The sequence below is a fragment of the Vitis vinifera genome, chromosome 17 (genome assembly GCF_030704535.1).
Source record: "Vitis vinifera cultivar Pinot Noir 40024 chromosome 17, ASM3070453v1".
Classification (NCBI taxonomy): Eukaryota; Viridiplantae; Streptophyta; class Magnoliopsida; order Vitales; family Vitaceae; genus Vitis; species Vitis vinifera.
This window is the reverse complement of record NC_081821.1, coordinates 10,504,137-10,565,084: the sequence shown is the minus strand read 5'-3', so window position 1 is coordinate 10,565,084 and position 60,948 is coordinate 10,504,137. Positions and strand designations below refer to the sequence as shown.

General features: G+C 36.4%; 1 protein-coding gene across 8 annotated transcripts; it reads right to left on the bottom strand.

Annotated features, from left to right (window-relative positions):
* Positions 1-832: 832 nt before the first annotated feature.
* LOC100263884 (protein MICRORCHIDIA 6) lies at positions 833-52,841 on the bottom strand. Of its 8 annotated transcripts, none has more exons than XM_002278649.5 (20): positions 52,444-52,841; positions 36,118-36,492; positions 35,750-35,824; positions 35,561-35,595; positions 28,238-28,316; positions 27,978-28,067; positions 27,828-27,903; positions 11,029-11,107; positions 9,282-9,416; positions 8,894-8,992; positions 8,703-8,804; positions 8,483-8,629; positions 7,928-8,020; positions 6,904-6,955; positions 6,689-6,800; positions 5,497-5,756; positions 3,920-4,026; positions 2,519-2,598; positions 2,164-2,206; positions 833-1,655 (listed from the first exon to the last, which is right to left on the bottom strand). In XM_002278649.5, exons 2-20 carry the CDS (start codon positions 36,482-36,484, stop codon positions 1,557-1,559), a joined length of 2,130 nt encoding a protein of 709 aa, XP_002278685.1. In that variant the 5' UTR covers positions 36,485-36,492; positions 52,444-52,841; the 3' UTR covers positions 833-1,556. The 8 variants fall into 8 exon arrangements, with proteins under 8 accessions (XP_002278685.1, XP_010663142.1, XP_059589934.1 ...); XM_010664840.3 differs by having other exon boundaries at positions 35,753-35,824; positions 52,444-52,838; XM_059733951.1 differs by having other exon boundaries at positions 36,118-36,452; positions 52,444-52,838.
* Between the last annotated feature and the right edge of the window lie 8,107 nt (positions 52,842-60,948).

The window sequence follows — 60,948 nt, the reverse complement described above, 5'->3', positions numbered from 1 at the left end:
TAATTTTTCAATATTTCTCACATCACCATGATAGGTGACATAGAGATCTTCCATGAAGAAACTTTTAAAATAGTAACTTGATCAAAGGCTTTGATGCTACATTAACTCATCACTTTACGTAATAGTGTTAATGATGTTGAGTGATGAAAAAGTTTTACCACTTACAAGGGATGAATCATTTAGGGACAATGGCCCAAAGTCAACTACATTGACATTGAATCATGAGAAAATTATTTAATAGCCAAAAAGTAAAAAAGAAAAAAAGAAAAAAAAAGGCGAGAAAAGACTTTACAAGCAAATTTCTCGGTGAAATTGAAAATTTATTAATTTTAGGAGTGAAGTTATATCTCTAATTTCTCTTAGTAGAAAGTCAACTTAAAATCTTGATTTGGTTTGGATCCATCTTAGGTTGGACTTTGATTTTGATATAAAATTATTATTAGTATCGTTATTTTATTTCTTTTAAAAAAACCAAGTTACACATCACTTTTGTCACGGTAGAAGATGACTAAATATAATAAAATTCTAGATTTAATAAGACCATTTTTATCACATTCCATCATTATTTACCCTATAATCATATATTAGGAACCATAAAAATGACATTTTTATCATAAGGAATAACATTTACTCAACAAGTAGAAATCAATCATAGAAAGTAATACAAACCTAATGAAAATGAGAGGCTAAAATAATAATTTTAACATATCTAATATCATTTCATGTTCAAAATCAATTAAAATCCCATTTATGAGCGAGATTTTATTTCCGTTAAAATCATTTTTCATTTTAATGAGTGAGATTCTACAGACATGATCAATATCCTCATCAATAAAATAAATATGCCTTTTCTGCATATCCTTGAACAAAAAGGTGAATGTGACATTTACAATTGTTGGTTGGGGTTTCCCTGTAAACAAAATGAAAAAACAGCCTTATGGAGTTTGAAAAAGCAAAAACATGGCAAAACCAGGATATCAAAGGCCCAAAAAGATGCAAAATCAGCAAAAACCAACTTCTTTCACAGGATTGATGCAGCATCCCCTGAGCTTCATAGAGCCAATTCAGCAAGACTGATGCTGGTAATGGTCTTCTATATGATGGTGATGCATCCGTCTTCTAATGGAGGGAAAACAGGGGATGGACTACCACAGCATGCCACTTCATCACCGGGTATGCCCGCCCAACCAGTCATTAAGATGGATGAATTACTCAAGTCAACCTGCAACTCCAACTACTTGAATTCTACATAATACATGGAAGCAGACCTCGCTTAGTGTTCAAGTCCTCTTTGGAATCTACAGGAAGTAAAAGTGAAAAAAAACAAAGGCTTCTAACAACTTCATTTCATTAATTTTTTTTTTTTTCCATTTTTCCTGATTTTCAGTCACAATGACCTCATACTCCTAAACCCCCTACAAGGATTAAGAACTTTACAGTGCACATGGGCTCCCAACCCTCCCAAGGTCAAGAACTTTATGGTGCACAGGGCTAAAAAAAAAAACATTTTTTTGCAGATGAAAAAAAAATTAACAACAAACACCTATGTATTTACATCATTTTTCATCCTTGATTGCGTCTAAATGTTGCAATTCAGCCAACAACCGGGCCTGCTCATTGTGAACCTCTCTTAGTTCATTTCGGAGCTGTATCATCTGCACAAGCAAAAGCATTAATTCTCATTGAAAGATTCAGAATAAGTGTGCAAGAAATAATTCATTCATCCAATTAAATGGAGCTTGTGATTTGGTCAATCATTTTTAATACTAATTACTTCTAAATGCCAGACTAAGCATCCCTTATTCACTCGGATACAGTAATTTAAGAGTGTTTGGGAACAAATGGAAATGGCATAGTTGCCATTTGCTTTGCCAACTATTTGAAATGAAACCACCATACTTCATGCTCTAGACTTTCTAGGAATTTCAAAATTTCCCATGTTATTTTATTTTTTGAAACAGCAGGTTTTTTCTCTTTCTCCCTCTCCTATTTCTTAATAATCCATCCGAAACAATGGAAATGCGCTTTCAAATACTTTACCAAACAAAATAAGAAATAGATTCACAATATGGTGTCCAAATACCCCAAGAATAAAAAGATATTTCCATTAACATCTGGCTATTGACTTGTTCAACGTGTAAGAAAAAGAACTAATAATTTTACCTTGACACTAAGTTCTTTCTCCCTCTTCTCATATTCCAAGCATCTGAAAAATAAAACAGATATAAATGGACCTTTCAGAAGTGCTGCTTAATCTGATACTAACTCCAGAAATTTGGGGCACAAATATCCATTAATTCATATCACAGTTTAGTTTTAGCCTTTGTGGTATATGCTCTTTCACAGCTTTATGCATTCAAACTAAACTTTTAGGATAGTTAAGCATCAGATCAGGTTCATGGTAAGCTTCTCTCCGGAGATGATCTCCAATTCCTCATCCAATTCATTTGAAATCTGAACTATGTGGACAAGGACATGCCTGGGTACTCATGAAAGACGAACATTCTAATATACTCACTGTGCATGGAGCTTCTTGTTTTCTTGCATCAAGGTCATGGCCTCTTGGTCTTTTGAATGATTTGCAAAAATATCAACAGGCTACAAACAGGTCATGAAAAAAGTTAGCAATAGAATTTTAGAAGAAGACACAAGATAACAAATAAATGACAGAGATACAAACGGAATATTCCAAGGTGTTCATAACTCCCCTAGAATAGGGAAATAATTCAAACTGAAAAATTAGGATATGTAATGGAAGTGACAAAGCAGGAAAACAAGAAAAAGGAATCAGAGAGATCAGTGCAAAGATATTCCATTCTCACACAAAAGGAATAGAAGTTGCCCAAATGTTTTTTTAACTTTTAAAAGACGGGTGGATGCAAATCTACTGGATTCAATCTATTCTTCGCTCTTGGATACCAAGATTGGAGTTGGATGTTCAAGTACTTGTTCTCCTACGGATTTTTCTAGAAAATTTGAATTTTGGAGGCACTGTTAGGGGATAGGAAATAGAGAAAGAGATCTCATTTGACCATATTACTCCAGTCAAAAAATACTATAACAGAGGTATACAACATGGAAAAGCTGACAGATCTTAAGAATTGAAGTTTTAAACTGGAATGAAAGAAATGGCATTCCAGCGATTTTATAATCAACAAATAAAAATTAATTATAGGGAAAATTTTATAAGAGATAGAAGAAGGGGATTGATTTATATCAAGGGGCAGTAAAAAACACAACTTGGCTGCCATTTGCTGGTGGCAGTTGGCAATACAAGATATGAAAGAACTGCAAAAACAATACGCTTGTTAGAAGTTCTTTGCTAAAGCAGCCTATCTGAAAGCTGTGCAGCTAAATAAATGTACAAGTGAGTCATACATACAGGAAACAAAATGGTCAAGCAAGATACTTGCTGGCATTTTAGAGTGTTAACCACTAGCTAAATATGTGTGAATAAAAAATTATGACCTTGCTTTGAAGACCTTACTGAGAAATCAGGCACCCCTCCTAAACAAGTGCACTGATGAGCCAAAAGCTCACTCCATAGCATATAAATAAACATGGTTTACCAGGGACAACCCTGTTTTTGCTCTAAGAAAGAATCTAGTGTCCTGTTTATCTAAAACGGAAATCCTCAAGTAGCTGCTTCTTTCGATATAGGCTTTCTGATTACTTTTGACAAAAGGAAATAATTAGTTTAACAAATGGACTATTGAATTAGAAAGATGCAATAAAAATGGATGCACGAGAAAGCGCCTACAGGTTAGAAGTCATAATCAATATAATCAAATGCCAACATTCATCTCTGCACCAAATGAAAGGCGAATGCTTGAGGTTAAGTATTGTGGTTTCATACAAGTTGGGTGCGAAATTAGGTCAATTTCAAATTGTATTTCAGATATGAGTTTTCTATACACACCTGTGTTTCCTGACTGTGAGTGTCAGTTACAATTTCCTTTATCCCAGCGTGCTTTTTCTTTTCAGGTTCTACAGGATGGTCATGCTCTGTCCTCTTCAGAGATGCTCCTGCATAGGCCATAAGCAGTGGCAGAGCGAGAAATTTTGGTTAGGGGGGGGGCGCAAATTTATCCATCTACATTACAATAAATCATTCATTAATTTTAAAAATATGATATCTTTCTTATCATTTAAGGAACTAAATAGTTTAGGCATTGATATTATACATATGCAAAAATATCAAATTAAATCAGCAACTTTCCAAAAATGTTGGTAAAAAAAAATATAGATTTTACAAAAAAAAAAAAAAAAAAAAAAAAAAAAAAATCTCAAAAGAGTTTAAAATGATTAGAAAATTTTCAAATTTTTTTCATAAAAAATCTTTTAAAAACTTTTTCAATAAATTTTATAATTTTTAATAAAATTTGAGATTTTTTTCCCCAAATAAGTATAAAATCAATTGAAAGTAATGAAATGTTTTACTTATAAATTATCTATTATATAATAATATTTCTAACATATTAAGTGCCTTTATATTTAAACTTTTACTGAATTCATATATCAAATTAAATAAAGTACAAGTAGTTACTAAGAATCTGATATTTATCATTGTCTAAGTTCAAAGTTCTTTATTAGTTATATTATCTTTAATGACTAAGACTAAATATAAATCCAATTAATGTGAATAAATTTAAAATTTTCAAATGATGGAAGAGAATATACCATGAAAAAAATTGTTTAATAAAATACAAAATACAAAATGATAAAAAAAAAAGACTTAATTTTATTAAAAAAAATTATAAGATGGAAAAAAATTCAGATAAAGTTAACATATGAGAAAAAAAATGATAAAAATCGAATAAAAGGAAACAATAAATAAAGGTATTAAGTAGATTTTATAAAATATTATATTTTCTTTTTAATCTTATTTAACTCGATAAAGTAAAGGTTAATTTCACTCATTTGGATTAAATATATTAAGTTCTCTAAGGTTTGGATTAAATATACTTAGTCATTATTACCTTGAAATTTCGGTAAATAACTTCTTTATTTTAAGCAGAAAGGAAAACAAATGAAATTAGCAAAAAAAATAGGATAAGGGGGAATATTTGATGAAATTTCAAATTAATGATGGATAGGTATATTCAATTAAAACCTTTAAGAGACGTGAATGAATTAACTCTACAAAGTAAATTTATTTTTTATTTTTATTTAAAATTTATAACATTATTTTTATTTAATTTTTTTATGCTATTTGAAATGTAATTATTTTTTATATTTAAAAATTCAAAATTATATTTATATTTATGGGGTTTCACTTTGATTTTTTAAAATCCCTAGCTATATATAGGAATTTTATTTTATTTTTTGGGAATTAATGGGGAATAATACATAAGATTTTTATTTTGGGGAAGGGGGGGCACATGCTCCCCCTTGTGGCCTTACTAGATCCGCCCCTGGGCAGAAGGCACAATCCACTGGCATGAGCTTGTAAGGCTAGTAATGAACACCCAAATTGATTGTTAATGAAGAATATACCTTGTTGGGATCTGCTTTGAGAATCAGTTATTGGTTCGCCTGGTCTTCCAGCTAAACAATGGGAAGCAGTAGCTGCTGGATGTTGGAAGGCTCCACCTGGAGGTGTTGCTTTTATATTACCAATAGCAGGGGAACTCTGATTCAACCCAATTGGCTTTTCCATAGCAATATGTGGTGAACCATGAGAAGAAATATGCGGAGATACAAGTGTTCGAGGCTTTTTCTTAACCTGATACCCAATTAGTCCACAGTGATAATCCCTGCCAAGATTCAACAATGTGCATCAAGTATGTAATACCAATGCTAGGGGAACATGAACTACCATAACTAATATGGTTATTAGTCAATGAGAAATGGAAAAAGTGAATTTGGTAGGACATATTACAGAGTATTAAGGCCAAAGTCCAATTTCAAAACATAACCTATAAAATTGAGGCATCACAAAAAATTTTAAATAGAGACTTGAAATGAAGTAATTTCTACATGTCCAATAAAAATACCCTCCATCAATAGAGTTAAAAACTCATATCAAATAATATATAGACTTTATCTAAATTCCAAGAAAAGCATAACAAAATTATCCCATTTCCTTGTAGTGACCAAGAACCTCCAGACTGTATTCAGATGAAACAAATGAAGATGAAAGGCCAACAGTTCCAAACTGATGTAACTATTATAAGATTTAGAGGTGGGAAAGCAACTGCAACTTTTGGGGCTTTAATGGAGTTAAGCGGTGGGCAAAAAGCAGGAATGAGAAGGAAACACAATCAGAACAGAACAAGAACCACAATTAGCAACCTTATCCCAACTATTGGAGACTCAAATTGTAAAATAGATGAATATTCAATGGGATCTGAGATTGGTCTTAATACTAGTCCTCAACCTCACATCAACCCTTTATGAATTGATTCCACATTCCAATTGGTGGCCAAAGAGGGTTTTTCTGTGAACCTTGTCTGAGACCAGTTGTTAGGCAGGAAAACTAACACAATACCTCAGAGGGGAAATTTCCAAAATTTGTGATAAATAAAATTACAATGTCTAATTTGAACGTTTCTTTAGTACAATTCCACTTGCTTTTATTACTGGCAATATGAAAAACAGTAATAGGATTGAGTTAAGGAAGCCAACACACAGGGATAGCTGCTAAGAGCTTTACAAGTAATTCCAATGTTAACAAGTTACTTCTTACCAGTATTCCCATGTCATTTCCTTCAAGCGGCCTTCAAGTTTTTGAAAAAGTGAAGTTCTTTCAAAATCTTGTTTATTGTGAATTGGCTCAATAAAGTTTGCTTCCAGAACACCTAAACAATATTAATAGATTATTGCCACCTATTCTCAGCAATTTTAAATAAAATTTGCCTAAACATTCAAATATGACACACACAGGGCTACAAGGGTTCTCACCAACAACTCCTCTGCCTCTACTGTCTGAGTAGTTTACAACCTGCCAAAATGGCTGCAATGGAAAAAAAGACCACAGATTAAGTGTGACACTTGAAAACATCATCGGAATATTACAAGTATAGGGCATGCAGGAGAGAGCAAAAGTAATCAAGAGAGAGCTCAAACATTAGTGTGCCAGATTATCACTTAAAAATATGATCAGGATACTACAATAAAAAGCCAGCTTGTGCCCTTGCAAGAGAGAAGAAGAAATGAGAGAGGAAAATCAACTAATAACAGGTTGAGCCCTCATGAAAACCACTAAATGAAAAATGTTGTGCAAAATTCAATTTCAAAAACATGCAAGTTCACACTACCTTGTTCAATTCCATCTTGACATTTTTTTTTATAGGAAACAACAATGAATTTTATTGAATTAGAAAATAGGAAATACAAATGAAGGATGAGGAATCCTCCCACAAATGAAAGCTAAACAAATTGAATACCAAGAGCAAAAAGCTATGCAGTAATTACAAAAAGCAACCTCTCCTTACTAACCCACACCCATGGAGCTACATGCCATCTTGACATTCACAAGGGGCATTTGGAAAAAAAAAAAATTGAGCAGAACCATTTGTGTTTTAATGGCATTCAAATGGGTCAATTTCCATTTTTCTTCACTTGTTTAGAATAAGGTTATTTTAGGATTATTTTTTTTCCTAATAACCTTATCATTGTTTCATTTGATGACCATTGTGATGGCTCCATTTTACACAACACTTGAATGTTCATATGCTATGTCTAATACAGCAAACTTAATCGATTTTATAAAATGCCCAAACACAACCTTAAAGATGTTTCTACTCAGTTATTTAGAAAGTTTTAGTACAAAAAACCTGCAGGGTATGTTCCCTGATAAATTAGGGCACAAAAATCCTCATATACATCATATAAAAAACATTTAAAATATATTCTTGATATATAATGTGACATATCAAACAGTTCAAACTGCCAAATTAAAATATATTACATAAAAAATATTTACCAGTATTAGACGGTTCTTATGGTAGACATTGAAGCCATGGATATTCACTTGTGGAGCTTCTTTAAGAAACCCTATGGTAGTTACAACTGTACCCTGCATAGTTAAAGAAAATGAGTTAAACCTCAGAAAATTGTCAAACTTAGTCATGCAACCAGCATGAATGAAATTGCTGCAGGGGGAAGTGGTCCCTGTAACAGCTTGCATTGAAAGATGAACAAAAATAACCCAATTCAGAGAAAGGAAGAGGGAGAAAAAAAGAGCACAAGAAACAGAGAATAAAGAAACCCCACCCCTGGACCTTTCCATGACCCAGAAAAAAGTTTCAATCTCAATCAACAAGCCTGACATCATAATATATCCTTCTAGGCTTCTCCTAAGGGGACGATGCTAAATGGGGTCCATACTTATCACAAAATTGCTTCTCAAGCCACTTAGCTTTTAAATTCACATAAACAATGTGACATGGGACTTTAGGTTCAAAAAATCCAGAATCTTCACTAGGCATAGGAGACAAGGATCAATAAAAGAAGAATCTATACAATAAATAAATACAACCTCCACAAGTCCACCAGTTTGAGGTCTGTACAAGATGAATTCTGGAAATTTGAGATCATTGGCGATATTATGATGCTCAACAACTTTCCCACGCAATATTATATTGAAATTTTGAGGTATTCGCAAGTACAAGATGGACAAGTATACCTGTGGAGCATGAGACAGCTGGTTTTAGAATTTCTTATAAATGGAATTATATCTTCTAGAAATATAAACTTACACGGAGGGAAATATGGAATCGGTTGGCAATGTGCTGTTCATTTATTGTTTTCCAAGCAGGAATTGTTGTAACCTGTTTGATATCCCCACCTATACGTATATCCTACAATACCAAGTCACAAGAAAATACCTCATTGGAATCTCTGCACAGTACATCTCAAAAAGAAAAAGGCACAACGAATAAAATTGAACCTCAGGATCTGAATCAAAATCCAGCTCCACATTCCCATCATCACTGAACCATAAATTGTAGATGACAACTTTTGTGCCATGATACCCAATGTCATCAAACTGCCATCAAATAGAAAGACATGTGAAATGAAGCTTTGAAAAGGAGGAGAGTTTTAAATGCTACAACAAGAAATATCTAGGAAGTTGAAATCTAATATATAGACATTGAAAGTTCTGAAACGTGCAGCAGAAAATATGGGGAGTTGCAGGGATCCTACTTGTGTTCAGAGTCACAAAACTGATAGATTCCTGACCTCAGGTTTAAAGGTTTTTGAAAATATAAATCCAATGATTTTTTTAACAAGACAAGAAAACCTCCAAAAGAAAAAAAATAAAATTATAGGCTTACTTGCTTTAGAAGCTCTTGCTCTGTTGAATATGGAGACCACCGCAAAAGAATGGAGAGATTAGACGTGAAATGTTTTTTACCATATCGATGCAAGGGTTCCATATTGCTAGTTGATGTGTTAAACTCATAATCCACCTGCAATTGACACAAGATCTCAAACTAGGTATTTGACATGAGATGAATCAGAGTATGAGGAAATCAGAAAAACCCGGAGTTTGAAAGTACACAGCTAACAAGTTCATGATAATTGACACCTGCTGTGGTCCTTTTCTTGTTTTGTTTTGGACTCTTTTTTTTTTTTTTTTTTTGTTGTGATAGGTGGCCATGGTTACAGTACAACAGCTGTGGGTCTTTAACCTGTGATTCCTTCAACATGAGGGGCCATGTTGATAAGAAACTGAACTATAACAAACAAAAGAAGGGGCTGAAACAGAAGGACAAGGAATCCTTGAAAAGACAGGAACTGAGAAGAAAACAAAACAAATAATAGGATTACAACAAAAAATTGGACCCAACCAAACTATTCTAAAGACAAAGCTGGATGAGGATAAAAATCCCCTAAAGCTGCCAGGAATTTAGCTTCTCTCTCAAAAATCCAATCAACCACCTGATAGCCAGTCTGGTGCTCCAACTGAAGGACAAACTTGTGCTACCAGATCTGTCCAGGTTTTCTCTCATCCATAGTTCAAACACAAAGACCCTGTACTTGCAAAAGCAGCTAAAAACATAAAAAGCTATGAGTCTCCATTAATGTTAAGATCCAGAGCCTCCTTAGCATGGGGCTCTCAGAAACCTTTTGACAAACCAAAGGCCACAGCCTCAATCACCAACCCATGACCTGCTGGTCCAGAGAAGGGATGCATCATGTTCTTTCTTCCTCCCCACCCTACACCTCCAGTGCCTCCCACCACCATTCCCTAGTCTCAAAATACTCTTTCATACCTAGTGACCTAGGTTGCCAAAAGCGCCTATCAAAATCTTAGAGCAACAAACATTTTGGCGACTCGCAGTCCCTAAGAAGTTAAAAAACAGATTCTGTTGCACATGCCATCAATCATGCCTGGGACATAATTAATAATTATTAGATTTGTTTCTAACCAGATCAACCAGACAATGACTAGAATGGTAAAAGATGCAGCGCATCATGAGCACTCTCCAACCAAACCCCCTAAGGAAATAACCAACATGGCAGGAAAATAACAAATTTCCATCAAGGGAAAACAGCCTCTCCAAGGCATAGGCTCAAGGCCAAGCAAAACTTTCAAAACCAATCTTCATTATTTTGGGTGAAAATTTCAAAATACTTTGACCCTAGCAATTGATTAATTAGGTATCTCTTTATCCCAAGGAAGAAGCCTCCAAATGGCAATTTATAGCATGCACGTGATTATAGGCACATACAATCCATTAACAAATTGAAACGGCTATATGCAGGTACTTAAATGACACTGGCTATAGAGGAAGCTGGACTGGAGGCAGTAGAGATGAAGCTGAGAGCAGAGGCGGGTAACAGTAGGGTGCCTAGTTACAGTTGGCCCAAATCATGGCTTAGGCATAGGCAATCAGAAATCAAAATTATGGTCAATCTTTTTCAGGCTATCGAATCAGCAAGCCTGCAGTACTCAAACAACATTGGTTAGGTTACCATGCTACATTTTCTTACATTGAGAAAAATAGAGAAAATAGATGGCTAAGAATCAGCATAATCTACAATCCAACTAAAATAAGTGGAACAATGCGAACTCACCATAGGTACTACTATTCTGTCATGGCCTGTTTGTCTGAGAAATGAATAAGAAAGGAGACCAGCGCTTTGAGTCAACTTCCTGAACACAATATAAATTAATAAGGATAGTACAAGTTTGAAAACAAATAACGCTTGGATAGGCAAAATTGCAGTTGCACCTTATTTACATATATAGCTCAGTTTCTAAATTCTGATTGGCATGTTAATGACATTTCTATAACGTCTTTTTAAAGAGAACTTCTACAGTCATGAAGAATCATATTTCACTTTGAAAAAAACAACTGCAGTAAACATGAGTGCATGTGTGAGAAATGCATGTGCATGTGTGAGATAGTAAACATGAGTGCATGTGTGAGAGATGCATGTGCATGTTGTGTATGTGTGTGTGAGATTGAGAGATAGATAGAAAGATGCATGTGCATGTGTAAGATAGTAAACATGAGAGTGCATGTGTGAGAGATGCATGTGCATGTGCATGTTGTGTGTGTGAGAGATAGATAGATAGATAGATAGATAGATACATATGCATATACATGTGCATGTGTGAGATAGTAAACATGAGAGTGCATGTGTGAGTGAGATAGATAGATGCATGTGCATGTGTGAGATGGTAAACATGAGAGTGCATGTGTGAGTGAGATAGATAGATGGATGCATGTGTGCATGTGCATGTGTATGTTGTGTGTGATAGATAGATAGATAATAGAGAGAGAGAGAGAGAGATTTGAAGCACAAGAAGAAGAAAAGTAGGCATCAGGGAAGCCACATGGAGAGAAACAAGCCCAAACTGAAGCCTAATGCAAAAGCCAAACTGCTTCCACTTCACAAAGCGCTTTGCCTAGAGTTACATTTGTGGCTCGTTGGAGATTAAATCAATACCCAAGGGCTGGACCCAAAAGAGAGTAAGACATAGGAACCCCATATGGCCCACAAAACCAGGCGGCCCACTTTCAGTCTCAGTTGGGTGCCCCTGAACTTACACCATCTTTCTCAAATCACATAAGGGAGTGAACAAGGACTTAGCCATATTGCTTGCAAAGTGAGGTGGGTTATGTGTCATAGGGGGTGAGACAACTAAGCCAGATGAGACGATTACCTCAAGGAAGGCATGGCAAGATAGAATGCAAAAACACAATGCTAAGATTGAAGGTTCTGCTTGGTCAAAAGGGAAACTAGTTCAAGTGAGGAAAATGAGAGAAGGCTCATCATAAGTTGGAAGAACCAAAAGAAGGAAGTGACAACTCACTGGAGGCTCATTTTCTGGTTCAGATTCTTAGGATGATCCCATTCTACTCAGTCTCAAATAGGATACTACTCGGGTGGGCTGGGTCAGGTTGACAGTCAACACAAACTCAAGCCATACTTGAAACTCATTGTCATCTTCTAGTCAAAATTGACTTACAGACCACCTTATATGTACTTCTGAGGGTGAGTCCTTCGCTTCTAGATTTCTCTATCTCTTACTCTTTTGATTCAATTAGCTCCACCTTCCAAGTTTCTTTAGTGGGTTTACCAATAATAACAAAAAAAAATAGCAAGTTCTTTCTTATGGCTAGAGCTTGATATCTTCTCAAGAGGGTCTTGCCATTTCATTATCCACTTTTGATCCTAATGATTTAACATATTATGTCAATGTAAAATTGTAAATATACTTGCAATCAATAACTAATTGCTAATTTTGTGCCATATGGTTGAGTTTCATAGTTTTAAAAGGCACAAGACACAACTAAAGCACAAAAGTCTCCTATAGTTTAGGCGCAAGAGGCAACACAAGGTGCGCTTTTGTGTGAAGTGAAATGCAACCTAGGATGTATATCAATTTTATAAAATAAGATTCAAAATCTAATCCAATTAATAAAAACATTTAAGATTCCAAACATTTAAAAGAAACATTCAATAAAAAGTAATGGAATTATATAAATTTCAATATATAATTAGAAATTTTAAGAATAAAAGTATTTAAAAAGGAAGAGTAAAATCAACAAGGTATATTGCTTCAATAAGGCGCATGTCTTGGCAAGCGAGGCACCATAACTAAGGAGTGGTTCCACTTTGAGCCTAGGTGCACTTAAAGCACGCCTTTTAAAACTTTGCCGAGTTTCTTAATCACACTTTTTCTCTTTTAACATGACCTTCATTTACTAATCAATTCCACACTAAAGATTTGGAAATACTTGAGATTGACATTTTTTGTTCTTATCAAGACATTTTCTTTCAAAGTATATTCTTGATCTTCATTTTGAGACATATCTCTCAGGTGCTTTATTTTTTAATGTGTCCATGAATTCTACCATTAAACTTGACGAAGAAGAAGGGGAATTACTTGAAAACTTTTCACACTATCATCATAGTGTCAGGAAATTGATTTAATTATTATTTGAAAAGATAATATTGTTAGAATATGTGGTTGATTTTGTAGATTTGATTTCATTTTTTCTTTATTTATTATATTATGCACTTTAGGCAAGTCTTAGATTTTAGAGTAATTTTAGGGAGTGTATATTTTTAGGATCTGATTTTGTTTCCTAATTTTTTTTCTTTTTGTATAGTTTGTTTATATATTTCCTTGTAATCTCATTATTTTTTGGAATACGAATAATTTTAGAATTTTTTTTTTCAAGATATTAGAGCCTGAAAAGAATTTTTGATAATTTTCTCTCTTTGAAGAAAAAAAAATCTTCTTTCTTGGCTTTCATTACCAAGATTAAATTTCTTGCTTTTAGCCTTTGTTGGCCCCAATTTTTCATATTTTTTTTGTCTGTTATCTTCCTTGACCATGTCAAAATCCTCCAAAAATACCCTTACTGATGTCTCTTCATTTTAAACTAAAGCTATCACCCATTTAGACAATCCAATGTTGCAGATTACAATAGAAAAAATGAATGGAGAAAATTTCTTTAAGTAGTCCCAATTAGCGAAACTTTTTCTCACAAGTAGAGAAAAGATGAAATATTTATGTGATACTATTAAGAAACCAAAAAATTATCATTTATCTTATGAATCATGGGAAGCTGAAAATTCCATGATTATGTCATGGTTGTTGAATTCTATGTTACCAGAAATTGGAAAACCATTCTTATATCTCTCCTCAGCCAAAGAAGTTTGGATGTTGTCTCGCAAACCTATTTAAAGAAAGGAAAAACTACTCGGATTTATGAGTTGAAGACTATGATTCACAACACAAAGCAGAAAGATCTCACTGTAACAACCTACTACAACACCTTGAAAATCTTATGGCAAGAGTTGGATCTTTGTCAACACTTTGAGATGGAATCTACAACAAATGCATCAATGTTGGTTGAGCTCTAGGAACGAGATTGTGTCTTTGACTTTCTTGTCGATCTTAAGCTTGAATTGGATGAGTTAAGAAGTAGAGTACTTGGAAAAGAACCCCTTCCATGCTTAAGTGAAGTTCATTCTTATGTATGTAGTGAAGAAAGTAGGAGAAGTGTCATGTTAGCACCAAGTTCTCAAGAAAATTCTGCCCTTAAAGTTGCTCAGGACAGTACCCCTATTGGTCCTATGGTTCCTTCAAACTATGGCAAAAAAGGTCTAGAGAAAAAGATAATAGACGGTGTGATTATTGCCATAAACCAAGACACATGAAGGAGACATGCCGAAAGTTGAATGGAAAGCCCTCGGTTGGTAATAAAGGAGACAACTAGCCTTTTAAGAAGGTTTATCAGAGCGATTACTGATAATTCAGAACCAGAAAGTGCTACTCAATCTTTAGAGAAGGCTCCTTCCACTAAGGATCAATTAGAGCTCTTGTATAAGATGATGGAACATGTTGGGAATTCCGCCAACTCATCCTCCCTCTTTGCATAATCAGGTAATATCCATGCAACCCTTAATATTCTTGAAAAATCTCCATCTAAATCCCGGATCATTGATTCAGGGGCTTCAAATCACATGACTAATGAAACACATCATTTTCTAACCTACAATCCATGCCCGAAAAAAGGTAAAGCCACTATTGCAAATGGATCTTCTATCCACATTAATGGCAAAGGTTCAGTTTCTATTTCTCCTTCATTGCCTTTAAACCCTATTCTTCATGTACCTAAGATTGCATGCAATTTATTATCCATTAGCAAAGTGACCAAGTCCCTTAATTGTTGTGTAACTTCCTATCCCACTCATTGCATTTTTCAGGACCTAGCTACGGGGAAGAAGATTGGTAATGTTGAAGAGAGAGAGGGGTTGTATTACTTGACTCCCGAAGCTAAGAAAACTACATAGGTTATCTTTCAAAGATTGTTGATAATAAAAAAAATAAAAAAAAAGGAAATTTGGTTGCTACATCATAGATTTGGTCATCCAAACTTTGTCTCACTATTTCCTCAATTATTTGTTGATTTTGAACTTTCCAAATTTCAATGTCAAGTTTGTGAGTTGTCTAAGAGACATCGTGTTCTTTTTCCTTCAAGCAACAAAAAATCTGAAATTCCTTTCTCTGTGATCCATAGTGATGTATGGGGGCCATCTCGAGTTACTTCTTATTTAGGCTATAAATGGTTTGTTAGCTTTATTGATGATTGCACTAGAACAACATGGATTTACCTTCTACAGGAAAAATCAGAAGTTGCTAACTCCTTCAAAACATTTCATAAGATGATCCAAACCCAATTCCATACCAAAATCCAAGTGTTAAGGACCAATAATGGCAAAGAGTATTTCAATACCATTTTGAAAGAGTATTTCAAAATTAGAAGTTGTTCTGAAGTAGGGGGGTGGCGTCCTTGTATTGAGAGGTTGTCTTTCATGCAGTTAGCGAGCAGTGAGGCCGAGGGGCTGGAAATTCATTTTTCAAAAGAAGGGGTGTTTGTAGCACTCATAGATCCAGGCAAGGACAAAGCCCGGGGGCTTTACCATGACTTTTTGGTTGTTTTGTTGGGATGTGGTGAAGATTGGGATTATGGGTTTATTTAGAGAATTTCATGAGAGGAGCAGATTTGTAAAGTCACTGAATGCTACTTTCCTGGTTTTAGTTCCAAAGAAGGGAGGTGCAGAAGATCTGAAAGACTTCAGGCCGATTAGCCTTGTAGGCAGCCTCTATAAGTTGTTGGCCAACGTGTTGGCTAATAGAATTAAAAAGGTGATGGGGAAAGTGATTTCGGAGTCCCAAAATGCCTTTGTGGAGGGTAGACAGATTTTGGATGCAGTTTTAATTGCAAATGAGGTTGTGGACTCAAGGTTGAAAGACAATGTAGGGGGGGGGGGGTGTTATGTAAGTTGGATATGGAGAAGGCTTATAATCATGTTAGTTTGAGTTTTTTTATGGCAGTACTTAAAAAAATGGGTTTTGGGGAGAGATGGCTAAAGTGGATAGAATGGTGCATCTCTACTGTGAAATTTTCTGTTTTAATAAATGGTTCTCCTTCCGGTTTTTTCCAAAGGTCGAAGGAGTTGAGACAAGGAGATCCCCTCTCCCCTTATTTGTTTGTGATAGCCATGGAGGTGTTTAGTTGCTTATTGAGAAGGGCTATTAGTGGGGGCTTCTTATATGGGTGGAGGGTGAGAGGTAGGAGTGGTCAGGGGACTCCAATCTCGCATTTGTTATTTGCGGATGATACATTGGTATTTTGTGAGGAGTCTTTAGACCAGATGACTTATCTAAGCTGGCTTCTCATGTGGTTTGAGGCGTGTTCAGGGTTGAAGATCAATCTAGAGAAGAGTGAGTTAATCTTGGTGGGTAAGGTGCATGATATAGAGGACTTGGCCTTGGAGTTGGGTTGTAAAGTGGGTGGGCTCCTTTCCTGTTATCTGGGTTTGCCTTTGGGGGCCCCCTTCAAATCAATGGCTGTGTGGGATGGTGTTGAAGAGCGTTTTCATAGAAGGCTTGCAATGTGGAAGAGGCAGTATATTTCAAAAGGAGGGAGACTCACTCTAATCCAAAGCACTCTATCTAACATGTCTATCTACTTTATGTCTCTTTTCTACTTGCCAAGAAAAGTGAGGCTACATTTGGAGAAGATTCAAAGGGATTTTCTATGGGGTGGGGGAGCTCTCGTACAAAAGCCACATCTTGTTAGGGGGAACTTGGTTTGCTTGGATAAAAAAGAATGGTGGGTTAGGTGTGAGAAATTTAGCTCTGATGAATAACACTCTCTTAAGTAAGTGGAATTGGCGGTTTGCCAACGAAAGAGAGGCTTTTTGGAGGCGAGTCATCAGTCACAAGTATGGTGAAGAGGAGGGGGGATGGCGCACTCGAGCAGTAAGTGGGAGATACGGTATTGGGCTTTGGAAAGCAATAAGGAGGAGTGGTTGATTTTAAATGGTAGGTTGGCCTACTAAGTGGGTAGTGGGTAGAGAGTGAGATTCTGGACGGACAAGTGGTGTGAAGATGAGCCACTTTGTGAGTCATTCCCTTCTTTATTTTCCATCTCTTTGTCTAAGAATGCTTGGGTATCAGATGTTTGGAATCCCATTGGTAATGGGGATGATTGGACCCCTTTTTTCTCAAGGGCGTTTAATAATTGGGAGATTGAGTTGGTGGAGCATTTTTTGCATAGGATCCAAGCCTTCCAGGTGCAAAGGGAGGAGGAAGATAGAGTGTTCTGGACAGAATCAAAGTGTGGCGCTTTCTCAATCAAGTCTCTTTATTCTATTTTGGAGCCCAGAGGTTCTTCTGTGTTCCCTAGTGATAATATTTGGAAGGTGAGAGTGCCTCCTAAGATAACATTCTTCGCTTGGGAGGCTTCTTGCGGTAAAGTCTTAACTCTGAATCAACTTCAAAGGAGGGGGTTCTCTTTGGCAAACAAGTGTTTTCTTTGCCTTTCTGAAGTAGAAACAGTGGATCACCTTTTACTTCATTGTGTTAAGACGCAGGTCCTGTGGAATCTCTTCTTTTCTCCCTTTTTGGTGTGACTTAGACTCTATCATGTACAGTGAAGGAAACTCTTCTTGGGTGGCATGGAGCGTTTGTGGGGAAAGTTCGAAAGAAGGCTTGGCAAATGGCCCCTATATGTATATTTTGGTCAGTCTGGAAGGAAATGAATTTATCAGCCTTTGGGAATGAGGAACTTTCACTTCAAAGATAAAAATATTCTTTTGTATGTAATCTTTGGTCTTGGGTTAGGGTTTCTTTAGTTTTGAGCCCTTCTTCTCTTGTAAGTTTTTTAGATTGGTTAGGCTCTAAGTGAGGGAAGGTGGTGTGCTGCTTTCCTTTCCCCTTAGGAGTGTGTCTTTGGGCTTGTTTGTATACTCCCTATATACTTTGAGGGCACTGTTTTTGGTGCTTCCTCTTCTTGTTTAATATACATCCTTTTATCTATCAAAAAAAAAAAAAAAAAAAATACCATTCTAGGTTCATATCTTCTTGAAAATGGGATTTTACATCATTCTTCACACAATGATACACCCCAGCAAAATGAAGTGGCTGAGAGGAAAAATAGGTATTTACTTGAGGTAGCTAGAGCTTTGATGTTCACAAGAAATGTACCCAAAATTTACTTCACTAATGTTGTGCTAATTGTTGCCTATCTTATTAATCATATGTCATCCAAAGCCATAAACATGAAAAATCCTATTAATGTTCTTAAGTGTCATTTTCCTAGCGTTAATGTCTTTGGTTCTCTTCCTCTTATAATATGTGGGTGTGTTGCCTTTATTCATATTCATAGTAGAGAAAGGTCTAAACTTGATCCTAGAGCTCTTAAATGTATATTCTTAGGTTACTCTCCCACACAAAAAGGGTACAAGTGTTTCCATCTTCCAACAAAAAAAATTTTGTGACCATGGATGTCAAATTTTTTGAAGATCTCTCATACTTTCCTAGGACAGATCTTTAAGAGAAGAAAATTGGAGTTGAAGATCTGCCCTATTCCTTGAGTCAACCCTCTTCATTTGTATATCTAGCTATAAATGACCTTTCCCTTCTCAAATTTGACCAACCTAGCAGCCAAAGAGAGGCTAGCAGTGAGCTGGAACAGCAACAAAATGAAGGGAATGAAAATGGGCAGCAACAACAACAACAACTTGAGTCAACCTTAGGGTTTGGCTCTTTAGATCTAGAACCTGAAAAAAATGACAAAGTGGTGGAGAATGACACTGAAACTGGAAAAACACCATTGGCTTACTCTAGAAGGAAATGGGATAATGTGATAGATCCCATCTCTCTCTCACATAGTCAATCTTCAACTCCAGAAACAGATACGCACATCCCTTGCCTCCTTCAAGTTCTTTCTTTGAATTTGACTTAGATATTCCAATTGCAATTAGGAAAGGGGTTAGAACTTGTACTAAACACCCTTTGTCTAATTTTGTGTCTTATCATCAACTTAGTCCTAGCTACAAAGCCTTCACCCCACTAATTTGATCTCAAAATCTATCCCCAACAATATACAAGAAGCTTTAAAAGACCCTAAATGGAGGGAAGCTATATTTGAGGAGATGAGAGCCTCACATAAGAATGGGACTTGAGAAGTGGTAGAGTTGCTGAATGGAAAAAAAAACAATTGGCTGCAAATGGGTATTTGCCATTAAACACAAGGCAGAAGGTTCAATAGAGAAACATAAAGCTAGATTGGTGGCTAAAGGGTATACATAAACTCTTGGACTTGAGTATTAAAAGACATTCATTCCTGTAGAAAAAATGAATTCTATTAGAATCCTTTTATCTCTAGTTGTTAATCTAGATTGGTCTCTTTACCAATTTCATGTGAAAAATGCATTTTTGCATAGAAATGTAGAGGAAGAAGTATACATGGACCTTCCACCAGGATTTGAGAATTTGTTTAATTATAAGGTGTGTAGGTTAAAGAAGTCTTTATATGGGCTCTAGCAATCACCTAGAGCATGATTTGACAGATTCAAAAAATTCTTGAAAACATAGGGCTTTAGTCAAAGTCAAGGGGATCATACTTATTTGCTAAACACTCATCATTAAAGAAAATCACTATTCTTATTGTCTATGTAGATGATATCATTGTTACAAGTGATGATGTAAAACAAATTAAAAGATCTTTTAGCAAAGGAGTTTGAGATAAAGGACTTAGGAAATTTGAGATATTTTTTTGGTATGGAGGTAGCAAGACAAAGCATGGTATAGCCATCTCTCCAAGGAAATGTGTGTTGGATTTGCTTAAAGAGACCGGGATGATAGTTTGTAAACTTGCAAATACTCCTATCGACCCTAATCTGATCTTGATGGAAGTCTATTTGATAAAAGGAGATACCAAAGGCTAGTGGAAAAGTTGATTTATTTATCGCATATTAGACCCGATATAGCATACGCAGTAAGTGTGGTGAGCCAATTTATGCATTCACCGAGGGAATGCCACATGGATGATGTTCAAGGGATTCTTAGATACTTAAAGGCTACTCCTAGAAAAGGATTGTTGTTTAAAAACAATGGTCATCTTCTTGTTGAAGCATACACAGATGCAAATTGGGTAGGTTTTAAAAAGGACCAAAGATTAACATCGGGTTATTGCACTTTTTTGGGAGGAAATCTTGTGACATGGAGGAGTAAAAAACAGCCTATTGTAGCTAGATCAAGCACTGAAGCTGAATTTCAAGCTTTAGCACAAGGCATATGCAAAGTAATGTGAATTAAGATCCTACTCAAAGAATTGCATATGGAACCTAAAGACCCAATGAAGATTTATTGTGATAATAAAGCAACTATCAACTTTGCACATAATCCAATTCAATATGATCAGACTAAACATATTGAGGTGGATAGACATTTCATAAAGGAGAAAATTGAAAGTGGAATTATTTCTACACCTTTTGTGACTACCAGACAATAGTTAGCAAATATTTTCACAAAAGGAATCCCAAGTATCACGTTTGATTATATTGTTGGCAAGCTAGGAATGCATGATATCTATGCCCCAACTTGAGGGGTAGTGTTAGAATATGTGGTTGATTTTGTAGATTTTATTTTATTATTTATTTATTTATTATATTATGTGCTTTAGCCAAGTCTTAGATTTTAGAATAATTTTAGGGATTGTATATTTTTAGGATTTTATTTAGTTTCCTAATTTTTTTTGTACAACTTGTTATATATATTTCCTTGTAATCTCTTTATTTTTTGGAATACAAATAATTTCAGAAATTTTGTTTTCTTTTTCAAATACTTTTGTCATTAGTATAGTTACTTAGTGTTGAAATAATGCCAAAGTTAGGACTTTAATTTAGGAATAAAAAAGGAGAGATCATTTAGGATATTTCCTTATGATTTAGTTTCCTAATTTTAGGAGAGAATTAAGCTAGATTGATTGTTTCTTATTCAGTCATTTGTGTATATATATGTGTATGGTGTGTACCGATTCATTATCAATAAAGGAGTTCAGAAATTCTTCATGGTATCAGAGCCAGTTTTCTGAAACCCTAATCCCTTCTGGCCACCTCTTATTCAGGCCATCACTCATTCCGGCCAAATCTTTCTGGCCATATCTCAATCCGATCATCTCTCTCTCTCTCTCTCATTCCGGCCATCAGTCCCTGTTCTCAGAGCCAAGGGAGAAAACACTTTCCAGTCAGTCGAATAGTCGTCAGAAAACACTCACCGCCGGCAACTTTTCCGGCGAATTTTTCCGGCGAACTTTCCGGCGACGGTTTTTTTCTACACCACAAGGAGCGCCTGGAGGAGATCTCCAATTTGTCCCAAAGCACCGGAACCAGAAACCCATCCACGCGCCGCCCACGCGCGTTTTTCCGGCCGGCGACTGCATCTCACGCGCCGGCGCGTGAGGGCACGTGAGCCACTTTCCGGCGACGCGCTTCCTCCTCCAGGCTCGCCTGACGCCGACCAGCCACCCTTCCTACCTGTTTGTGCAATCCGAGCCCTGCACGTGCCTCTTTTGGGGTTCTTTTGCTTCCGCGGGCCCTCTGATCAGATTCTCCGGCGTCCTTCGGCTATTTTTTCTCAACTCCAGTCCCTGCACGTGCCTTGAAAAGTGTTCTTCTACCTTTCCGGTCCATGACAAAATACGGAATGGCATCATCACAAGTATCCAACGTCACGTCACCAGAATCAGGGGGCAGATCTGAAATTCCAAACCTTGGTGGCAATGATTCCTCTCCTATTCTCATCACAGGACACAAATTAAATGGCCATAACTATTTACAGTGGTCACAATCTGTGTTGCTGTTCATTTGCGGTAAAGGAAAGGATGAGTACCTCACTGGAGAAGCAGTCATGCCAGAAACTACAGAACCGGGTTTCAGGAAGTGGAAGATTGAAAACAGCATGATCATGTCATGGCTTATCAATTCCATGAACAATGACATAGGCGAAAATTTCTTGCTGTTTGGGACTGCAAAGGACATATGGGATGCAGCCAAAGAAACTTACTCAAGTTCTGAAAATACTTCAGAACTGTTTCAGGTTGAATCAGCTCTACATGACTTCCGCCAAGGAGAGCAGTCAGTTACTCAGTATTACAACACACTCACAAGGTATTGGCAGCAACTTGACTTATTTGAGACTCACTCATGGAAATGTTCGGATGATGCAGCAACATACAGGCAAATTGTGGAACAAAAGAGACTGTTCAAGTTCTTCCTAGGACTAAACAGGGAATTGGATGATGTTAGAGGCCGAATCATGGGCATTAAACCCCTGCCAAGTCTCAGGGAGGCTTTTTCAGAGGTTAGACGTGAAGAAAGTAGAAAGAAAGTGATGATGGGATCAAAAGAGCAACCTGCCCCAACATTGGATGCCTCTGCCCTTGCGGCTCGGTCATTTAATAGTAGTGGTGGAGATCGTCAGAAACGGGATAGGCCTTGGTGTGATTATTGTAAGAAACCAGGCCATTATAAGGAGACTTGCTGGAAACTTCATGGCAAACCTGCTGATTGGAAACCAAAGCCACGGTTTGACAGAGATGGCAGAGCACACGTGGCTGCCAACTCTGAGAGCACCTCTGTTCCCGAGCCGAGTCCATTCAACAAAGAGCAGATGGAGATGCTACAGAAATTATTAAGCCAAGTTGGCAGTGGCAGTACTACCGGTGTAGCCTTCACTGCTAATCGAGGAGGAATGAGGCCGTGGATAGTAGACACAGGTGCTTCTGATCACATGACAGGAGATGCTGCCATTCTTCAAAATTACAAGCCAAGTAATGGTCATTCATCCGTCCATATTGCTGATGGTTCAAAGTCAAAAATTGCCGGGACAGGTTCTATAAAACTTACTAAAGACTTATATCTTGACTCTGTCCTCCATGTTCCAAACTTGGATTGCAATCTTTTGTCCATTAGCAAATTGGCTCATGATCTCCAATGTGTTACTAAATTCTATCCAAACTTGTGTGTTTTTCAGGACTTGAAATCGGGGAAGATGATTGGCAGTGCTGAACTGTGTTCTGGGCTCTACCTCCTTTCATGTGGCCAATTCTCCAACCAAGTCTCTCAAGCAAGTTGCGTACAGTCTCAGAGTATGTCAGAGTCTTTCAATTCTGTGTCAAATTCTAAGGTCAATAAAGATAGTGAGATTATAATGTTACACTATCGCCTTGGTCATCCTAGCTTTGTTTACCTTGCAAAATTGTTTCCCAGATTATTTATCAATAAAAATCCAGCATCTTATCACTGTGAAATTTGTCAGTTTGCAAAGCATACTCGAACAGTATATCCTCAAATCCCATACAAACCTTCGACTGTTTTCTCTCTAGTACATAGTGATGTGTGGGGTCCCTCCCGGATAAAAAATATTTCTGGCACTCGATGGTTTGTGACATTCGTTGATGATCATACTCGGGTAACATGGGTTTTCCTTATGAAAGAAAAGTCAGAGGTCGGGCACATTTTTCAAACCTTCAATCGTATGGTTCAAAATCAATTCAATTCCAAAATACAAGTCCTCAAGTCAGATAATGCAAAGGAATACTTTACTAGTAGTCTCAGTACTTATCTTCAAAATCATGGCATTATCCACATAAGTTCTTGCGTTGACACCCCACAACAAAATGGGGTGGCCGAACGCAAGAATAGACATCTCTTGGAGGTTGCCCGGTGCCTTATGTTTTCCTCTAATGTTCCAAACTATTTCTGGGGGGAAGCTATTCTCACAGCTACCTATTTGATTAACCGTATGCCATCCAGAGTGCTTACCTTTCAATCCCCACGTCAACTTTTCTTAAAACAGTTTCCTCACACCCATGCCGCCTCTTCTGATTTACCACTCAAAGTATTTGGTTGTACGGCATTCGTTCATGTGTATCCTCAAAATCGTAGCAAATTTGCTCCTCGAGCAAATAAGTGCATTTTTCTAGGGTATTCTCCAACCCAAAAAGGGTACAAATGCTATTCTCCAACCAACAAAAGATTTTACACCACCATGGACGTCTCTTTCTTTGAACATGTCTTCTTCTATCCCAAATCTCATGTTCAGGGGGAGAGCATGAATGAACATCAAGTTTGGGAGTCTTTTCTTGATGGTGTACCTTCTTTTCACTCAGAGTCACCAAATCCTTCCCAATTCGCGCCCACTGAGTTGTCCACACCCATGCCGCCATCAGTTCAGCCAGCCCAGCACACAAATGTTCCTTCTCCCGTGACCATCCAGTCTCCCATGCCTATTCAACCTATAGCCCCACAACTTGCTAATGAGAACTTACAAGTTTACATCAGGAGGAGGAAAAGACAGGAATTAGAGCACGGATCACAGTCAACATGTGGCCAATATATTGACTCCAATTCAAGTCTTCCTGAAGAGAACATAGGTGAGGATAGGGCTGGAGAGGTGTTAATTCCCAGCATTGATGATTCTACTTTGCCAATTGCATTGAGGAAGGGTGTTAGGAGATGTACAGATCATCCAATTGGGAATTATGTTACGTATGAAGGGTTATCACCATCTTACAGAGCATTTGCTACTTCTCTTGATGATACTCAGGTTCCCAACACAATACAAGAGGCATTAAAAATTTCAGAATGGAAGAAGGCAGTACAAGATGAGATTGATGCACTTGAGAAGAATGGGACGTGGACTATCACAGATTTGCCGGTTGGGAAGAGGCCTGTGGGATGCAAGTGGATTTTCACCATAAAATACAAAGCAGATGGATCAGTCGAAAGATTCAAGGCTCGTTTGGTAGCTAGAGGGTTTACACAATCCTATGGGATAGACTATCAGGAGACTTTTGCTCCTGTTGCAAAACTGAACACTATCAGGATCCTTCTCTCATTGGCTGTCAATCAAGATTGGTGCTTGCAACAACTGGACATAAAAAATGCGTTTCTAAATGGGGACCTAGAAGAGGAAGTCTACATGGAAATACCACCTGGTTTCGAAGAAAGTATGGCAAAGAATCAGGTTTGCAAACTCCAAAAATCATTGTACGGCCTTAAACAATCTCCTCGAGCCTGGTTTGATAGATTCACAAAAGCAGTCCTGAAGCTGGGCTACAAGCAAGGTCAGGCTGATCATACTCTATTTGTCAAGAAATCTCATGCCGGGAAATTGGCCATATTGATAGTCTATGTCGATGATATTATTCTATCTGGAAATGATATGGGGGAGTTACAGAATTTGAAGAAGTATTTGTCAGAAGAGTTTGAAGTTAAAGACCTTGGAAATCTGAAATATTTCCTTGGTATGGAAGTGGCTAGATCAAGGAAAGGAATCGTAGTCTCTCAAAGAAAATACATACTCGATCTTCTTAAGGAGACCGGTATGCTTGGATGCAAACCAATTGATACTCCTATGGATAGTCAGAAGAAACTTGGTATCGAGAAAGAAAGTACACCGGTAGACAGGGGGAGATATCAGCGGCTTGTCGGGCGCTTGATTTATCTCTCACACACTCGGCCAGATATTGGCTTTGCAGTGAGTGCTGTAAGTCAATTCATGCACAGCCCCACTGAGGAACACATGGAAGCAGTCTACAGGATTCTTAGATATTTAAAAATGACACCAGGGAAAGGCCTATTCTTCAGAAAGACAGAGAACCGTGACACTGAAGTATACTCAGATGCGGATTGGGCAGGAAACATCATTGACAGGTGGTCCACTTCCGGATATTGTTCTTTTGTCTGGGGAAATCTTGTTACCTGGAGGAGTAAGAAGCAATCAGTTGTAGCCAGAAGTAGTGCAGAAGCTGAGTACAGAGCTCTTGCACAGGGAATCTGTGAAGGGATTTGGATAAAAAGGGTTCTTAGTGAACTGGGACAAACGAGTTCATCTCCAATTCTGATGATGTGTGATAATCAGGCAGCTATAAGCATAGCAAAGAACCCCGTGCATCATGACAGGACCAAGCATGTTGAGATTGACAGACACTTTATCACAGAGAAGGTGACTAGTGAGACGGTCAAATTAAACTATGTTCCTACCAAGCACCAAACCGCAGACATCCTCACCAAAGCTTTACCTAGGCCTAACTTCGAAGACTTAACTTGCAAGCTGGGATTATATGATATATATTCTCCAGCTTGAGGGGGAGTGTTGAAATAATGCCAAAGTTAGGACTTTAATTTAGGAATAAAAAAGGAGAGATCATTTAGGATATTTCCTTATGATTTAGTTTCCTAATTTTAGGAGAGAATTAAGCTAGATTGATTGTTTCTTATTCAGTCATTTGTGTATATATATGTGTATGGTGTGTACCGATTCATTATCAATAAAGGAGTTCAGAAATTCTTCACTTAGTATATACATACTCCTCGTCAGCCTAATTTTGAGGTTGTTGGTCATATTTTACATCATTTAAATTGTAACATCTAGAAAGGATTCTTGTATAAGCTCTCTTCCTTATAGCAATAGGCCTTAAAAATGTTGATCAGACCAATAGTCAATAGGTGATTTACATCTGCCTAATGCACATTTGTGGGGTTGATCTTGTTAATCGATGCAACAAGAAACAAACTATTGTAACAGATCCAAGTTTTGAGGTTGAGTATTATGCTATGGTCCACATAGCTTTTGAGATGTCATAGGTTCAGGCTCCCCTTCAAGGTATGGTATTGTTGTTCTGACTCCTGTTTTGATGCATTGTGACAATAACAAGCACACAAAGCATATAAAGGTTGTTGCTATCTCATTTGAAATTTGCTACTTTGGAGATATAGTAGTACACTCTACATTCAATCTAATGAACAGTTGTGCTACATTCTGACAGGTTGTCTTATGGTACCTTAAAACAATTTTTTTTTTCCAAGTTGGGCATGTTTAAACTATATTCTCCAACTTCAAGGGGATAATATGTTGTGTTACCAACAATTATTCTAATCTTATTTATTAGATGCAAGAATATAAATAGACAGGAAAGTTAGGACAAATAAGATAAAGGTTCCATATTGCCCTCTTTTTTCCTCCTTCCTACTCACAATATCATAGGTTCATACTTCCAACTCCAGCAAATGTGGCATCCATCTAAAGATAGAACAGGAATGCCCAAGAGTGCTATCATGGGGCCTCGACACGTTGTGTTTTAAGGAATTCTCAGTAAGACAGCACATGTAAGACACCATAGATAGAAAAGCCACCATGTTCTACCATGAGTGGGCAGCCTCAGTGAGTGTCTTAGATAGAACGGCCATTATTCAGATACCCATGCACAACACCAAGTGGAACCAGTTCAGCAGCTATTGCTCCTTAAATTTTTAGGGCACTTCTGTTCATGCCCTGTTCAACTTGCCACATTTTTTCATTCAGTCATTGCCATGTTTAGTTCTGAACCAGGGTGTATCTAAGCCAAATTTCTCCCTAATATTAGAATATCCAAAATATCTGTACTAGACCCTCCATCCTCTAATGGAAATCGCATCTTAGAATTGTTTATAAACAGTGAACATATAAATTCAACAGCACAAGAGAATAGAAGATATCATTCAAGTCATACCCATTGTCCAGGTGGCGGCTGAAGACAATAACATCTGCTCCAAGTCTCATAGAGCTGGTCTTGAAGCCATTTCCATCTGTAATGCTACACATCAGCCAACTCATATGGAAGGAGAAAAAAAATGCAGAATGAAAAACATAACATCCTTACATTGTCCAATTGCCGATTTTGATTTCTTATCTGAGAATCCAAAACTCATACAGCACCGCATTGCTTCTGGGCCCATTCCACCACCGTCATCTAATTGGGGAAGATAGGTCATGAAGAACACGAGTTGGATAAAATTTCTTTTGATTAAGAAATTTACAATGAGAAAGACACCAAAATAATATTTAAAAACCCTCTTCCTGTTGTTAATAAGGTTAAATATAAAAATATATATATATAAAAATAAATAAATAAATGAATACCTTGAATTAACAATGCTGGACTTCCATCTCTTGGATTTGAGGTTTTATCTACAATTACAAAGGTGGCCCCATTTTGAATCTGTTCAAATGGACACATGAAATGCAATAAAACTAGGTTTTGTCAGGTTTTTACCTAAGTGCTGAATTTGTAGAAGAAGAAAAAAACTAAGAGCAAAATTTCATGGAATTAAACAATTTTAGAACCCAGAGTTCCAGTGTTCAGTGTTCAAATAAACATATTAGAAATTCAAGTCCTCTCCCTATCTATTTATCTATCTAATTATCTATGACCACAAACATGTAGTTTGTCCACAAGTACTATTATTTGTGCCTCCCATGGCAAGTGAAAGTCTTAGAGCATAATATACATTATGGATCCAAATACTAACAGCTTAAACTTACAGGAAAATTGATAACTCGATACTTTCTACTTGAGGCATTAGGTTGCAGAAGTGATAGTTTGGCATCATAGGCTCTAGAAGTCACTAGCTGCCAAAATTTAAAGATAAGATAACCTTAGACACTATGACTAAGAGGCCCAAAAGGAATGACCTAGCAAAAAACAATATATTTCAAAAGGTGGTAGACTAAGAGTATGTTGTCGAGTTTTCTAATTTATTACATCCTCATCATCTCAAATGTAGTCCAAATTGATCTAAAAGGATGATAAGGGGCTTGGTGAAGTGGAAATCACCTATCAAAATAATAATAATAATAATAATGATAAGGGACTTGGTGAAATGAAAATTAATTTGCTTCCCTAAAATGGGAGTGGTGTTAAGAATGAGGAAGTATAGCTCAATAGGGCTTTGCTTAGAAAATGAAGAGAAGGAAGACTCATAGATGAGGGTGGTGACAAGTAATGCATGGAGTAGAAAAGGGTGATACAAATAATAAAGGAAAGATATATCTCATTGAAGCAGGTTATGGAAGTTGTCTTGAGACTAAATATCCCTCCATAACTTTTTGCCTCATGTGGTGCTAAGTATGCCAACACCCATTAATGGATATAGCAATTTACCTAGCCACAAACATGCACATAGACAACAAGCACCCCAATCACCCCTTGATTGAGAGTTGGCCTTTTTTCCATCTTGCTGCACTAACAACCACTTGTCATTGCTATCCATGACACTAAAGCCTTTTCTAACTGATAACTTGGTCCATGCTAATATCATTTCATGTCACCTAAGCTTCTAGTCCTTGGCCTATGTCAAGACCATCCATATGCTTACACACTCTCATTTACCTAACTAAACATTGGTTTTCACCAACTCAAACCATACCTAACCCATGAATTCATGCTTGTCATAGCATTGCCTTGATTTTGCTTGTACTTGGAAGGCTTTCCCATGTCTTGCATGTGACATGGGAACATGCTACTTGAATAAGCCTTTTTTTGGTCCAAATGGCACCCATGAATTAGGATGATAATCTTAATAAGACCCATGAGCATGACTTGAGAAATACATGAAATTTGTCAGCATGGACTGAGTTTAATCATAGTTGTGTCATAGCCATATCAAATTGCTTAACCCATTTGTTAAATGGGTCTTGTTTTGATTAGCGGTTTCAACTTGTTCAACCCATTTTAACCCATTTCATTATCATGACAAGTTGATATAATTGCGCTCCACTATCATGTTTTGTTGACACGATTACAACTCAACCCGTACAAGACATAACATGTGGATTTTTATGATTTTCCTTAAAATAAGGGTTTTCATAATATTTTACATTGATTCTACTTTTTTTCCAATAAATAATTTAAGAAAACAACTTAAATATAATTAAATAAACTTTAGAGAAATGTTACTTCATGCCTTTTTTAGACCATATGGAAGGAAAGGAATAGGCAAGCATTTGAGAATACCGAAAACGAGCATCAAGCACTCAAACAATCCTTTTTGTTTGATTCCTTGTAGTTGTTGGACTTTATTGACTGATTGAGCTTCATGTAGTGGATGGGGATTGTATTTTCTGTACCCTCCACTTGGTTATGTGGTGCCTTTGTTAGGTGCTATTAATTCAATGAATATTTTACCTATCAAAAAATTATGTATCAATTTAAACATCCAGTTGAGTCATAAGCTTCAAATGAGTCATAACCACCCTCAACTCTTAAGATAACTCCATGATTAGGAGTTAGAGGTGGTAAAGCCTTTTTTAGGCAATTGCAATCACGGTCTATTGACAAGGAAATTGAGGATAAAATGGTATGACAGATCCAAAAGAGTGCCTTCGATTCAATTAAATCTCTTGTCCAATGGAAGCACCAAGACCTTCCTTTCTAGCATTGTTTAGAATTCTTGGCATTGGTGAGAGTTAGATTCTTTGTTTAGGAAGCCACTTAGGATAGAATAATGACTTTAGACTATCTTAAAGGGAGGAAGCATACAATTCCGAATAGATGCTATATGTGCAAAGAAGAAGAAACAAGAGAAAGAGAAAAAACCAAGGGAAGGATGAGAGGTCCTTCCTACACAAATTGAATAAAGGAGAAAACTCCCAACAATAGAACTCTAAAAACAAAGAGAAACCCCATCAATCTTCAAACTTTTGAAACGCAAACCCCAATCCAATTGAGTTGTAGAACATTTAGAGGAACTCCTCTAAAAGCTTCAGTACAAGAAGCCCATAGAGAAGAATAAAACCGAATCAAATCTCATACCATCTCTTCTGTTCTCCCTTTATCCTCAAAGATCCTATCGTTTCTCTCTTGCCACACCATCCAAATCAAAGTAAGGCAAGCAATTTGCCAAAGTGTCTTGCCTCTTAATGAGTTCCCCAAGCTTTTAAAAGTAATAACAACAATGTCCTCAAGACTCCTTGGAGGGACCTAAACCAACCCTACTAAATTGAACAACCTGTGCCAAAGTCCAATGGTAACGGAACAATGAAGAAAAATGTGGTCAATCAACTCTCCATTTCCTTTATAAAGAATGCACCATTGAGGACAGAGGGCTTTGTAGGGTCTTCTCAATTGCAACTTGTCATTAGTGTTTACCTTCCCATGTGCTACTAACCAAGCGAAAGCCGTAACCTTTGAAGGGACTTTTGAGCTCCATAAGAACTTGGCCGGAAGGAACAATAAAGGATTTGAGACTTTTGACAAGGCCAAGAAAAAAGATTTCACTGAAAACAAACCTGACGAAGACAAAGACCACGCTCTTGAATCTGATGAAGAAGGAGAGAAAAGCACAAAACCAAGGGAGGACATTAATCTCTGAAGGAGATCAATTTCTGAATCCGTTAGATTGCAGCGAAAGTTAAAATTCCAAGACAATGGTAAGGAATTGCCAAGGACATTTGAGACAGTGAGGTTTTTCACAGAAATAACTTTGTAAAGATCAGCAAATTGAGAGCACAAAGTTTGGTTACCCCACCAAAGATCTTCCCAAAACCGAATTCTCTCCCCATTGCTCACCACTAGGTGGACAAAAGGGGAAAACTCCTGGAAAAGTTGAGCAATAGCCTTCCAAGGACATCTGTGTGACCATCTAACCACCATGTTGGCGTCCCATCCATTAGGATGTGTCCCATATATACTCGCAATAACCTTATGCCAAAGACCACTCCTTTCTCTAGGGAACCTCCAAAGCCATTTCCCTAAGAGAGCAATATTTCTCCTAGAAGTCTTCCCAAAGCCCAAACCTCCCAACTCCTTTGGTCTACTAACAACCTCCCATTTGATAAGATGATCTTTCTTCCCTTCCCCCACCCCAGACCAAAGAAAATCCTTTTGCATCTTTTCAATCTTTGAAGCTACTGATATTGGGATTTTAAAGAGGGAGAGGAAGTACCTAGGGATGTGAAACAGACAAGACTGAATTAAAGTAATCCTCCCTCCCAAAGACAAAAAGGTCTTTTCCACCCATCCAGCCTCCTTGAGATTCTCTCAACCACCGGATCCCAAAAGCCTATTGTCTTTGGGTTCCCTCCCAAAGGAAGGCCTAAATAAGACAAAGGCCACTTTGACACTCTGCAATCCAAAACCGAAACCAAACTAGACAACAGCTCCTATCTAGTGTTAATACCTGAGATGATGTTTTTTTCTAAGTTGATTTTTAAACCAGATACTTGCCCAAAAACCAAAAGGATAACACTCTTTCTCTTGTTTCTTTTATCTCTCCTGTATCTGTTCTTATATTAATATATTATTCTTCGTTTCTGATATAAAAAAAAAAAAAAAGATATAGTGGATAATATCCTGCTTCACTACTTGAAAGAGTTAATGCCGTGGTAGCTAATTTTTGCTCTATTTGGAATAAAGTAGATATTACACTCTTTAGAAAAGAAGTTCCTTCTAAGTTAGCATGAAACTCTTGTAAGGAAAACATCAAATAAAAAGTGAGTGACTATCAGGACAACCTAGTTTTTTTTTTTTTTTTTTTTTTACAGGTTAGCAAATATATTAAAAGTGGAATGGAAATACACACCAAGTACACACGAAGTGCCAAAACAAGCAAAATGAGAAAATAAAAAACCACTTCCCAAACCGACATCGCCTTAAGGAAAAAAAAGAAACGATATCACCCTAAGAAACAAAGAAACAACGAAACAGAGGGCTCTCAATTTGATAAAACCAAGCCCTAAATTGCTAAGAGTACAAGACTAACAAACCAACCATGAAAATGAGCAACAAGAACTTGCCTCACCAAAAACCACACATCATCCTACTATTTGGCTCACAAACCCACAATCCTAAGAAAAACAAGGAACCCAACAACTTTGAAAAACTATCACAAAAAGAAAAGACTTCCTTTTCCTCTCCACCTCCCCTTCTCATACCTTAATCGTATCCTAGGCACTCAAAAACCAAATCTAACCTGCACTTATTGTTTCTTCTCCCTTTACCACTTGAGAGATTGTAGTCATCAGAGCAACCCAACCTTTGAAGCTCCCTTTCAAACCGAGAAGCATGGGAAGGCTTCCTCTTTAAACTTGAACCTACCACTCTCTAACCTTTTTGGGCTTTCAATTTTCTCAATGGGGATCTTTCCATGTGCAATCCTTTCTTAAGAAAACCTCATTGTCGCACAAGGTCGGGTCCGCACTCTTTTCAACAGAAGAAAGAGTCAGTCGGAAATCCAATTCCAAACCCTTACTAAAAGGCAAAAGCACAAGCCCGCAACCCTCATCCTTGCTCTGAACCGGGGACCCCTCATTTTGCTCCCTCCAATGAAAAAGGCAATTATTCCTCATCAATGGAACACCCCCAACTTTGAGAAAAGAAGAAGAAAGAGATGAAGCGAGAGCCTTAACCCCAAGAAAAAAGTAGATGACAAACCCAAACTCACCAAACCTTCTACTTCAACTAAGAAGGTGACATGAACAGAAGGCAACCCAACCTCAAGACAAAGCTAATGAGAAAAAGTAAGGATTGGGAGTAAGCTTTAGAACCCCAAACCTTCACTAGAGAGCACGAGAGGCCTCTTAAGACTGTTGGGTCCATAAGAGGAAGGGCCCTCAGTAGAACAAGCCTAGCCCAAAATAGGGAACTTAGAAGCCAAAGCAAATCAACCCAAAGAACATTGGGCCAAAGCAATAGAAGGAAGCCTAGGCCCAATGCGCTTAAGGCCTTCGTCTTCCTAGCTTGAAGGAAAAGTAGGGCTTAAGTCACTGCCCACTAACCCAACCCTTTCAACTACTAAAACACTACTACAAGCAAAAGGCCTTGTAACCTTCAAAGCTAGGTCAAAATGCAAAGCCCTTGTTAACGCTACTTGACAAAATGCATGATTCTTGATGTCTACTCTCACTCTCCTTGCTGTGCATGGTCACCCCTCACAATCATCCCTAACCTTCAACACTTTGCAATCCTTTTTTGCTGAAACCGCCGACAACCTTGGTGAAGACTCCTAATAACTGAACAGCATAAGCTAAAGACCCTACCATCATGTGAAGGTTTCTAGGCATCCTTTCCTCGTTGGAGAAAACTAGAACTCTAGCCCACTGTAGATGTCGTTTCTCCACTGCCTTCACATCTACAACCACAAAACCTCCACAAGCATCACCCACTCTTTTAAAGAACTCCATTCCCCACAAGTGCATAGGAAGCTCAAAAACCCCTTATCCAAGTTTCTTTAGCAAGACCCCCTTCCTTGAGACACCCCGCTTCTAAGCTCCACCAATCCATCCTTAAACTCTTTCCTTCTACAGAGCAACACCCCAATCTCCACACCCCTTGAGCGTCTTTAGCATTATTGAAAACTAACAAAATCAGTGCGCTACCCAACCACTTTAGATGAAGACTTCCAACCAAATCCTAGTTGTTTCTAACCTACGAACTTAGTGAATCCAAATCTGGATCCTCATTCGCAAAAACATCCTAGTTACCCCACAAGACAATGCTTCAACCGCTCCAGATTACCCTCTATAACCTCTTGTCTGCCCTAAATCCAAACAACCTCTCCCACTGCCTTCTTACCACTAGTAACTTCATTTGCATAAGAAACATTTTTACATGATGCTTCTTATGCACTTGCCCTCCTTTGATAGACAATCCCCTATGGCAACTGAGAAGGGTTGTTTGTTGGTACAACACCAATGCTCCTCAACTTGCTTACTAGTCGTCTTCCAAGCCCTTCCAACACCCTTTCCTTCTGGAAAAATCAGGGAAAATTTCTTCCCCTTGAATGACAAGACTAAACACTATAAGAATCTTCCCGCGTTATTGCTTCTTCAAAGTTCCAACTTTAAACCCTTCTTCTTTCCGTCAACTCTAAACTAATAGGCTTACTATTATAACTATCACAACTAAATTCAACCCCCTTCAATATCCAAGCAGGGCCTCTTTCACCAAATCTGATCCAAGACGAAAAACCCCGACCCCTCTCCATAATCAAACTAACTACCCTTCCTTTAACCATCTCCTTTAAGATCTCAAAGGATTTCGAATCCACCCAAACCAAAACTTTCCCCCCATTTCTCTTAAAGAGCTACATATTTGAATGACACCACACCAAAGCCTCATGTGGTGGTACCTTGAACCCATAAATGCCTATGGCATGCAGGAAGACATGTTATTGAGCAAAACAAGGTCATGACTAAAACTTATGAGGCATCATGTCAAGGTTTCATGGTGGTTTGAGGTGCAACACATGTAGCTAGCATAAAGGCAACACACAACATAAGAGCTAGCACAATTAGGCAACATGTGGGGGGCTCAACATGGCCAAAATTCAAGCGTGTGATTTTCCCCATTTTTATGAATCATTTTGCCTCATTTAGTTCCCCATGTTGACTCCCTCCAAAGCTTATGGCATTTCTAATATATCCTTTCATTCATAAAAAGAAAAAACATTTTAATTAGAATATCACCTCATCAACTGCATTGTCTAGAAGCTCTGCAATGGCTGCAAAAAGAAGGCAACAAATAGGGCATATAAGAGATTATAGAAATTGCAAACTCTAATAAACATCATTTAATGTACAAAAAAGTGTAATACATGAGGCCACTAAAATAAAAAAATAAAAAATTAAATAAATAAAACAAAAAGGTAGATGTACCACCAAAAGCCCACTTATGTGAAGTGGCATTTGAATGAAGGAACATGGGGTGCACATGTAAATAATTTTTACCATCTGCAAACCAAAAGGAAAAATGTCAAAGAATGATGAAGCAAGTATCAATAGATACTCTTGGATGGAGATGTTTGTTTTTATTGCTTATAAAGGTAGATCAAGACCATGCAAGTAAAATGTCAATAGCATGAAATCAATATGGCCTAATAATAACTTTGAGTTTTTCAGTGGCTCTAATGAACACTTGCCCTTGCTTATTAATCAAAGGAGAATAAACTGCAATCATTAAGATTATTAAATGACCACATGCATGTTTTTCAAGAATCAAAACATACAAGGTGTCAGAAACATACTTTGGAGTGTAACCTTAGAACCAAGCTCATCATCATAGTTCCCAGCTTTCCAAAATTGACGACATAGTGGTGCAGGACATATAGGTGATGTAGAAGAAAGGCTCGTATCATCCATTGGAGATTGCCCTTGATCCAATATACTAGTGCTACTTTGAGCAGTACTTAAAGCATTTGAATCTCTATTTTCTTCAGACTCCTGTGTTCTACAATGGGTTTTAGACAATTGATATTGAGCTTGTAGGATTTCATGGCACTTAAATAGTTGTATTTCTCTCTCAATGATATTAGGCTCCAATTTAACTGGTTTGACATCAACTTCCACATGCTCATCATCACTACACAAGTCCACAATGTCCGGAAAGCTCATCTTAAACACTATGGAAGAAGCATAGTATGGAAAATTTAGTATACATATCGCACAAAGAAATGTAATATAAAGTATTAAAGATCATAATGCACTAACATACAAGAAACATTAAGATTAAAGAAAAAAAATTAAATAAATGACTAGTGATACCAAAAATAAAAAATTGGTTTCTCCATATAGTTACGGTCACTAAGCTAACTTAAGTGAAATGTTGCGAGCTTTAAAACATGATCAAAATGTAAACCATGCCTCTCAAAAAGAGTGTAGCAATCATCAAACAAACACAACACGTTTAGTAAGTGACAACATATAGCCTAGAATCTAAAATTAATCATTAGATCAATATTCAAAAAAATAAACAAGATGGGCTAGTTAGATTGGTTTCAATGAAACTAGTTTCGCCCCTTTTTCCAATGCATACTAAAAATAATATAATGAGCAAAGTCAACACAAAATGGATTCATAAGGTAAACAATAACCAATTTTAAAAGAGCTAATGCCTTGCATGAAATAAAAATTAAAATATCATCATCATCATCATCATCATTATAATAATAATAAAAAAAAACGTAACTTTAATTAGAAATATTGAAATATTTATGAAACTTTAGAAATTATTGAAATATTTTCTCATAATTAGCAATTTTTACTGTCCTATGAGTTGAATTCAAGATCTTATAGGTTGCTATGTCACTCAATATTAGTCTCGAAAACCTTTTACTCATTTTTTAGGTCCAACGAGCCTAATATAGGCTTGAACCATATTGAAGTCATATTCAAATGAGGGATTATGAACTGCTTAAGAGTTTCTAAACAAGTAGTCATATTGTGATGGTGATGACTGTGACTAAATAATGCGGTTGTGATGGTGGCAACAATCTTAATGGAGGTTAAGCATAATGGTGGTTAGGTAGTCGTGACAATTACATAATAGTGTGGTTGTCTTGTTTGTGGTGTTAATCCCAATGCTAGTGAGACAATAATATTGGTGCAATTATGATAGTGGGGATGGTCAAATCTCCCATTTTAAACACCCATCTCCAAGTATACAAAATCACACTTTGAACCCTTATGAAATTTCTTCATAATTTGACAAATAGGGAAATTGATGATCTTCCTTCTTGCTTCCTTGACTTATAGAGAATGGTTCTTAATCCATTCTAGATTATTTTCCAGTAAGTCTCTTTTTGTCACCTTCTCTAAGGATATTAATCCTATCATATTTCCTTAATTTAGGTGAAAGTCTAAAGAACTAGCTAAAGTCAAGGATTTTGTGGCTAATGATTTAATAAAAAAATACCAATGGCTAGTTAGATACCTAGAAAACTTATGAGGCCATTTTTTTGCCTAACCATAGTGTCCTTCTAAATTACTATAGCCTTTAAAAATTTGGATATGATAATGGAAGTAAAATGCCTTGGCGGTGGTCATCTTATGACTAGAAAGAAATGTCAAGTTCATCAAAGAGAGCTTAGGACAAGGATTGGAAATCACGTACCTTTATTTGTCTTAAGATTATTGTCAATTAGTTGTTCAATTGTGAATTCAAGACTGTTGAAGATTATTACATTTGTAATATACAGTTATAGAAGATATACAATTGTGTATGCAATTGTAATATATAGTTGTGTGTGTGTACAACTATGTGAAAATCTAGCTGTGTAGATTTGTTTATATTTATGTATATAATCCCTGATTTGTAAGGATCTTTAATAGGATAGTTTCTAATTCTTTCCTTATTTTTTGTTTTTTACTATTGTATATATTTCTAGGGTTGTATACTTTTAAAATATAAATGAGAAATACAATGTTGTTCCACATGGTATCAAAACCAAATTAGACTCCTTAGGATTTTTTCTTTTCAACCTTCATTGTTGAGTCGTAGTACCTTTTTTTCTTTGTTTTTTTAACCTAGTTTAGCGACCTTCATTGCCATTTCAAAGGCACTGCTATATTTTTCTCTAAAATTATTTCCAAATTCTACCCACCATGTCAAAGATTGTTAATGACACCAACATTGCCCAAACTCAAGTAACCAACAACGTGAATCCTCTATCAATGGTTGATTGGTCCAAAATAACGAACAAAGACACTATTTAGTGTACTTACTACAAGAAGTCGAGACACATAAGGGACCAGTGCTAGAAACTCCATGGAAAGCCTCAAACTTAAATATTAGGGTTTCAAAGGTGAACATCAAGTTTTCAAAGGTGGACAATAGAGAACTCGGGCACACTTTACTAACTTTTAGATTAATAAAAACCCTTTATAAGACGGTGAATTTGGGTGACAATGAACATACTGAGCTTAACAAGGAAAAGATTGAAAATTTGAAGAATCTCCTAGGAACCCTTAAGAGTCCTAGTAGTGTTTGCTCTCTTGCTTAGTCTAATAAGTATTCCCCTTCTCTTGCTTTTAGTGTCTCAGATGTCTTTCCTAGGCTCTTCGTCTATCGACTCAAGAACTAAGATCATATGACTCATTCCTCACAAAGTTTAGTACTTATAGCCTATGTCTTAGTGATAAGAAAATAGCCACCACTAATGGCTCTCTAGCCATCGTGGTTGGTCAAGGAGAAGTTCACTTGAATAAATCCATAATTTTGAAAATATGCTACATGTACCTAAGCTTTCCACCAATCTTGTTTTCATTCATTTAACTTACCAAAAAGTTGAATTGTTATGTGATTTTTTATCCCTCAAACTGTGTATTTCAGGAACATAGTACGAGGAAGACGATTGAACATGCTAGGGAAAAAGATGAACTTTACTATCTTGAGTTGCTTTTTGGTCTAAATAGGATTGCGAATCAAGTACCCTTATCATTCCTTTTCGAAATCCCATCCATGATAAAAGATAAGATTTAGCTTCATCGTCGTCGTCTTCAACATCCGTTGTTTGACTTTTTTAAAATCATGTTTCCTTTATTGTTCAAAGGAAATGATGTAGAAAATTTACATTGTGATGTTTGTGGACTTGCAAAGCACTGTCGTGCTTCTTTTCTAATAAGTAATAAAAGAGTTTTAATTCCTTTTGTGCTAGTTCATAATGATATTTGAGGTCCTTTCACAATTCCTAATATTTCAAGCTCTAGATAGTTTGTCTAATTTATAAATGATAGCACTTGAATATCTTAAATCTTTCTTCTCAAACAAAACTCGAATATGAGTACTATATTTCCCAATTTTCACAAAATGATCAAAACTCAATTTGAAGTGGAAATCAATAAGTTTAGGTCCGATAATGCAAAAAATTACTTCAATTAAGTCCTCTATCCTTATTTTCAAAAAGAAGGTATTATCCATGAATCTGTGTTGGTACTCCTAACAAAATGAGGTTGCTAAAAGAAAAACCGGTCATCTTCTTGTTGTTGAAAAAAAAATTTTTGTTCAAGAAAAAATGTTTCTAAATCATATTAAGGGGAAACAGTACTTATTGGTGCTCATCTTATAAATTGATTGTCATCTAGAGTTTTAGGTTTCAAAAGTCCAATGAAAATTTTTTCAAAATACTTTCCAAACTTTACAACGCCTACTGGTCTTGTTACAAAAGTTTTTTATTGTGTTTCTTTTGTCCATGTCCACACTTATAACAAATTGAAACTAGATCCAAGAGCAATTAATTGCATTTTCCTAAAGTATTCATCTACTCAATAAGGTCACCAATATTATTATCCACCCACTCGAAATTTTATGTCTCTTCCAATGTATCCTTTATTGAACATGAAAGCTACTTCAATCATCTTTATTTTCAAAGGGAGTCATCATTCATGGAAGATATAGATAAAAGAGACGTCTTCTTACTTGACTTGCTCCCATCTATGTCTAAACCCTCACGATCACAATCATCTATGTCTGAGCACTCACAAATTCCTGAACCTACAAGTCTTAACCCTAGAAGTCTACCTTCAAAGAAACAAGTTCCCATTTCTACAAGGCCAACTTTGGTTTACTCAAGGAAGAACACAACCATCATTGTATCTGTTAGATAGTGTATAGTTATTTAGGTTATTTACTTTTCCTTTTCCTTTTCTTTCCTTATTGTATTGTGGGTCCCACAAACATGTATATATATACCCAAGTCCAATGTGTATTCTTTATAGTTTTTCAATAACAATAATCAAGGATTCTCCCTTTTCTCTCTCTCTCTCTCTTCACATGATATTAGAGCCTAGGGAGAAAAAAACTCTAATTATTTCCGGTTTATTCGTGAATCCATTATGGGAAATCTTTCAATGACCGTGTTTCATTCCGGTCACCCTTCCCATCTCCTAAAGCTTCCGATCAACCGTATCGCCGTCAGAAAACCCTCACCGTCGGCGACTTTTCCAGCGACCTTTTCCGGCGACTTTTCAAGCAAAGTCCTTTTCTGACTCCGACCATGCCATCAAGTGCGCAAGGAGGAGATCTTCAACTTTTCTCAAAGCACCAGAGGAAGAATCCTAGCCACGGGCCGGCCACGCGCGTCTCTTCTTCGGCGGCTTGAATCTCACGCGTCGGCGCATGAGGGCGCGTGGGGAACTTTCCAACCTCGCCTAACGCCGTCTAGCCACCCTCCATCTGCGCTTGTGTCATCTGAGCCCTAAAAGTGCATTTTTTGGGGTTTTTTCGTCTCCGCCGGCCCTCTAAACCGCCTTTCCGGCGACCTCCGGTGACTTCCTCTCCACCCCGAGCCATGCACGTGTCTTAGGAAGTCCGTGATAAGCCGTATTAGGGCTCTCTTCGATCCAAACGTATTTCATTCACCAGATAAGTAGATATGGCTACTAAAAGTTTCACTTTTTCCTCTGTCATATCTGGATCTCCTATGATTACTTCGGAGAAATTGATTGGGAGTGAAAATTATTTGTCCTAGTCTACCTCTGTGGAGCTTTGGTTTATGGGTCAAGGTTATGAGGATCACCTTGTTACGCAGGAGGCGGATATCCCTAAGGTTGACAGAGTACAATGGAGGAAGATAGATGCACGGTTATGTAGTGTGTTATGGCAATCAGTTGATCCTAAGATTCTACTTCATCTTCGGGCCTACAAAACATGCTTTAAATTTTGGAATCAGGCGAAAGGGCTATACACGAATGATATCCAACGTCTTTATAAGGTGGCTTCTTCTATTGTCAATGTCAGACAACAAGACATGGATTTATCTACTTATATTGGCCAGATTGTCTCTCTTAAGGAGGAATTCTTGACCGTGATGCCTCTTACTACTAATGTTGGGGATCAACGAACACAGATTGACAAGTTCTTCATGGTTCTTACGCTTATTGGCCTCCGTCCAGATCTTAAGACCGTCCGCGATCAGATTCTTGGCAGTTCCTCCGTTCCATCCTTGGATGATGTGTTTGCTCGCCTCCTCCGTATCTCCTCCACTCAGACTTTGCCATCTGATAACACTTCAGATTTTTCTGTGTTAGTTTCTCAAACTAGCTCTCGAGGAGGACGCGGTGGTAACCGAGGTAGAGGTCAACGTCCTCATTGCACCTATTGCAATAAGCTTGGCCACACTCGTGATCGGTGTTATCAGTTACATGGGTGGCCTCCCCGCACTGCCCACCTGGCCTAGTCAGATCCTCAGTCGCCTCAGTCTCCCAGTTCCTCCACATCTCAGGGTATTTCCCTCACTGACAGTGAGTATGATGACTATCTCTGCTATCAGGCCACCAAGTTAGCTTCTGTTGCCCAGACTGGTAATGCTTCTGCTTGTCTTACCCACACATCTTCTCTTGGACCTTGGATTCTAGATTCTGGCGCTTCTGATCACATATCTGGTAATAAGGATCTTTTCTCTTCTATTACTACTACCTCTACCTTACCTACTGTTACTTTAGCTAATGGTTCCCAAACTATGGCTAAAGGTTTTGGTTTTGCTCATCCTCTCCCTTCCTTACCTCTCCATTCTGTCCTTTATGCCCCTGAGTGTTCTTTTAATCTTATTTCCATCAGCAAAATAACTCGTACTCTTAACTGTTCTATCACTTTCTCTGATAAATTTGTGACTTTGCAGGACCGGGGTACAGGGAAGACGATTGGCATAGGACGTGAGTCTCAAGGCCTCTATCACCTCACCGCGCCTTCAACTCCTGCAGTTTGCATTTCCACTGATGCTCCCCTTCTCATCCACAGTCGCCTGGGCCACCCTAGTCTATCCAAGTTCCAGAAAATGGTCCCTAGTTTTTCATCTTTGTCGTCGCTTGCATGTGAGTCCTATCAGCTTGGGAAACATACTCGTGTCTTGTTCCCAAAGCGTTTGAATAATCGGGCAAAGTCTTCTTTTGAACTTGTCCACACTGATGTTTGGGGTCCTTGTCGGACCGCGTCTACTTTAGGATTTCAGTATTTTGTCACTTTCATTGATGGCTATTCTAGATGTACTTTAGTTATTCTCTATTTTTCAGAAATTTTATGCTGAAATCCAAACCTAGTTCAATATTTCTATTCGTCTATTGCGCAGTGACAATGCTAGGAAATATTTTTCTACACCATTTACTTCATTTATGTCCCAACATGGGATCATTCATCAGTCTTCTTGTGCTCATACTCCTCAACAAAATGGGGTAGCTGAACGTAAGAATCGACATCTTGTTGAGACAACTTGTACTATTCTTCTCCATAGTCATGTTCCTTTTCATTTTTGGGGGGACGCTATTCTTACAGCATGTTATTTGATTAATCGTATGCCATCATCTATATTACACGATCAAATTCCTCATTCCCTTCTTTTCCCTGACCAACCACTTTATTTCCTTCCTCCTCGTGTTTTTGGTTGTACTTGCTTTGTTCATATTCTCACTCTTGGACAGGACAAACTTGTGGACGACATCATCATTACAGGCAGTGATCAGAATGGTATTCAGAAACTAGTAACACCTTTTCACCCACTTTCAGACTAAAGACTTGGGGAAACTCAAGTATTTCTTAGGGATTGAGATAGCTCAATCCAATTCCGGTGTGGTTCTTTCCCAAAGGAAGTATGTTTTAGACATCTTGGAAGAAACTGGTATGTTAGACTGTAAACCGATAGACACTCCTATGGATCCAAATGTCAAACTTATACCAGGACAGGGGGAGCCTTTAGGAGATCCTGGGAGATATCGGCGACTTGTAGGTAAACTGAACTACCTCACCATTACTCGTCCAGACATTTCTTTTCCTGTAAGTGTGGTTAATCAATTCCTACAGTCACCATGTGATAGCCATTAGGATGCTGTAATTCGCATTCTTCGATATATCAAAAGCACACTAGGCTAAGGTGTGTTGTACGAGAACAGAGATCATACCCAAGTTGTTGGTTACACAGATGCAGATTAGGTTGGCTCACCCACAGATAAACGTTCCACTTCCGGGTATTGTGTTTTTATTGGAGGTAACCTAATATCTTGGAAGAGTAAGAAACAAGATGTAATAGCCAGATCTAGTGCTGAAGCCGAGTATCGAGCTATGGCTCTGGCAACATGTGAACTCATATGGTTGAAACATCTTCTTCGGGAGTTGAGATTTGGAAAGGATGAACAGATGAAACTCATTTGTGACAACCAAGCCGCTTTGCATATTGCATCCAATCCAGTCTTCCATGAAAGGACCAAACACATTGAAGTTGACTGTCACTTCATTAGAGAGAAGATCACATCAGGATGTGTGGAGACTAGTTTTGTCAATTCAAATGATCAACTAGCAGATATTTTTACTAAATCTCTCAGAGGTCCTAGAATTAAATACATTTGTAACAAGCTTGGTGCATATAACATATATGCTCCAACTTGAGGGGGAGTGTTAGATAGTGTATAGTTATTTAGGTTATTTACTTTTCCTTTTCCTTTTCTTTCCTTATTGTATTGTGGGTCCCACTAACATGTATATATATACCCAAATCCAATGTGTATTCTTTACAGTTTTTCAATAACAATAATTAGGGATTCTCCCTTTTCTCTCTCTCTCTCTCTCTCTCTCTCTTCACAGTATCTATGCAAGTCCAAGAGTTAGAACTGACCACTTCCCATGAGGTAAATGATCCATCTTCTCCTGAGATTTCTCCTGATTCTGATGATATTAGTAATCTAAATCTACTCATTGCAGTTAGAAAAGGCATAAGAATATGTACACAACATCTTTTATATTTGCTTTCCCATTTTGTATCGCATGACAGATTGTCACCATCTCATAGAAATTTTCTCACCAGCTTAAACACCATAGTCATACCTAAAACTTTATCCAAGACACTAAATTGTAAGGAGTGGAAACAAGCCACGAGGGCTAAGATTGAAGCACTTGAAAAGAATGGGATTTGGGATGTGGCTGAGTTACCAAGAGAGAAGAGTCCGGTAGGGTGCAAGTGGGTGTTCACATCAAAGTACAATTGCACTAGTAGTCAAGATGAATACTGTGAGTGTTTTACTCTCTTTAGTTGCCCAATTTGATCAGTACTTACAATAGTATGACGTGAAAAATATGTTCCTACATGGAGAGCTCGAAGAGGAAATTTATATGGATATTCCACCCGATTTTAATACGCACTCGAAAGGAAAAAAAGTATATAAATTGAAGAAAGCTTTGCTTGGGCTAAAACAATCTCCATGGGCATGGTCTAGAAGATTTGTTAGAGTTATGATAACTGTTGGCTACAAACAAAACCACGATGATCACACCTTATTTATTAAACACTCGACCTCAGGGGGAGTAACCACTCTACTGGTTTATGTGGATGATATAACATTGACTAGAAATGATCTTGAAGAAAGAGAAGCATTGAAGCGGTACTTAGCAAAAAAGTTTAAAATAACGAAGCTTGGAAGACGAAAGTATTTCTTAGGAATTGAAGTGGCTCACTTGAAAAATGAAATTTTTGTCTCCAAACAAAAGTATGTTCTTAACTTATTATAAGAGACAGGAAAAATAGAATGTAAACTAACTGACACACCTATTAATCTGAATCACAACCTTGGAGAAGCAAGCGAGGATGCAGCTATAAACAAGGGCATGTACCGGAGATTGGTTGGCAGACTAATCTACCTCTCACGTACGCAACCAGACATAACGTATGCAATCAGCCTAGTAAGTCAATTTATGCATAACCCGAAGGAAGTTCATCTACAGGCTATATACAAAATCCTACACTACCTGAAAGCAACTCTAAAGAAAAGAATTTTGTTTAAGAAAAGCGTTAGCCTATCATTGGAGGCCTATATTTTTGTTTTGATAGGAAACAACAATTATATATATTGATAGAAAAAGAATTACAGAAGAAGGATGAGGAATCCTTCCTCCAAAGATAAAACTAAACAACACAATAAAAGAACAAGAAACTACACTATGAAAACTACGAGCAAGCTCTCTTGGCTAGACCATCCCGTTGGAACTACACACTGCTAGCCAATCTAGTTGTAACACGTTAAGGGGAATGCCCTTAAAAACCACGGAACAAAAAGCCCGAAGAGAAGCAAGGAAATGAATGGAATCCCAAAGATTCTCTGAATTCCTAGCTATGTCCTCAAATATCCTAACATTTCTTTCCCGCCACACAACCCAAATTAAAGCAATGCACGCATTTTGCCACAAAACCATCCCTCTCTTGGAAGTGCCAAAACATTTATAATTGATGGACATCATGTCTGAAATGCTTCTCAGAGGAACCTAATCCATCTTGGCTAGCTGAAATAATCTATGCCACAACCCCATCGTCAAAGAACAATGTAGGAAAAGATGATCTGTTGATTCTCCTTGCTTCATGCACAACTTACAAATGTCAGGACTAAAAACTTTGTAGGGTCTTCTCAATTGTAGCAAGTCATTAGTATTTACCTTCTTGTGTGCCACTAACCAAACAAAAGACTTGACTTTGAAAGGGACTTGAGAATTTCATACAAACTTAGTAGGGAAAAGAGGAGATAAATCAGGTATTTAGGACAAGGCTATAAAGAAAGAGTTTACTGTAAACAATCCTGAAGAAGATAAAGACCAGGATCTCGCATTTGAAGCCGAAGTGGATAAATGCATATAATCAAGAGATCGCAAGAGACATTCTAGATCTTTTATCTCTGAATCGGAAAGGTTACGACGGAAATTAAAGTTCCAAGAGAAAGGGCGAGCAGAATCGAGAATTGAAGAAATAGGGATATTTTTATCCGTGATTACTCTAAATAGTCTTGGATAATGTGATCTCAAAGGCTGGTCCCCCCACCACAAATCATTGGAGGCCTATATTGATGCAAATTATGTAGGATCAGTTGTTGATCAAAGGTTTACTACATGATATTGCACTTTCTTATAAGGAACTTAGTAACTTGGAGGAGTAAGAAACAAAACATGGTTGCAAAATCTAGTGAAGAAGAAGAGTTTCGTGCAATGACCCAAGGAATTTATGAGTTTCTTTAACTCAAAATTATCTTAGAGGACTTGAAACTTAAGTGGGAGACACTGATAAGACTTCATTGCGACAATAAGTCGACCATAAATGGCTTCATAGGGATTTTATGCCCCTTTAAGGCAATTTCACTCCAAAGTCAACCAAAAGGGCTTTAAGCAACTTTACCATTGTTAGGCTTCATTTTCAATGCATGAATTCCCTTGTTCTTATTGAATGACCCTTTTTCATGAGCATAAAGAAATACGCATACGCCATTTACACAAAAATAACTTCATACTTTAAGCCACTTCTACACAATCAAGGAAGCAAAAAATGGATCCAAAATTACAACCGGAACTATATTAAACCCAAAAACCAATGTACCTACAAAGATATTCTTTAACAACATTTATAAGTTCTTCAAACCATTAAAACATCCTATATCTACTCCCCTTATATGGACCAAAAGTGAGAACCATCCTCCGAAACCTTATTTGCCTGTCCCTATAAACCAATCACGCAAATCTAAGAACAAGTAATTACCAAATGAGGAAATATCATGCACCTTAAGTAAAGAAAATACAAAAGACTACAAACTACAAGCCACTCGCCAATGAATGAAACTATGATTGACCAACTCTACATCCTTGCTAACAAAGAAAGTACCTAACTTGCTAACTACCACCCCATTTTCATAAGTGGATCTTGTGTAAGAACTTTCTCCAATACTACATCCCAAGCAAAGAAATTGACTTTAAAAGGCATTAAGTGGACCCAAACCTCCTTATCTTAAAAAAAAAAAAAACCTTGCTTAATCAAGCTCAAATGGTGAAAATTTAATTGAGAACTTTCCCATCTTAGGTAGCCTCCATTTTAGCTTATTCATGCAAACCAACCTAATAGTCATTGTTTAAATGCATTAGAGATAAGCTTCACCATCAACACCTTTATATCCAATATTTTTGCCTTAAATCAAGGAGCTAAGCTACATTGACCACCTGCACCCATCAAAAGTCAACTAATCAAGCATTTTCTTATCACTTTCAGTCTGACCCGGGTATTGTGAGTCTAAACTCTTTAAGTTGACTAACTAATAGATGGAGATGTAGCTCAATAAACATGAGAATCACTATCTCCTTCGGCTTAAACATGGCAATGCTTCACTCTTTATAACTATCACTAGTCTGTAGTTTGTGAAAGAAGATTGCAATTTCTAATCACTTTCAATCTAACCCGGATTTACTTAGTCGAGACTTGCTTCTTAGCATGTAGTGGATCAACTAGGCTAGCTTTCCTATAGTAAAGTGTGAGGAGAGTGGCCATCAAGGCCTTGAATAGGGTGTGCCTTTTTTTTTGTACATTTTTTTATGAGGAGTACTCTTGAAGGTATCATATAGTAGGTTCTCAATGCCCTAAGATCCCAAGCCCAAATCAAGTTCCAATCGCAAATTGTTCTCAAATGAATGGCTTTTACTCAACCTTAATTCATTTAGTTATGGCCTCCCTTTATGCCATTTCTTTCCTTGCCAATGTGAGGAGTCAGATTGGATTCTAGCACTTGCATGGAATCTAGGATAATGGCTATTGGCAACCTCTCTTGGCATAAGCACTAGCATATCTAAGTTATACACCTCCCTCATTGGGATTAACTCACTCTTTTCTAGGTTGATTTAGAGACTAGAAACTAGGTTGAAGCAAAAATAGATCTATCTTAAAAACAACAATTAGTGAACATCCACCTCATTATCATGCTCTGCAAAGGAAAATTCTTTATTTATATGGAATAGGAAATGGTAAAAAGATTATAAAAAATGACATTGTAAGGAAGAATAAGATATCCGTATTAAAAGGATAGCAAAACCTGAAGGAGAGAAAATGCTCATAAAAAACATAACATAGGAAGAAGCTCCTTTTTGTCAACCACCATTTTTCAAATTGGTGGGTCACCATCTAAAGGAGGAAATTGTGTCCTAGCTAAATCAAAGATTAGTCCATCCAATTATTAAATTCGAAAAGGCCTCCATATCTTGTAAGAAGTCAAGGAATTAGTCATTTTTCAATTATAAGAATCCTTATCCCCACTATACAAGAATTTTTTTAACTCTTAAGTAATGTAGAGAGCTTTGCTTCAATAAAGAACCTGTTACTAACTCAAAGAAAGTATTTTTTGATAGGTAATATCTTATTTTTTTCTTCTTTTTATTTTATTTTTTTTATAAATAAATTTTGTCTCCATTGGGAATTGAACTTCGAACCTCCCACAAACCTTCCCCATCGCTTTACCACGTGAGCCAGGCCTTAAGGGCTTTTCTTCTTTCTTTAGTTGTATCTTTTAGAACTCAAACTTGAAACCTACTGCATTCCCATCCAACCCCTTGTCACTTGAGTCAAACCTTAAGGGCCCATTAAGTTGAGAGAGTTGTAACCATCTTATCCCCATACGTGTTTAACAATGTACTAAATACCCATTAAGCTTAATATAGCCCCTTAAGATAGCCACACAAGGCAAGTACCAATTATACTTGCTACAGTATTTTATTCTTAGCCTCAAAATTACCAATATTGTCAACCCTGAGGGGTAGCTCAGTTGGTCCGGCCTTGGATTTGCTCCCCAATGGTCACCAGTTCGAGTCCCCTCAGGGCCATTGGAGGTTTACCCGGTCGTTAACTTCAGCGCCCCGTGCAATTAGTCGAGGTGCACGTAAGCTGGCCCGGACATCCACGGTTATAAAAAAAAAAAATACCAATATTGTCAAAAAAGACACCACCTCTTACCATACCAGGTTTATAGTTGACTTTTGGAGTTCTACTTATAGGCTAGCAAGACAAGAACGACTTTCCAATGGAATAACAACCTTTCTCTCTTCATTAAAAGCCTAGGCCTAGTTAACAAAATGGTTTCAAACTATAGAAATTCAAAGTATGTTTAGGAAGTACTTTTAAGAGAGAAAGACCTAGAGAGAGAGTGAGCGAGAGTGATGGAGAAGAGCGATGGTTCCAGGACGCGAACAGGAACGCAACGGGCTTTATCCAGTCAGGGGCTTGGACAAGTAGTTTTGGGGTAAAGTCGAAGACCTTTAAGGTCGAGACAGAAAAGAAGAAGGGCAAGATGCAAATCTTCATTGTGGAAAGAAAGAGAGGTGTCTCTTCATGGATTAAGCTGGGGCCGGCGAGTTTAGGGCCGCTCATGGAAGGTCTGGTTTTCTGCACCAAGGACACGAGAACTGAACATTGGGAGAAACTTTGGCAAGAGAATGGGAGGACCTTCTCGTTGGTGCGCGGCGAAAACAAGGGGGGATGCTTCCTCCATTTGGGTGTTGTCGATCGAGAAAAGAAAAGATTTAGTATCTTCATACCCAAAGGCAAAGGAGCAAAAGGGGGTTGGGCCCTTTTGGTGGAGGCACTACGGGAGGTGGAGGTTGTTTCAGAAAGGCAAGTGAGATAGATGAGATAGAAGGATAAGGAAAAGCTATGGAAACCCCTGTTGGGAAAATCCTTCGCGGAGGTGGTTAATCAGCCTTGCAGCAATGGAGAAGAGGTGGTCAGGGTGAAAGTCGACAACAGGGTCTTAAGTCAAAGCTTGAAGAAGCTAGCCCACTGTCTTGTTGGCTGCTGGGACCCTAAGCCAAGAAGGGGGGACGACTTGAGAAGCTGGGGGACCCAAATGGCAAAGTTGTGGGGACTGAAGGGTGATTTAGGTTTGGCTAAATTGGAAAATGGCAAGGCGTTATTGGAATTTGAGGTGATGACAGAAGCTGAGAAAGCCTTAAAAGTTGGGGAAGTCTCGGTCGGAGGTTTCGTCATGCGCTTGGAAAAGTGGAGCCAAATGACGGGATGTCTGATGGAGGGAGAGAGAGAGAGAGAGAGAGAGGCCTGGGTGAGAATAGTTGGATTACCCATTTCTTTATGGGATCAGGATATCCTGAGCAAGATAGGGGAGGAGTGTGGGGGGTTTTTGGACATCGACGCTAAAACGGAGAGGATGGAGGAGCTGCAGTGGGCCAGAATTCTGGTGAAGATTAATGATGAGAAAATCCCTAATATGGTGGAAATTTGGGCCGAAAATATGCGCTATTCTTTAGCCTTGTGGTGGGAGACTAGGTCGACGCTAAGATCGCTGCCGACTGAAGAAAGGGGGAAACCCTTCGAAGCAATTGGAGAGGTAGAGGGTGAGGTTTTACCACGCGAGGGCAAGCGCGTGATGGAGGCTGAAGGGGGCCCAAGGCTCGAGGACCAAACGCAGTCTGCCGATGGGACGTAGGGGCAGACAAGCGGGTTGGGGCGACCCATGGACTGTTCTGGAGGGCTTGTTGGGTCGCCTTTCGGGCCCCAGGGAGTGGTGAGAGCGCTGGGCAGGCCCATCAAGTTGGGCCTCTTGGAGGAGCCTCGAAACTCCATGATGGGCTTTGGGCCTGAGGGTTTAAACCCATCCCCATGTTCTTAAGAAAAAAAAAACTATTTTCTAAATTCAAAAACATGTTTGACAACTTTTTGATAGAAAACAAAATTTTCAAAACTTGTCTAAAAATAAGATATTTTATGATAACACATTTTAACTTCTTTAATTTATTTTCACTTTTTTGGGAATTATTTTCAAAAACAGTTGTGCATATATGAAGAATGATTGAAAATAAAGCACTACAAGTAAAAATTATTTTTAGCAAACATTAAGAAATTTAGAAAATAGGCTAAAAACATTCCCTATTCAATCTATTTAAAAAATATATATATATTGATAACTATTTTCAAAAAAAATTCAAGCATACTCATAATTTATAAAGCAAAAAGAACCACCTTAAAGGGTGATCATATGCTCAATGCTTGCTCTAAACCAAAAACCCTTGTTCAGATACCTTAAAAGAGCTAGAAATGGCCACTAAAAAGTTAAAAGTAAATGTTGAGCCTAAACATATAGAATTAAAAAGGAGAAAATTTATATTAAGTGCCATAACATGACAGTTTCATTAACATAACTACAAGAAAACAACTACACATTGATTCCTATTTGATGAGGATGACACACATTAGTGATTGAACTCATAATGACAACCAAGAAGAAGAAGAGAAAATGGAAAACACACTCATATCAACCATGCTTATGCATGAAAACAACTATGCAGAAAATGTAAGACAATCAAGAATAAGACATGATAGATGTAAAAGATAACAGAAACATATTACCTTGGAACCAAAGGGCAATATCTTTTTATTGAAAGTTTTAGGTTTCCAACATACCAAACTCAACCTAAAAATTCAAAACCAAGATTTTGAAATATTCTTAAATCAGTGTTAGCTCTTTGTTACCACTCCTTAAAAGAGGTAAAGTTATAGAGCTATAATAATAAAGGAAGAGTCCTACATAAACCCTAAAATTGGATAAAGGCAAAAAAGGAGTAGGGCTCTTTTCTTAGGAGGACTCCATACCTAAAAAGTAAATAAATAAATAATAATAATAAAAGAGGTTGAAAATGAGGGATTTTAGAACCAAAGTGACGTGTCATAACAAGAATTGACAGCTGTAGACAGTTGGGCATCATATATTTCCAAACTTGTGATAAGTTGGTTGCGTGGCTCAAGGCTAGGATTTCGTACTAAACACGCATCTTAAATAGCTGAAATTACCTTGCTATCCTTGCGCAAATTTTTATTGCAAAGTTATATGTAAATTTTGAATGACGAAAATGCCCTTCTTCCTTTCATCTTCCCCTCGCCGCCTCTTGACTCATATTCCTGCAACATTCTCACCGTCGAATCCACATCATCACCACAGCGCTGCAATTTTCTCTGCAGTTTTATCCTGTGGTCAACGGCTTCTCGGCTTAGATTGATCGTTCTAGGGCTCCGTCGCTAGCAACATTGCCACATCAGAGTCACGCCACTCGCACTCATCAGTTCCTCGACCTCGCCGGCGACAGGCGCCGGAGATGATTTCGGAAGGTTGGGCCGAGGAAAGGACAAGGAGATGAGGTGGGTTGGCCACCAATCGAAAAGAAAAGGCTAGATTCCAAAGGAGGGTGAGAAAGGTAACTATTAATAAGGGTCTTTCTTGGTAATTTATATGCTATTTTATTAAATAGAATAAAATAATAACATAATAAATAAAAACTTCAATTTAAAAACATATAACAAGATTCAAATTTTTAAATTGAATTTAAAATATGCTTAAATTTAATAATTAATTAATAATTTTAGTGGTTTTGTTGATCATTTGTGGCATAATTGAAAATAAATTAAAAATGTGCATACCTACAAATAACATAAAAAATGAAAACAAAAATGACCGATAAGAATATATATATATACTTGTAAGAAATTTTTATAAATCAATATTTAACATTAATTAATTCATTGAAAAATGATAAAATAGTCATTAATTTATAAATCTAACATCTTCTATATTTGAACTTAAAAAATAATATTTTTATATTGATGCTTTTTTACATTTGGGGAATATTTTTATAAAAAAACAATAGATTTTATAGGTTGAAAATGATGAAAGATTGTATCTATGGATAGTTATTTCGTCTCTTTTAATTAAATAATTCTATTATAATTTAGATATTCCTAAATCAGTATAAATTTTTTTGCATCATATATTATGGCTTTTCTAAGGTTTTTTTTTTTTTTCTTCTTCTTCTATGTATGCTTTTTGTTTTTGTTTACCTTGCAAGGAATTCTCCATGGCAAGAAGCATTTTCCCCATAAAAAACCTCAAACATTCTTTTTTTAATAATTAAAAAGTTTTTGAAAAAAAGTATTTTCACAATCAATAAAAACTTTTATTTTTTTAAATGGTTAAAAACTCTTATTTATTTGTAATTTCATGGAAATTCGAATGAAAGTCTGTGAGAATTGTTTTTAAAAATAGTGTTTTGTTATGTTAAAATAAAAAGACAGTTTTTAACTTAAAAAACTCTTAGAAATTTTTATTAAAAGTAGATTTTTTTTTTTAGAGTGTTTTGAAAGTATATTACTTCTTAGGACAAAATATGTTTTCTAAGTTTTTTTATAAGATGTTTTAACAGAAAATTGAAATTTTCATTCGGACTTCTTATGAGTGGAGTAAGTTGTTTTAATAAAATAATATAAAATATGTTGTAAATGTTCGAACATGTTGTGTTTCCTTATTCAACACTTGAACTTACAAGTGGTACTAGACCAAGTTAAATTTTTAAAGTTATATAAAATTAAAACTTTTGATTCCTACTTATTAAGTCTTGAGAAGATTTTTGAAGCAAAATCTTTAAGAATAATTTTATGGAAGGAAATATAATTTTTAAGGATTTTAAAATTTCTTTTTCATAAAATTACTTTCCTTATACTTTCTAATTCAAAATTATATTCTTAATTAGAATCCAATTTACCATAATAATTTATTTGACTCGAATGGTACGATCTCTCCATCACCTTAGAATGAAATGGGTGATCTCGTAGTTCTTAGTATATGAAGATGTGTTGTTAAGTGCTTTATTTTATTTTCCCATTGAGGTCGAACCTAAACTTGTGCTCGAGAGATAGTTGTCCATACATTGATAAGGTATGTATGGATTCTTGAGAAGAAAGAAATCGTGGTGATCCTCCTCAAATTGCCTAGATCCTACGAGTGAATAGAAAATTGGGTTTACATTGGATTAAGGATTTATTCTTCAATTAAATAAAAGACATTCATTACAAATATAGTATATGTGTGTATGTGCGCATATATATAAAGATACATTCATAAAAGGAAATTGATAAAATGCCATGATTAAAAGATTTTATTGCAAATTAAATATGATAATTTCTTTTAGGATCAAAACCTTCTAAAAATTGCCTAAACCTAGAACACAATATTAATAAAAAAAATAAAAATAAAAATAAAAAGAGACCCCAAAATCTCATATCAAATTCATGTAAGAAAAGGAATTAATCAAAATTAGGCATATCATATAAGGTCACTCGAGTTCTTTAAAGGGTTACTTGACTATCCAAGTTGTTTCAGCGCTACTTGGCTCAATCTTGAAGAATGACCTCCAAGACTTCCTTTTTCTCATATTGGGTCTCTATAGATAAATTACAATCGAATTTTTACATCCAATAGAAAACTTAGGCTCCTTTGAGGGAGCTTACAACACATCTATGAAACAAAAATGGATTTTACACAATTAATAAAAAGTCCTATGCTCCTTTAAGGGTGCTTACATCTAATCTAAGGAAAATAATCAGTTAACCATTCATTCATGGCAATCAACAAGAATGAATCAATACAACTATGTTAAAATGGGATCATGGTACATACATCTAAGACCCTATCACTACTAAATAAGTGGAAGCAAAGAGATTTTACATTAAAAAATTAAATGTAAGTGTTAAAAGAAAATACCTTTTGATCTAGATGTTCCCAAATTAAATTCCAATTGATGTAAGGATTTCAATAACCAAGTGTCTTCTACTCGATAACCCTATCCTTAAGCCATGCCACAAGTATAAAATGGCTACATTGTCCTTGAGAGAGAGAGAAAGAAAGAGAAAGGGTGGCTAAGGTTTTCTTTAAAATATGCGAAGTAGTTTGAAATGATGACTAACCTTAAACCCTAAGAAGGTGTATGTAACATCTTTTGTAGGATTAAGTAATTAGACTTACTTTGAGCTTAAGTCATTTAATCTAACTCATTAAAGCCTTGTTAGAAAAATTGACCAATCCAACCTAAGGTAATCACCCTAGTGGGGAGGAGGAGTGAGTAGGATGATGGTTTCTTTTTGCAAATTTAAATTATGTGAATGCAAAAGACAATTATATGCAAATATATAATAAAACAATATAAGGAAAATTGCATATAAAGTAAAAGAGTATGAATAGAGAATGCAAATACAAGATTTTTGTAGTGGTTCGACATAATCCGGCCTACGTTCACTCTCCTTTAACTTCAATCCCAAGCTTGAGGTTTCACTAATTTAAGGCTTCCAAACCAAGCTTTCAAGCAGCATAATTAGATTATGATTCTAATCTACTCTTTTGGACGTTTGGCTCTAAGCACCATTTACAATCTTCAAGAGATACCTTACTCTTGAATAACTCCTCAAATGATACCCCACATTTGAGAATCCCTAAGTAACACCTCACACTTAAACTTTTCTTCTCAAATATTTACAAATGAAGATAAAATCCTAGTACAAAACTTTAGGCTCAAATGTATAAGAAAATTAGGATTGGATAGTGTACTAATGATATACAAATTTTAGAATAATGGTGCACTAAAAAACACTCTCCCAATGCTCAAATATTTTCAAGAGATGTTTAGGAAGGTTAAGTTTTTTAAACAATGAAAATTGAAACCTTTTTATAGAAGAAAAATACCATTTGTTCAATCGAGCTTCGGTTCGCTAGCCATTAGCATTTAATGAATGATAGGTGACCATTGGACATCGATCGTTTGAACAAGTGTTCTAGAAGAGAGAGAAGATTTTTGCATCCCTCGATTGGTTAAGATGAATAGGTCGACTAGTTCCTCATCTAGTTCAATCGATTAAGTCATTTTTAGCTCAACAACCATTTTTTTCAACTTAAAACCTTCTAAATAAGTTTGTAAAGCATTTGACACAAGGTTTTAATTGAAAACATGAAATCATCCAATTTTAAAAGATTTAAAACAATTGGATGATTTTGGTGTATAAATAAAGAATGTAATACATGAAAAACCTAGTGCACCAACAATCTTATAAAGAGATCTTATGAAATTTATGTCTTGAAAAATACTTCTCTTTGAGGTCTTCTTCTTCTTAGATATTTTCCTTTCACTTGATTTTGTCTTTATGATTGTTACTTTGAAAATCTTCTTGTCTAATCACACTTGAAATATAATCATTAGTTCCAAACATTGTTTTGTTATCATCAAAACTGAGATTAATCAAATCTTGGTTTCACAATCCTAACTAATTTAATCTTAATAAACTCTAATTAATTAATTAATTTACATAATTCCAAAAAAAAATATCTCAAATCCTTGTGCCAACAAAGATTGTGAGTTCAAGCAACGATCATTGGGACCCATAGCAAAATATTAGCTCTCTTATAATTTAATTTTGAAGTTGACATAACACATCGCTAAAGAAAGTCAACTATATTCTAGTAATAATATTATAGTGAAACAAAACTGATTAAATCCAATTCAATCAATTTTTCAGATTCATGACTTACTATCCACAATATTTAGACTCCCCATTAACTAGTGTTCATAATTTAATGAGGTAATAATTATTAACATCTTAAGATTACCTCTACAATTCTTATATCTTAGATCTTCTTATTTGTGATCAACTAATATACTCTAATCTCTAATAACATATGTCAAATATCATTTAAGGAATTACTAGAACTACAAATTTCATGACCATAAGTTCTCAAATTACTTAAAGGAGCACACTGTTTCAATTATACAAAATATCATGGTGATTATCTTGATAATACTTGTTGCTACTTGCCAATAGTAACTTAATCCATAGGAAATATATGATCACTTTAGGAACCTACAAGTCAAAGCTATTGAAGATCCTAATACCATCTTAATATTCTCTCAAGGTTGAGAGTCCATTTAGTATAGTAGCTTAGTGAAGTCATAACTATCTGATAACTAATATCATTACTAACCATAGGTCTTGTACAATGTCTAACCATACACATTAGTGTACTTAACATGAGAAACTTATTTCGATGACTAAGAAAAGTCATTATCCCAATTAGGATATATTATATTACAACCTCAAATAGATTACCTAAGTCCATAAGCTGACTATGAATGATTCATCAGCTTATATAAACTCATAATTTGAGTCTTTTGTGTAACTCCTAACACACTCAAGTTATATATAATGTAAAATTTAAGCTCAAATGCTTATATAAGTAATAATGCAATCATAATTTTTTTTTTAACAACGTCAAATTAAAAAACACAGAATAATAAGTTATTGAATTATTATTTTTGTTATGTCATGTCATTCTTTTAAGGGTTCTATCCCAACAATCCCCTTACTGATCCTCAAAGCATGTTGGGTATACGTCTAACAACTCTACTATCCCTATGATTATCAAAGATTGTTTGGTAAAGTCTTGGTGAAGGGATCCATTAGGTTCTTTGCAAAAGGTATTTTCTATGCAATAATCACTTTTTTGAACTATCTTATAAATCAAGTCGTATTTTCTCTCAATTTGTTTACCTTTCTAATGATTCCTTAGTTTTATAGATTGTGTCATCAATCCACTATTACCACAAATTAGAATCATAGATGGTACAACTAAGGGAACTATTGTTAAGATGAAAGCCTTTAGAAGTATAACGTGATATAACAAATTCGAAATTTATTATTTATTTAGTGGAGTTCTAGTTGTACTTTAATATATCCTTGTTCTATGCATTATATCATATGAGCCTTTTGTCATGCATCTTTTGTATTGTAAATGACTTGGATGCATTAAGAGTTATACAAAATATCTAAGTTATAAGTTCCTTGCAAGTTTATTTTTTACTCATAACCAGTTCGTGGACTTGAGCTATTTGAGGTTATAGTGCACTACCTCCTAATTAGAGAGATGATTGGTCTTAACCATTGGGATGAAATTCTCATGGCAAGTGCACTAGTGTGTACAGTTAGACATTGGACATGATCTACAATGAGTCATGACATAAGGTTATTAGATAGTTATAACTTCACCAAACTACTATGTCGTATTGTCTCTTAATCTTGAGAAAACACTAAGCTTGTGCTAAAATTAGTAGTGACTTTGACCTATGAGTGAAATCCTAAAGTGATCATATATTCCTTATAGATTGGGTCACTTTTGATGGAAGTTAGTAGCAATAGGTATTCTTAATAGAAGCACTATGATATTTTATGAGATTGAGACAATATATCCCATTGGGTGATCTTAGGGATGTATGTTTAGGTAAATTATGACTATAATAGTTCCTTAAGTGGAACTTGGCATAAACTCTTTGTGATATATATGATATGTTAGTTGATCACACTATTAGAGGACTTGAAATTTAAGGATAATAGAAGTAATCTTAAGAGGCTAATAACTTTCACCTTGTTAAATTACAAACACCGATTCATAAGGAAACTGTATATAATAGATAGCAGGTAACATACGCAAGTACTTAGTGTCACATTATTATTTACATAAGGTATTAAAGTTCAATTGATTCTCTATAGTAGGATATTGAATCAACTTTAGAATTGGATTTTGAGAGAGCTAGTACTATCCTATGGATCCAAGTTACCCCTACTCGAGCTCATATACTTTGATGACATGATTTATAAGCGTTGGATCAACTCTTAGTTTACTTATGTACATAAGGGCATTTTGGTAATTATTTAAGATTGTAAAAGGATTAGTGAAATGTATCTTTGGAGTGAGCTAATTGATTAATAATGTAGCATTATTATGTTAATTAATCAATTATGACCATTTTTGAGTTAGATTAAGTGATTGAAGCCCATGATGAGCTCAAGTCACTTAAGCCTAATATGAACCCTATAAATACCCCCTTAGGAGCTAGTGTTTTTCATTCCATTCTCTATGTTCCATAGAGAGAGCTCTAGCCTCCGCCCTCCAAACTTCCATTGTTTAAGTGCTTAGGATCAAAGAAGAGTCATTAGGAAAAATATCATGCGTTTATGAGATCTCTAGCAACATCATATTTGTTTTTATGAACATCCAAATCATTGGTAAGCACTCTGATCTCATTGTTTAGATCCTAGAATTGTTTTTAAATGCATGTATTCTATTGTGCAAAGGATCTAGATGAGCATAAGGAGAATTGCATGCACCTCACCTGATTTTAGGATAGAGACCGAAGTAATCTAGAATTCCTTACAATTGGTATTAGAGTCGTAGGTTAGGACAAAACATATTAGATCCCATTTAGGATGTGCTAATCCTTGTTTTGCAGGGTTTGTTACTTATCTCATGACCTAAAGAGTGAATATATGTGCATGAGATTTCTTTTATCTTTAATGATGATGATGATGATGATGATGTTAGATCCTATTTAAGATGTGCTAATCCTTGTTTTGTAGGGTTTGCTATTTGTCTCATGACCTAAGAAATGAATATATGTGCATGATATTTCTTTTATCTTTAATAATGATGATGAGTATTATTAGTATTATAAAACTAAGAGTTCTCATAAAAAGTTTAAGGAGATAAGGACCACTAGACCTTTAGATCTTCTTCGCATGAATCTTACAGATCTAATGCGAATTGAAAGTAAAGGTGGCAAGAGATATGCTCTTGTGGTAATAGATTATTTTTTTTAGATATTCCTTTGTGAGTCTTCTTATGGAGAAATCTAAGGCCATAAAACATTTGAAGTCTTTATTTAATAGAATACAAGTGGAAATTGACCATCCAATTATAACGAATAGGAGTGATAGGGAAAGAGAGTTTGAAAATATGGATGTTGACCCTTTTGTGAGTCACAAGGAATTAAACATGAATTTTCAGCCCTTAGAACTTCTCAACAGAATGAAGTAGCTAAAATAAAGAATAAAGTGCTATAAGATATGGCTAGAGTGATGATTCACATGCATAATACCCCTATGTAATTTTGGGCATAAGCCATTAATACTGCTTATTATACTGCTAATAGGATTTTTCTTAGAACATGAACAAATATGACATCTTATGAATTATGGACTCGGAGAAAACCTAACCTTAACTATTTTAGGACTCTTGGAAATGAGTGCTATATATACTCAAGAATGGGGAGAACCTCAGAAAGTTTAATGCTAAATCTAATTTAGGTATCTTCCTAGACTATTCTACTATGAGTAAAGCCTATATGGTTTATAATTAAAATTCACAAGTCATCCAGGAATCTTCTAATGTAGTTATTAATGATACTGGGCATGATCATGGTATAATTGATAATCAAATTTTAACCCAGAAATTAATTGGGGATAACCCTAAAGACTCGGAGACTATAAAAGATAACCCTAATGATATCCCTAAAAGAGACATTGATCCTAACAATGATGAAATTGTATCTCTAAATGACACTCTTAAAGAATAAGAGATAAACATAGATCTAGAATACCTAAGAACCACCCAATCTCAAATGTCATACATAATGTGAATGAAGGTGTGGT

Excerpts from the sequence above, each read along its gene's own strand:
- LOC100263884 (XM_002278649.5), bottom strand. The coding sequence starts at position 36,484 with ATGAGCTTTCCGGACATTGTGGACTTGTGTAGTGATGATGAGCATGTG. Across the intron at positions 35,596-35,749 it reads ACATAAGTGGGCTTTTGGTG|CCATTGCAGAGCTTCTAGAC; the intron begins GTACATCTACCT and ends TTCTTTTTGCAG. Across the intron at positions 5,757-6,688 it reads GAAATGACATGGGAATACTG|GGATTATCACTGTGGACTAA; the intron begins GTAAGAAGTAAC and ends GAATCTTGGCAG.